This window comes from Patiria miniata, unplaced genomic scaffold, assembly GCF_015706575.1.
Source record: "Patiria miniata isolate m_02_andy unplaced genomic scaffold, ASM1570657v1 HiC_scaffold_3, whole genome shotgun sequence".
Lineage (NCBI taxonomy): Eukaryota > Metazoa > Echinodermata > Asteroidea > Valvatida > Asterinidae > Patiria > Patiria miniata.
This window is the reverse complement of record NW_024037069.1, coordinates 33,062,750-33,134,838: the sequence shown is the minus strand read 5'-3', so window position 1 is coordinate 33,134,838 and position 72,089 is coordinate 33,062,750. Positions and strand designations below refer to the sequence as shown.

The window sequence follows — 72,089 nt, the reverse complement described above, 5'->3', positions numbered from 1 at the left end:
GCAGGCACAACGATCATCCGAGAGTCTTTCTTGTGTTATTATTTGTAATTTGGCTATACGTGTTTATCTTTAGTAAAACAATTGACCAGATGTATTGTCAGTTTTGTGAACAGCTGTACCACAACTTTCCATGTTTGCTTGTTTCGTCTACAGATGAAATGTACGCAACAAGAACTCAGTTATGTGCGCTGGGGATCCTTTTTTACTATTTACTTGTATAATTATGTTTATAAGTAGTTGAAACCCGTACCTTTACCCTGCTGGTCTCCGTTTACATAAATAGCCTGGACACCATCGTCAGTGTCGCCCGAATTCAGTGCCTTGCTCCTTTGCCGCCGTCGTTTCCTGTGACAGCGAGACAAAAAAACATTTTTTAACAAACTGTTTTAAGAGACCATCTTTGCTTAATTAATACATTTATTTTGATTGTTATTCTGGAAGTGGAACCTAACATTCTTCAAAAAGTGCAACGGCCCTGTGGCTTGAAAGCCTGAAGAAACCAAGGGGGAAAGCAACGAAGAAATGTTCAAGTTACAGGTCGAAGGAAAACACGAAATGATTCTTGGGAAGAACATTCCTGTATTTAGCTTCAATGAAGAAATTATGGTATATTTTCACAAATGCGTTCCCCTTCATCGACGTTAGTTCGTAATCATTAAATACAAAATACATGTACACATATTTTCCTACGCTGGCAATATGAACCGCACAAAGGCAACTTGGGTTGGACCCGAACCCACGATCTCCAGGCCCGGTCACTAGTGCAGACATCTTACCACTCGGCCGCCGGCCCCGCAGAGTTTGCCGGTGTAGGAATGCTGGTAACCTTCGATAACTTTCAGGTAACTTACTTGATGATGACAGCTATCAGGAGAGCAAGAGCCACAGCGACCAAGACGAAGATGACTACGCCCGAAACTGAGCCACTCCCAGGAGAAGTTTCCGAATCATCTGAAAAACAGACAAAATAAAACTAATTAGACTATTATTTACAAATTTTCCACGCTGGACTTATGAATCAATTAGCTCATTGGATTAAGTTAGGTAATAAATGCATAAAGATTATCAATTTCGTATCATTACCTCATGACCATTGTTTCAGCACCTTCTTGTGATTCTTATTTTTTTCATAAATACCTAAGACAGTTTACCCATTCCTATTGGTCGAGAGCCCGTCACGTGGCCGGTCTTAAACGGATGATAAAGATATGGCTAGCTGGTCTTAAACACTTTTCAAAGTTATTGAACGCTGTGAAGTTTGAGTACATTTCATTTACCAGTGGGAATGTCAAATCCAACTTCCTTCCAGGGTCCCGATCCTGCACGCGTGAACGCACACAGCCTGAAGAAGTAGGAAGCCCCCTGTGACAGACCATCAACCTCTACAGACTCTGCTATGGTGTCTTCTGTTTGTATCATGGACCCAGATGCGTCACGTAGCTCGTACGTGTAGCCTGTGATGTTACCGCCTCGTTTGCCGCAGGGAATCGGATGCCATGACACTCGAACGCCCGAACTGGACGGGACGATTTTGTCAAGTTCCGGAGCAGCCATTGGCTCTGCAATAACGTGGATTTAAATAATGTTTCACGTGGTGTACTATTGGGTAATATTTCTTGCATTACATTAGAAAAGGTCAATACATCTTCAACAGGTTTATACTCTTCAGCTTATATTTCCCTTTGTCCGACATCAGATATGTAGGCTTCTTGCTACCCTTGGATAAGTACCTGCATTTGTACAAAAGTCCAGATTTAGACAGGAAGCTGGGAGGAGTCCAAAGCTCTTGTCTGCATCTCATATATGCCACCGGCAATTACAAAGACTAAGAATGCTTACAGTAGTCTAAGCCGCAGGTCTTTCTGGAGCCCCGCTTGAGACACGGCCGTAAATTCAGGAGGGGTATTACGCGCCCTCTTGCGTTTAAGTGCCCTTACCTCCCTCGTTAGTCGTAACTGTCCTCTTCTTCTTGTATTTTTCGCCAGCATTATTTGCGGGTACAACTTGCACACTGTACGTAGAGTAAGCATGCATTGACGTGATGTCAATATCATTGCCATTCACAACTGCTGTATTTGTCAGGGCAGGATCGGTCTTTGATTGGCACTGCTCCAAGTTGAGAAGTTGGTAACTAACGCGGTACGAGGTCACAGGGCAAGGGTTGTCCTCGTTCCCAGTAGTTGTCCAAGAAGCCTGGATTTCGTTGACTGAGGGTTCCAGGTTAAGGGCTCTGATTTCATCTGGAAGAAATGAAAGTCAAATCCCATCATTGCAATTAACTTTATAAAGGAATTTTTGGCAAACTTACAAAGAATTCCAAGCATTTACTTTTACTTGTTTTTATTATCACCAACTTGTTTAAGCACAACTGGTTGTCTACCGATGACTTTTCTGGGTCTGATAAGAAACGATGTTTTTTTATACTCACACTTGGAACATTGCCAATAAATCATTATATACATCAGTGTGTTGAAGTTGAGATCATCACAAGTCCATCGTCGTCAATCACACGTCCCTTCACAAGTTCAATTAGTCACAAGAGACTAATAATAAAAACTGTGTGGCTTGACAGGAGACTGGATGATTTGTGATTCCGACACTGATGGATAAAGTTTTTTTCTTTATCTTCCTCTTCTAGAAGACCCATTTTCGGTTCAATTATACCAATTGAGCAACGGTATATCCAGTGTTTGTCTTCGTCTTTCCTTTTTTTTCTAGTGTTGAAGAGAAACAATAGTACGTACACCTGACTCATCAATTAATGGATTTATGGGGGAAATGACCTTAAAATTGATTTAATCACTGACCTAACACGACTGTGTCTTGCTCTGTCCAGTTTGTCCACGGACCTGCTCCAATGCGAGTATATGCTCGAACTCTGATTGAGTAGGTGGTACACGGTGATAAATCATGAAAGGTAAACGACAACTGTGAGATATTTCTCTTCTCAGGAGGTCTGTTCTCCTGTTGTGATCCTGGCGTTTTGAATCTGTACTCGTAGTGAGTGATATTGCCACGTCTACTGCCACAAGGGATGGGATCCCAGGAGAACGTGACGCTGTCATTGGTTGCTGTACTTCGGATAACCGGTGCTGCAGTTGGTGCTACAGATTTAGGGAAAAAGTAACTATAGTGTATTTACTTCGTGATATGTTGTTTGTGTGACACCTCAGTTTTAGAAAGACCGACAAAAACCAACCCATCTAAATTTGAGATCAAATCCCAAACAACAAAACGTATTGGTTGTATTTACTACAATACATAAATGTTGAGAAATTTGAGACCTCGCGTCTACTTTAAACTACTTACTGATTTCGTTTGTATCTATATATTCGAAATTTTCTTCACCATCTCCAGCTATATTGATCGGCGCAACGTTTACTCTGTACTGTGAGTAATACGCAGGTAGGTGGAGAGTAACGTGAGTAGTGTTGACCGTTCCTACATTTGTTCTGATTGGTGGATTCTGCTGCACGCATTGGTCTACCTCGATGAGTTCATAGGTTACAATGTACGATGTCGCAGGGCAGGGTCCTTCGGAGGAGGCCCAACGAACGTCGAATTCGTTTCGTTCACGGGATATGACCTTGAGGGAATTATCTGGCACAGCATCTGGTACTGTATGGAATAAAAGCATCCGAATGATAATCTCACATGTTATTAATCAAGGGGGAAAAAGTACTCTGCAAAATAGTTTCACAAGTGCATCCATTACAAATTATTTCAGGACAATATGCAGTAAGGATGATTTGTTGTAAGAATTGTTTGCGGGCACAGCATCCGAAATGAACCAAAACAAACCGAAATTCTAAGAACAATCAGAGGTGTTTTGGTCATCACATTGGTGTACCCCTTTTGATACCTACGGACAAACACAAGGAGCAAGTATGCTTACCATCAGTGGCCGTTCGTTGGTGTACAGTTAACCATGGTCCAGACCCTTCATTGGTGTACACCCTAACACGTAGAGTGTAATTTGTACAGGGTTTTAAACCGGTGTGTGTCATTAGTGTGGCTGAACTATTCAGCCTGTTTGTTACCCTTAATCTCATCAAACGTGTTTCATAGCCGATAATGTTGCCGCCTTTCTTCCCACAGGGTATCGGTTTCCATGTCCACGTGATACTCTCGGTCGTTGCTGAACTGCTGTTGAATTCGGGTTGGACCTGTGGAACTGCGGTAAATGAATGATGTATCAATGGATGATTTGCCATATCGTTTAGCTGGCTCTGTTCGGTTTCAGAATAACAGTTTTTAAGAAGTGGAGTTATTTTCATTTTCTTGGTAAGTTGTTTGTACTTAAGGGAGAGAGCGCAGATGGTTTGCAAACAAACTCAAGGATTTTTCTTTTATGCAAATAATGGTATTAAACAGATGGAACGTACCATCCGTCTGCATATGATTTCGATGTCCTATGTCGTACTTAAAATTCGTATTATTTTTTATTTGCGGTTTTCGAAAAATTAGGAGCAACACTTTGTGTTTTATTTCTTGTAGTAAACTGTAATCACAAAAGGGAATATCCGAGAGTGTATTTCAGATCACATGAAACAAGCACAATTGAGTGCATGGCAAAAGGACGACACACAAAATGTAGAAATATACTTACAGGTTTCCCCAGTAGTTACTTGAAGGAACGATGTTGTACCGTTGCCGGCTTCATTTCGCGGGGTGAAAGAAACGATGTAAGTCGAGTACGCCTTTAGTCCATGCAGAGTGATGCTGGTGTCATTGGTATTCACTAATCCGCCATGTTGATGAACATCTAGACACTGCTCCAGGTTGATGACGTCAAAGTTCACCAGGTAGTCGGATGCAGGGCAAGGGTACCTTTGGCTGGTTCCCGGTGCATCCCACGTCAGATGGAGGGTATTGTGACTGGTTCCATTCACGATTAGTCCATCTATGGTATCAGGTACTAATGACAAGAATATTTTTATAGTTTTTTACAGAAAAAAAGGACGTTAGCTAAGTAGACCAATTTATTTTTTTCCGCGGAAAAATTAACATTTTTCGAAACATCGATACCCCCAAAAAAGTTAATTACCATATACTGTAGGTCTTTCAAGTGTTACCGATATAGCACATAACATGTTTGAATAGGCCTAAATTAATGCACGTAAGAAATCGTGCAATGAATGTGTTGGCACTTTTATGCAAAACGCGACATTAGCATACAGTTGAAAAGTGGGTTAAAAGCAAAACATGCTATCTATAAAACACTGCACTTTCAGAACATATCTCATATTAACAATTTCAGACCATGTTACAAATGTATACCTGTGAGATCAAATAAAAAGCTCTGAGTGTAGCTGAATGGTCCGATGTCTTTGGTGGTTTCAGCAGCTACCGCAAATTCATGCCATTTACCGCATAATGACTGGTGTACCGATACAGAGTTGCCTTCAGTCCGTTTTGCCTCGGCTTCATGTTCACTGTCGACTGCCCCGGCTTCAAGTTCACTCTCAACTGCCCCAAACTTGTATACGTAATTCACAATCGTGATGCCGTTGGAACAATTCACAGGCTGCCAAGTGAACGTCCTTGTCGATTTATTATGAAATGAACTGAAGCTTGCGGTAATCAGGGGCGCGGAGAACTGTATATTAGGGTCTGAAGTGAGATAATTATTTTTTGTTAACGTATGAAGGTAAAACCAAAGACCAAGCTCTGACATTCAGCTAGCGAAATGAATTCAGTATGCTTAACAATAAATCCATTTCACCCAGTGTACTTGACCTTCCTCGGCGGCATTATAAGGCATCATGAAATAAAGTATTTGTAATAACGTTTTAAGACGGTTCAGACGTCGTTTGCCCCCCCCCCCAAAAAAAAAGGGAAGAAGAAGAAGCTGGATTCGCCACTGATTTCACCGAGATTTGGGACAATAATTACCAACGTCAAGCGAGTAAGTGACAGTAATTCACAGTAGACTTTTTTATTTGGGAACCTATGCAAAGCTAGTCTGGTTCCAAGACACCTGTTTGTATAGTATGGCGATTCCTGGGCTACGTAAGCAACAATATGACGTGACCATGGAGGTGGCATTTCACCCGATCGTTTTAGAGACGTCAGGGGATAATCAGATCAACGAACCACATCTCTAGCCACAGCGGAGTGTATCAAAGTGAGGTTCTAAGACCCTTCAGTGTTATTTCAGACTTGGGATAGGGCAAGGAACCAGTCTGGGAATGAGAGTATCTTTGCTAAATGCAGCACGCTGTTATCACTTAGATAAAGCAATACGTTGCGTAAATCATTGCATACAACAGAGGTTATGTCCATAGTAGTAAAGGCGATGTTTCGCGTTGCCAAATTAGATATTAGGGTATGCAGAGCAAACGTCAAAAATGCTATTATGCATGCGCAGTTACCTGATATGGTTAATTGTGTCGTGTAGGAGTTGGTCAGTGTAAGTAAATGAAATGGTAAACGTTTCAAACATAGAATAGACAACATATAACACATATTTATGATTGACAAGGCTTTTACCTAGGAACTCTGTGCAAGTTGTGTCGCACGATGCCTTTTTTCCATTGAATGGGAGACATTTTTCTGTAATCAGAAGAAAAAAAAACTTTGCCATAGAAAATTGAAGGATCAGAATCCTGCTTTTTCTACAGCACCTAAGTCCACAGGTTTTGTCTTTTGATTGGCTTAAAGCATGTCACATGGCAATCGCCATCGTTATCATTCTGCCAGACACGGCCAAGACGACAATCCAAAGGGAGCTACGCTCTGCAAAAAAATACAACATGCGTTGCAATCAGTGTAATAACAAGAGATCTGTGTTTACCTGGATATCAGTGGAATGAATAGACTGAATAAGCCCATAAGAAATGCACAATGCTCCATGGATCATCCCAGGTGACTTGTTTTACCACACCATTTAAAGCAGTTCATATGTTTTCACTAGTTCATTTCAGAACCTAATTAAAAGATGAATTAACACCACCATACAATGCAATATGACTTTTGCAGAACTTGTCGTTAACCTGCATCAGTTCATAGATTACCTTGGCAGTTGATTCCTGTGAATCATGGCGCGCAGTCTCCAGGACCCTTGCCCGTAGTTCCGTCGCACGCATCCCCGTCCGTACAGTGACACAGGCGACATTCTTGTCCATATATGTCAGTGTCACAAATTGATGAAACAAAACGCCCGTATTAACATTCTGATACACGTGTCTGGCCTTGTGCCAAGATATCATAATTAGTAAATACCTTGGCAGTTGATGCTTGTGAATCCTGATGCGCAGTCTCCGAAACACTCGCCCGTAGTTCTGTTACATGCGACCCCCTCCATGCAGCGACATGTCTGTGCACAGTCTGCTCCGTAGAAACCATCATCACATACTTCAACAAGGAAATATCGGCTTAAAGACAATGGTAATAAATATCTCCCACAAAATTCCACACCAATGAAAAACTTCAAAAATGTCAACACAAAATCACAAGTAACCCAAAACCTATAATATTGTTACGAACCCAGAATGCTTGATTATGGAAATCTAGCGCCCTCTGGATTCACTCTGTCCATGAAGTACACAATCTTATTGTTGTCTTTTGCTGTTCATTTATTTTACCTACTTATCGTAAATTGCCAACTTGCACTTTTATTCCCAGGGTCTCTTACCAAGCACAGCGCATGATGCAATACCACGCGCGCTACTGTATGCATTATTCATGTAGCGATGTACATGTGCGCGACTGACCACACCTCCCTTCGCCCCAGCGAGCTAAGTTCCTTTCCCCATAGCATGTGTGCTTTGGCGATCTCCGAGAGACTGCCCAGCGGCACGGAGCATTTCTCTCCCCCGTGCGTTACCCATGAACACTAACTGGAGCTCTCGGTCCAGTTTTCCAGTCCCGTACTTAGCTCGAGGGAATGGAATGTTACCCTTGCGTGGTCGCGTAGCTGGGCGTGGTAAGACATCCTGCGGTGTCAATAACCTGTGACACAGTAACCATTTAGCTTGTCACTCACTCCATCAAGGTTGCTCAAGATGTTGTGTAAACACTTTTGCACTCTGATCTAACTATTTGCACACATCTCTCTCTGTATTTGCACACTTCTCTCTCCATGTTTTCCCTTATGTAAATGCACACGTTTCTAGTCTCTTGCACTAGGCACTCTTAGTAAGCCGTGTGACTAGTCATGTGACCCTTAGACATGGAAGATTACTATTGGTTAATTCCTAAATCAGTGCTCATGCATTATTTAATCCCGAAACTTCTACTGCCTATAAATACCGGAGGTTTTCCTCACTTTCGGCAGTGCGGCGAACCACGAAACCAATGTAGTGCGAACGAACCCTAAACCCAAAGTTGTGCGGCGAACTTATATGTTGTGCGGTAAATCGTATGATGTGCGGCGAACCCGACTCTGACGGACCGATTGTTGTGCGACTCTTGTCACTATGAAGTATCGGCCTCCCTTAGTGGTTGAGGCGCGGTGAAGTAATAGTGCAATCACTAGTACTAGTGTTATTATGAAGCATCCTTCTCCTAGATCCCTCGAGGAGTGTGTAGAAGCTGGTGAAATAGTAATACACTAGTCCCAATGGTGCTGTGCGGTTTCGAATGGCCATTGGACTGCTAGTCTTAGCTTGAACATGTTGTGCGGTTGTCTGGTGTTCTAGCCCAGCCAGAGCTAGTTCATCCCCGTCACCACAGCGGACGGCTCCCGCTGTGGCCAGCCGGCTCCCCGTAGCCATTCTCCCGTAGTTCAGCTATGCTAGCCCGGTCTTGTCATAAACACTATCCTTGGTGCATAGTGCCTCAATTGACCTTGGATACCCGATACGCCACATGCACACTTTGGTTCGAACTGTAGTGCGGCCTGGTACACTTGCTGGCCCCGTCCAGTTGCCGTTGCCTCCCCGGTCACCGTAGCGGACCGCTCCCGCTTCGGTCTGACCGTCGATAACCCGTACCGTGCCGGTGCCCACTCAGTTCGTATTGGTTGACATGGTTTTGCCATAGTACATAGTACATGTATAGACTTTGTAGACGCCAACCTGTTATCTCTATAACGCTACCAAAGACTACCAAAAGGAGAAACCCTATAGGTTGATGAAATCTAACAAAGTTATGTAAAGTGATGAGATGAATAAATCAGTGTATTGACATGTGTGACTGTCACCCCAAAGCTCTGTTTCCCTCCAACTTATTGAATTATTGTTGACTCTAATAATTGTTTCATGAACTGCTATTAGCGAACGCAACACTGGTGGCAGCGGTGGGCTACAGACTTATACACACCGCCGATTTATGGAAAATCGTCTATCTGATTTTTTTTCAAACCTTGAACACTGAACTCTAAGTTACACCTTTAGTAACTTCGACTTAGCCAGCCATTACAGCTCGACCGAGGTTATACACGTTATCTTCGTGGTGCCATACCCCTGTATACACCATGCCAAAAAAATATCGTAAGTCGCGTAGGCTTAATGCCTCTGCAGAAGCAGATGACCTTGAGCTGTCATTCGGCTCATTATCATTGCGGCCTGATGAAGCAGACCAGCTGGACACTCTGAAACGAGAACTTAAGGAGGCAGAAAAGCGTGCTGTTCAGGCAGAGCAACGGGCAGCGTCACTGCTTAAGGCAAGCACGCCCTCTATGCCATCGCCAGGAACACCTCAGTCGTCATCCGGCGAGTCACCGGGGATTGCTGATGATTCCCCTGTGCATCTTACCCCAGAGTCCACTAGTTCCCCCCAGTACAAATAATCTGGCAGACAAACTTCTTGTGCCGTCACCTTCCCAAGTGCCCCAATCGTCAAAACAACGCAAATGTTTAATGTGCCTCTTCCTAGGCAGGGAGAATTCAATGGGACCGGGGCATGGGAGGGGTTCATCCGTCCATTCATGGGTCTAGCAGGGGCCTGTGGGTGGTCAGCCGAGGAAAAGAAATTCCGACTGATAAGCAGTCTAAAGGGCAAGGCTGCCGAGTTTGTTTTTCAACAACTCGATCCCTCAACCCAACAAAACTTTGACAAACTTGTATCGGCACTAGAGAGCCGTTTTGCTGAGCGGCGCACTCAAAATACCTGGCTTGCTCTACTGGAGAGCAAGAAACTTGCCCCCAAAGACAGTCTAACCGAATATGTGGCGGACATTCGCCGCCTAGTTATGCGGGGGTACCCCACAGCCGATACCAACACAAGAGAAAGTATAGCCCTGAGACATTTCCTGAAGGGATTGCCCGATCAGCAGACCATTGTTGCCATCGGCATGACCAACCCCAAAACACTAGAAGAAGCCCGGACAGCTGTAGAAAATTTCATGAGTCTTCGCGAGAACATGAGTCCAGGAAAAAAAACCCTCCGCGTCCATGCTGTCCAACCCGCCGAAACTGCACCAACGCCTAACACTGTGAAGCAGGAGGCATACGTCACACAGACGCAGATGAAGCAGTTTTCGGACAATCTCGATCGCCGCTTGACCGGCATAGTCAAGCTCATCAAGGGGAATGGATCAGCCGGCAAACCAAAAACTGCCAAACCCGCCGACAACAACAATAGCAAGGGCAAGTCAGATGTCACTTGCTATAAATGTGGTGAACTGGGCCACTTCGCTAACAAGTGTCTCAATCCAGCGGCTAAGGACACCGTCGTCATTCAACCGACGGCGGGAAACTAACTAGGACCGTGCCGTCCGGCCTGGCAACGGTCCAACCCCCCGAACACATTATCAGAATGGCCAGACAGCCATTCCAAGGCATTTCTGCATTTTTGCAGGTGCAAATCAATGGTACAGAGACCGAACTCTTAGTCGACACAGGAGCTGCAGTTACCGTTATTTCTTCGGAACTTTTCGACAGCATCCCCGCTGAACAGCGCCCTCAACTTAAGCCCCCATGTGAGCAGTTGAAACTCCAGACAGCGAACAATGAACACATTGCCATCCAAGGCATTGCCCCTATCCGTATTGATATTGGCCAGCAACAATTTCAATGGGACGCGTATGTCGCACCAATTGGAGATTCAGGGATCCTGGGCTATGACTTCCTGTATTTCTTTGACTGTGTACTGGAGGCACGCAGCGGCATTAAAATTGCCGGCAACTGGTTCAAGTGGACAATCAAGGGCACCCCTCCATGTGCCATGAAGATTGCGCTAAAGGAAAACACCGTCATCCCCGCATTCAGTGAATGGATAGCGGAAGGTGTTGCCGACATTCAAAAACTCGGCTCGAACTTTGCCATTGTAGAGCCAGCATCAAGCGACAGTCTAACTCACAATCTCGTGGTCGGCAGTTCCCTTATTGACCCCCGCCGAAAAGACATCGGCATTCCCGTTAGACTCATGAACACGTCGCCCGAGAACATTGAACTTCATGCAGGTGTAACACTTGGTTACCTGCGTGACGTTGATGAGATAGAACTCATAGCCGAGCATGAAAACAGCGATGAAGATCACATTTCCCGTGTGATGCGTGCGTGTAGAGTACATGCACACCAAACTTCGCCTGTTGTCGACACGCATACCCCCCTTGCCCCAAGTTCCCCTACACGTTCTGATCAATGGTCAGACGGTCTGCAGAAACTTTACGAACGGAGTTGTGAAGATCTGTCTCCCGAGCAGCAGAAAACATTGTGCGAACTTTTGGCCAAACACGAGAACACATTTGCCAAGTCCGCAGAGGATTTGGGAAGAACTTCAATAGTACAGCACACTATTGACACCGGAGACGCTCGTCCTATACGCCAGCCCCCCCCCCCCAGGCGTCCCCCTAAGGCATTCCAGGGTGAGGAGGAGAAAGTTCTTGAGAGCCAACTCAAGGCAGGTGTGATCCAGGAGTCAACTTCACCTTGGGCCTCGCCAATGGTTTTTGTGCGCAAGAAGGATGGCACAACTCGCCCATGTGTCGACTACAGAAAACTGAACAATGTAACGCGCCGTGACGCGTATCCCTTACCCCGCGTTGATGACTGTTTAGATTGCCTCAGCGGAGCCAAAATCTTCAGCACACTTGATCTGCAGTCAGGCTACTGGCAGATTGAGATGAAGGAGAAAGATCGCCCCAAAACCGCGTTTGTGACCAGGAGTGGCCTGTACGAGTACATAACTATGCCATTCGGACTTTGCAACGCGCCAAGCACCTTTGAGCGTTGTATGGAACTCGTGCTTAAAGGTTTGCAGTGGAAAACTCTGCTGATCTATCTTGATGACGTCATCATCCTATCCTCCACTTTCCAAGAACACATACAGCGACTCGATGAGGTTTTGCAGCGGCTTGGTCATGCTGGACTTAAACTCAAACCAAGCAAGTGTGAACTTTTCCGCGAGAAAGTCATTTTTCTTGGACACACCATTACCCAGGATGGTGTTAAACCTGACCCCAGCAAGGTTTCCGCTGTGCAAAACTGGCCAACTCCTAAGAACATCACCGACGTGCGCTCGTTTCTTGGACTGTGCTCTTATTATCGCCGATTTATCGCAAGTTTTTCAACGATAGCTGGCCCCTTAAATCGTCTGTTAGAGGCCGGACAGACATTTGAGTGGACCCCTGACTGTCAGCAGGCTTTTGACACTTTAAAAGCCGCATTAACCGGTGATGAAATCATGTCCTACCCCAACAATGATGGACTTTTCATCATCGACACCGATGCCTCCGATACTGGTATCGGCGCTACCCTGTCACAGCTCCAGTGGTGTGAGCGTACCCAACGAGAAGAAGAACGACCGATAGCCTACGCTAGCCGGTCAATGACTAAGACACAACGGCGATACTGCACCACCAGACGAGAGCTCTTCGCTATTGTGACTTTTGTCCAATACTTCAGGCACTACTTACTAGGAAAGCAGTTCCTAATACGCACCGACCATAGTGCTCTTCGGTGGATCATGTCCTTCCGAGATCCAGTTGATCAGATGGCTCGATGGTTGCAGATTATGGCCCAGTTTGACTTTAAGATTGAACATCGTGCAGGAAGAAACATGGCAACGCAGATGCCCTCTCCAGGGTGCCGTGTGACCCTGACGACTGCCCGTGCTACGACGGCAGAACCATTCTCACTGAACTACCGTGTGGCGGTTGTGACAAGTGCGTCGCTAAAAGTGAACTATGGTCTGATTTCAATAAAGTCGACAACGTAATCCCCCTATCAACCCGAACCATCAAAACTGACTCTGCTGAAGTTCAAACCCCTCCGACCAAGCCGACTGACGTCCCGCCCCCGTGCAGTGACGTCATCTCCGACACGGTCAAGCCCTTATCCTTTGCGACAGTCCTCGTACTGATGGCAACGATGGTAACCCTCCTACTGGTTCCTGTGTGCAGCTTAGGTAAACTCATTTGGCGCTCGTGCAGTGAGTTTACCGGCGACTTTGACGATGGAAAGTTCAATAGTCGTTTTACGCACACAGTTACCCTATTGGAGAAACTCCCGGACACCCCACGTCCGCCGCCATTCGGGCAACACGACCAAAACGTGCTAAAAACTCCCCTGACTCAGTGAGAAAAGAAAAGAACTGCGACTCGCCCTGTGTCCCCGATAAAGATGCAGAATCCGGTTCAAGTGCCGAATCGCAAAGTGCAGAACTATCTAATCTTACTGACGAGCCAAACGACCAAGAAAGTGATGGTTCAAGTGATCGTGCCCCCATGGTCGCTAACACCGGTTCCAGTGCTGGACATCACTCATCTTGGGTTAACGGTTACACATCAGAGGAGATGGCTGCAATGCAACGAGCAGACCCCGAACTGAAAGTTGTACTTGATTGGTTGGACCAATCACCCCAACGACCCAGTAGAGACACAGTGGCTCGCCAAAGCCCCGCAACGAGAAATCTGTGGTTGCTATGGCAACAACTTGTCTTGCAGAACGGTGTACTGTACAAACGGTGGGTGACTTCTGACAGAACGAAGTCATATCTTCAGCTCGTAGTCCCCGACCAGCTAAAAAGTACTGTGTTACGCGCTACCCATGATGCCGTAACATCTGCTCATCTTGGTGTCAAGAAGACAATCACAAAGACCAAACGTCAGTTCTACTGGTATAAGTTAAAGGAGTCCGTCCGTGAGTGGATCAGAAAGTGTAGCAAGTGTGGTGCCCGCAAAAGGCCACACCAAACTCCCCGAGCTCCTCTAGAGGACTACCGAGTAGGCGCGCCTATGGACAGGCTCGTCACTGATATCTTGGGACCCCTTCCCGTATCAGAGCGAGGAAACAAGTACATCCTACTTGTTGGCGACCAGTTCACACGATGGATGGAAGCCTACCCGATCCCCGACCAAACAGCAGAGACAGTAGCCCACAAGGTAGTCTACGAGTTCATTTCCCGATATGGTGCTCCACTTGACATTCACTCCGATCAGGGTCGAACCTATGAATCGAAATTGTTTCAGCAAGTCTGCAAACTTTTGGAGATTCACAAAACTAGAACGTCTCCCTACCATCCTTCAGCGAACGGTCAGGCTGAGCGGTTTAACCACGTACTGGTTAACATGATTTCAGCCTACATTGACGAGAACCAACGGAATTGGGACGTCCACATACCGCTGCTCACTTCAGCCTACAGAAGTTGCCAGCATGAAACCACAGGGTACACACCAAACATGCTCATGTTCGGTCGTGAAACCCATACCCCTATCGAACTTGTGCTTGGCGGCCCAGCTACGGACGAAGAGTCACATGATGAATGTGACTATGTCAGTTCACTAAGGAAGCGGGTGGAGACAATTCATCACCTTGTACGTGAACACCTTGGGCAGTCAGCCACTCGTCAGAAAAGGGACCATGACGCTCGTGTATCCCAAAATAACTACACCGTTGGTGATTTGGTGTACATGAGAGACAGCACTAAAACTGTTGGGTTGTCCCCAAAACTGAAACAAGCAAAGTGGAAAGGACCATGCATCGTTCAGAAGAAACTCAGTGACTTGCTGTTTGAGATCCGGTCAAAGCAACGGGGGAAAACCAAAATCCTCCACCATGACCGACTGAAACAGTTCCACAGCGATGATGTCCCCAAATGGATGACAGACTTGCAGAAGACTTTGCGCCTAAACTGTCCTCCGCCTGCGACACCGTCCATTCCTTCGACAGCCCAGAACAACAGCCCAGAACTACCTGTTGCAGTCAACGCTCCCCCCACAAAAACTGCAATGAACACTTCCCCCATCCGCCGAAGTTCTCGCACTAGGCGTACACCAGCGGGATTCGTAGATCTTGACTAGCCCCCTACAAGTCCGTTTTCTGTTGACCCCGCTAAGGTCAGGAATGCGGAAGTAAACAATGCAGTGACCGTCCATTCATAAATCCGGACGCAACAGTGTGTTTGCGATCACAGTGTGTCTAACCAAGGACATTGTCGCTGACACTCGAAGAACTCGAACAGTGTACTCTTGTTTTGTAATGTTATTTTCCTTCATGTAATTTCCGAATTAGTAGTTTTTAGCCTCCGTAGAATTTAGTTCTATTATTAAGGGAATAAATGTGTGCTCCGGAGGTTTTTATCACTCTGTTTAATACCACTTAGAGTCTGGGTGCTGATAATTACCCGAGCCGGAGGCGAGGGTAATTATCAGCACCCAGACTCTAAGTGGTATTAAACAGAGTGATAAATACCGACGGAGTACATATTTATTCCCATTCATAAATACCTTTTCGGTAAAAAAAAATCATATAATTCGTTCAAAACATCCCGATTTTGTTCAACAAATTCACTTTATGCTTTTTGAAACATCCCTCCTGCAAAATAATGGAGTGTTCAGCTGGCGAGTAAGATGAAAACAACCCTTTTATGGAGATTGACGCGCGCTTATCTTGTTCTACGCGATGTCGCGCAGAACGCACCTGGCGCGTTGCGTTTTGAATTTAGAACTATAAAATTCTAACTCCCTGGTAGTGTTGCGCATGCCTACGTGAGGATTGTGAACGTTCAACCAATGAAACGATAAGAGGCACTGGATTTTTAGGAGTCCATATTTTATTGTGACACTGGAAAAGTGTTTAAGACCAGCTAGCCATGTCTTTATCATCCGTTTAATACCGGCCACGTGACGGGCTCTCGACCAATAGGAATGGCTAAACTGTCTGAGGTATTTATGAATAGTAGTTTAGATACAAAACATCAGAAAGTGACAGTCACCACGAACTCTAGAAGAACTCTAGGCTTTGCTCGACGAATTATGCTGTGCCCTGCGTAATTCGTGTTTTTTGGTGTTCACTATTCTACCTCGATCTGAACTCATGAACTGGAGTTTCTACGAGCCACCTTCAAATAACTGTATTGACTCTACTGTTTTCCTCTTGGTTACAACGAGGACGTTGTAAAAACTTGAGGGGGAATAGTGTTACGAACCCAGAATGCTTGATTATGGAAATCTAGCGCCCTCTGGATTCACTCTGTCCATGAAGTACACAATCTTATTGTTGTCTTTTGCTGTTCATTTATTTTACCTAATTATCGTAAATTGCCAACTTGCACTTTTATTCCCAGGGTCTCTTACCAAGCACAGCGCATGATGCAATACCACGCGCGCTACTGTATGCATTATTCATGTAGCGATGTACATGGCGAATTTTGACTCAGTCCACATCTGTCAGCTCGGCAGCAGGGGCTGGCAGCTACAATCATGGCATATTCAATTGTTTGCTACTGGCATGTTGTAGCCGACTGGCAAGCGGATGAGCTCATCTTGGGTCAACGGCTGTTGGTCAACAGGCATAGTTAGTTTGCTACTGCGGGGCAGCCTCCATTCATCCCTGCTGTCACGCTTTGTTGCGTTCCGCTGGATTCGATGAATGTCAGGCCCAGAGGAGAGCGTCTGTCCTGGGCAAGCATTCGCTCTCTTTTCCCCTCTGCCTCGGCGCTCAGCGTCTACTAATCATGATGGTTTCCAATAATATTCAGCTACCGGCAATGCGGGAGCCACCCTCTTCGGGGGCTTTCGTTGCTCGGCAAGGTTCGTGTTCCAGGCAGGCGCGACCTGGTCGTCATCCTGCTACTGCCTATATAGCCTTCGCTTGTTGGAATGTTCGTTCTCTTGGTGTTCATACAGACAGCCACTCCTCCTCGCCAAGAAAATCAGCAGTGGTTGACCTCGAGCTTACTCGTCTCGGTATAAGTGTTGCAGCTCTCAGCGAAACCTGGCTAACTGGCTGTGGTTCTATTCGAGAGGAAAATTTCACCTTCTTTTGGAGCGGTTACGCAGATGATGCGAGGCCTATGCATGGTACAGGCTTCGCAATTCGGAATTCCCTACTCCCTTGCACTCAGCAACCTGCCGCCATCTCTCCTCGCCTCATGTCCTTGCGCATGTGTCTGAGCACTGGTTACGTCACTTTAATCTCTGCTTATGCACCTACCCTGACGTCTACCCCAGAGTCTAAAGACGACTTCTATCTTCAGCTTAGTGAGTTGTTGCACAATATCCCGGCTGGTGATGGCATCATTCTCCTTGGGGACTTCAATGCCCGCATTGGTTCTGACTGCAGTGCGTGGAAGAATGTAATTGGCCCGCATGGTGTTGGGAGAATGAACGACAATGGTCAACGTCTCCTCGAGCTCTGCGCTTCGTACAACCTATGCATTGCCAACACCTTCTTCGCAGGCTCTGTTCGCTCCAAGGTCACCTGGAAACACCCTCGCTCACAGCACTGGCACCAACTGGACCACATCATTGTCAGACAGAGACAACTGCGCGATACCACCCACTGCCGCAGCTTGCATTCTGCTGATTGCAATACAGACCATGCCCTTGTTCGCTGTAAGCTTCGTTTACTACCCAAGAAGTTCCATCGTGCAACGCATAGACCATTGCCTGCTATTGACACTGTCTCAACTCACGACATCAGTCATGTTACTCAGTTTCAAGAGCTCCTTTCTGGTAACTTCAGCTCAGCACCAATCTCTGCCAACCCTGAAGGTGCTTGGTCTAGGTTCCGTTCAGTAGTCTACAACAGTGCTGTGTCTGCCTTTGGTCGCTGCTCACGAAAGCAACCTGACTGGTTCCGGGACAGCGCGGACATACTGCTCCCTGCACTAGAGAACAAACGGTCAGCCAGAAACAAATGCCGCTTGATCAACACACGCTCCTCAAAAGCTGCCCTTCGGGCTGCCAAGAGCACTGTCCAGCGTCTTACTCGAGCAGCTTTGCAACGCTACTGGTCTCACCTAAGTGATCGCATCCAACGTTGTGCCGACTCTGGTGATCTACGCGGCTTGTACCAAGGCATTAAGGAGGCAATTGGTCCTACCCCAAAGAAATCTGCTCCTTTACTGTCGTCCACTGGTGCCATCCTCACAGACCAAACAGCACAGCTTGACCGGTGGGTAGAGCACTATAGCTCACTTTATAACAGCGATGCTGCAGTCAGTACTTCTGCAATATCTACCTTACCTCAGCTTCCCATCCTGAAAGAGCTGGACAATTCCATCACCTTGGAAGAAGTGAAGCATGCCATCAACGGCTTAAAGAACAACAAGGCTCCTGGCACTGATAGCATCCCTCCAGAGGTACTTAAGAAGGGTGGTAATATCTTGGCTGCAGAGCTCCACGCTGTTCTCCTGACCTGCTGGAAATCCCAGTTAATACCACAGGATCTAAAGGATGCAAACATCATAACCCTCTACAAAAACAAAGGTAACCGACAAGACTGCAATAACTACAGAGGCATCTCACTGCTGTGCTTAGCTGGGAAGGTTTTTGCTCGAGTGCTGTTACCTCGGCTACAGGTCATTGCCAACAGAATCCTTCCCGAAAGCCAGTGTGGCTTCCGCCCATCCCGCTCCACTGTTGACATGGTGTTTTCCTTGAGACAACTCCAGGAGAAGTGTGTTGAACAGCGGCGACCTCTGTACATGGTCTTCATCGACTTGACTAAGGCCTTTGATAACGTGAGTCGTTCAGGCCTGTTTTCCATCCTAAAGCGCTTGGGCTGCCCAGATAGGCTTTTGTCTATTCTGATGTGTTTTCATGACGACATGCACGCCACAGTCCAGTTCAATGGCTCAAGATCTGCTAAGTTTGAAGTTCGTCGGGGCGTCAAGCAGGGGTGTGTACTTGCTCCTACCCTGTTTGGGATCTTTTTCTCAGCCCTGCTACACCGTGCATTTCCCGAACCATCTGGTATCCTACTTCACACACGCAGCTCCGGGAATTTCTTCGACCTGTCCCGTCTGCGTGCCAGGACGAAGATTCGGCATGTTCTCATCCGGGAACTCCTGTATGCTGACGATGCTGCCATTGTTGCCCACTCAGCAGATGAGCTTCAACATCTCTGCAACTCATTTGCCAGTGCTTGCTCGGAGTTTGGCATGATCATCAGCCTTGGCAAGACAATGGTGTTATCGCAAGGCCCAGGTCCCCCTCCCATGATCACCATCAATGGCACACCTCTGAGCGTGGTCAACAAATTTCAGTATCTGGGTTCTACAGTTACCAGCACCAACTCCCTGGATACCGAACTTGACTCCCGAATAGGTAGGGCTGCAACCACCTTTGGCCGACTCCGTGCTCGTGTTTGGGACAACCGGGCCCTTTCCATCAAGCTGAAGATCCGCATCTACGTATCCTGTGTGCTTAGTGTGCTACTCTACTGCAGTGAGTCATGGCCGACCTACCGCCGTCAGGAACGTCGACTGAACGCGTTCCATTTCCGCTGCCTACGTTCAATTCTCGGAATCTCCTGGCAAGACCGAGTCTCAAACCCTGCCATTCTTGAGCTCACAGGAGTCAACGACATGTTCACATTGCTGTCAGCTCGCCGCCTTCGTTGGTCTGGTCATGTCTGCAGACAAGAGGACGGTCGACTGCCGAAGGACATCTTCTTTGGGGAGCTGGCTCATGCTCCTCGCCCCCGTGGTCGTCCAAAACTCCGTTACAAGGATGTTCTAAAGCGTGATCTGCGAACCTTCCGAATCCCAGTCACCTCCTGGCAGACCGTGGTGCAGGACCGCACTCGTTGGCGATCCGCTGTCCATCTTGGCCGCTCTGCTTCCTCTGCCGCCTATATTGCTGATTGCGAGAATCGTCGTGCAGCTAGACACCGAGCTACATCGTCGTATTCGACGGGATAGGCCACTACTACTACTATGATGTACATGTGCGCGACTGACCACACCTCCCTTCGCCCCAGCGAGCTAAGTTCATTTCCCCATAGCATGCGTGCTTTGGCGATCTCCGAGAGACTGCCCAGCGGCACGGAGCATTTCTCTCCCCCGTGCGTTACCCATGAACACTAACTGGAGTTCTCGGTCCAGTTTTACAGTCCCGTACTTAGCTCGAGGGAATGGAATGTTACCCTTGCGTGGTCGCGTAGCTGGGCGTGGTAAGACATCCTGCGGTGTCAATAACCTGTGACACAGTAACCTTTTAGCTTGTCACTCACTCCATCAAGGTTGCTCAAGATGTTGTGTAAACACTTTTGCACTCTGATCTAACTATTTGCACACTTCTCTCTCCATGTTTTCCCTTATGTAAATGCACACGTTTCTAGTCTCTTGCACTAGGCACTCTTAGTAAGCCGTGTGACTAGTCATGTGACCCTTAGACATGGAAGATTACTATTGGTTAATTCCTAAATCAGTGCTCATGCATTATTTAATCCCGAAACTTCTACTGCCTATAAATACCGGAGGTTTTCCTCACTTTCGGCAGTGCGGCGAACCACGAAACCAATGTAGTGCGAACGAACCCTAAACCCAAAGTTGTGCGGCGAACTTATATGTTGTGCGGTAAATCGTATGATGTGCGGCGAACCCGACTCTGACAGACCGATTGTTGTGCGACTCTTGTCACTATGAAGTATCGGCCTTCCTTAGTGGTTGAGGCGCGGTGAAGTAATAGTGCAATCACTAGTACTAGTGTTATTATGAAGCATCCTTCTCCTAGATCCCTCGAGGAGTGTGTAGAAGCTGGTGAAATAGTAATACACTAGTCCCAATGGTGCTGTGCGGTTTCGAATGGCCATTGGACTGCTAGTCTTAGCTTGAACATGTTGTGCGGTTGTCTGGTGTTCTAGCCCAGCCAGAGCTAGTTCATCCCCGTCACCACAGCGGACCGCTCCCGCTGTGGCCAGCCGGCTCCCCGTAGCCATTCTCCCGTAGTTCAGCTATGCTAGCCCGGTCTTGTCATAAACACTATCCTTGGATCATAGTGCCTCAATTGACCTTGGATACCCGATACGCCACATGCACACTTTGGTTCGAACTGTAGTGCGGCCTGGTACACTTGCTGGCCCCGTCCAGTTGCCGTTGCCTCCCCGGTCACCGTAGCGGACCGCTCCCGCTTCGGTCTGACCGTCGATAACCCGTACCGTGCCGGTGCCCACTCAGTTCGTATTGGTTGACATGGTTTTGCCATAATACATAGTACATGTATAGACTTTGTAGACGCCAACCTGTTATCTCTATAACGCTACCAAAGACTACCAAAAGGAGAAACCCTATAGGTTGATGAAATCTAACAAAGTTATGTAAAGTGATGAGATGAAAAATCAGTGTATTGACATGTGTGACTGTCACCCCAAAGCTCTGTTTCCCTCCAACTTATTGAATTATTGTTGACTCTAATAATTATTTCATGAACTGCTATTAGCGAACGCAACAATATTTAAGAAGTTGTATTACATGTAAGGCCAAAAAAAAAATTCGGTCTCTGGTCAGACCAATGTTCCGGAATTGATGCGGCGACGCGGCTTTTTTTCCCAAGCTTGGATTGTACAGACAAGGTGGATTACTATTTTGCTTTTTTTGGTGTCCTCATGTACATTGCTGTCCTCCATAATTTGCCTTGGTGCCCTCGATCATTTGCCTGGGTGCAATTGCCCATTCCTTGTAAAAATATTTGAGGAGGTGCGGCAATAGAGGGCGCTGTTGGAGCTACCGCGGAACATTTTGGAGAAAAAAAAGGTTGACGCGCATGATTAAAATCGACGCGCGCACCAGAGACAGGCTATTTTGTTTTGGCCTAAATGAAAGAAGAACTGACTTACTTTCATTGCAGTCGATTCCTTGGTATCCTGCAGCACACGAGCAGCCATAAGGATCTGTTAAACAGAACAGCATCCCTGCACACGTAGGACCGCCTCCTAACTCAGGTGAGTCGCAGCGAAAACTTCCCGATTGGCCAAAACGGTTGATGCCTACCGCTGTGAACAAAGACCGCATGTCTATTGTTTATCAAATACTTTTTTGTTTTGAATACACATAGGAAAGTGCTCATAATAAATTCTAAAAATAATGCCAACCTTAATTGTATGTTCATTTCAAGTCTTATCAAGTTACAGGCATATGATTGTTTAAAGACGTCACCGTAGAATACCTTTAAGGGAACAATAGAGTGCTGGCCCATGTTTAAAACACCCATGCGACGGGCTCCAGACAAACAGCAACGGGTAAACTGTTTTAACTTCAAATGTTTTTACAAAAAGCCGGACAACGGTAATAAAGAGTTCTGAGACTCACGAGTTTTGCAGACTTTCCCCATAAATCCAGGTGGGCAAATGCAGTCTCCACTCTTGTGGTCACACACTCCGCCATTGAAACAGACTGGACAATCAGCATCGCACAAGGGCATTTTCGATTTATGCTCTTTGCATCCTGTGTAATAAGTAGCAAAAAAGTAAATATTCTTTTCAGTAATATCATTTTTGTCAGTTGCACCACATCCTCACATAATATTTGCGTTTTGAGGTGAACCATGCAGATTAGGTTGTAGCTATATTTTGATCACTTCGAAAACCCTGAGTATTTTGTTTAGGTCATTTAATTAATCTAGAGTTAAAAAAAAAATCAACCGTGATATACCTCTGACAATTAACCGCATGAGTGCCTGGTTTCCTTGGCTACGTTCCCTAGCAAGATGGACCTCGTAAACCCCACCGTTTGAAAAAGCGGTATTGTTGAAGTCAAAGTACAGATGGTCGTTTCTGTCCGGGTGGACTGCACCGCCGTCCTTTCTCCAACGGGTGTTTGCACGGGCCGGGTCTCTTGCAGTGACGGTCAGATTGACTGCATCGCCCGGGTATACCGTCTGACTCACTCGGGTAGGGAGGAAGTCAGCTGTGGTACATAATACATATAATCAAACGTGTATCGCCAGTAAAAGGGGAAAGAATAATGTGGAATTTTACTGCCAGACCCGTAAAATTTGTGTCGCCGAATGCACTTTAAAAAATGCGTATCTAATACGGTCAAAAGTTTGGAAATATCCACAACGGGAAACTCCGTAAAAACTACTCGTTTCATGTTACGGCCCAGCCTCAACTCCAGGGGCGCGTGCTCGTTCCTTACACTAACCCCTACGACCACGTACGAAAAAACAATATGATTCAAAAGTCGCGAAGCCTGTACAATATAGATTATGTCAGCCGCGTTTTTCGCTAAAAAAAAAAACCTGTATCTGTGGTTGTAAAGGCACGAAAGGGATACGTACATTTAATACAAATCTTTGCTATTAACACAACGTCCAAACGTTGTGTAAGAAAGGATTGATTCTTCAAAATCACAACTTTTAACATTTTAAAGATGGCGCCGGCACGTAAAACGGATAAACTGCAGCCCTAATTATAATGTACCGTATTTTGGTATATTTAAATTACACAATTCCAGGGGTTACGATCGCACAAGGCATGATGGGAAACAACATGGCGCTGCAAGATCGTACCTACGGGGCACGGGGCACGAGGTTGGTTACGGCCAAACCCCACAAAGGACTACGGGATTGCGCGCAACCGTGCAAATAGTTTTTGCGGCCATTTTGTTTTATGTCATTACAGTTCAATATGATAATTCTCCTTTGCATGAAACCTATAATAAAAGGCATGAATAACCACTACAACTGGTAGCACACAAGTTGAAAATAAAGTGTAATGAAGCACAACTGTGTCAATATCACGTGTCAATTTACATGTAGTAGTCAGAACTGCTTGTTAATACATTGTGAATACTAAAGTAATGTGAACACAAAAGTGTTTTTTTTTTTCAGACTAATAAACTTAACTCAGTTAAGTTTATTAGTCTGGAAAAAAAAATATAAAAAAATAGGTAAGATTTGTGTATAGTTAAACAGTCTGTTTAACTATACACAAATCTTTCCTATTTTTTTTATAATTTTTGTTTGAATACAAAAAATGTACCAACTAGAAATCCTAAACAATAGCGCATTATCAAAAATTGCTGTACACGATTAGTATTGTCAAAATGATGTTTCAATGGGGGAGCAAATTGCCAAATGATATTAAAATCATTTTGTAAGTGCTAATTGTGCATAATGTTAATTTTCCCATTGATATTCTCATTAATCATTGGATATATGTGTTATAGAAAGGGCATTGTATTACCTTGAAAGAGTAATGCACCTGTTGCTGCTTATCGGCTCATGGGAAATACCACAATTCTTATGGCTGGATTTGATTTATGTGTGCAGTTTCACATTTCACGCAAAACTTGCAAGACAGCATTGGAAAGGGTGGGAAGAGATATTTATTGTAACAACTGACCGGTGCATAGATTAATATTTATTAAAGTTATGAAGTCTTTAATACAACATTGAGTGTTGGAGATTACCTTGTAGGTATGTTACAATGTTATGTAGTATTATTGGAACCCGTGTGGAATCGGGGGTTCCGGGGTCTATATTGACAAAGACTGTCCTGATGCAAATGATGTACTCAGTAGACACAGGTTACTGTTGATTTCACGAAAGATTAGCAGTACTATTTTATTCTTGATGTCACTCTGTTATTAATTAGGAGAATTAGAAGATTTCGAATTCTGGATTCCAGTCAGATTAGTTGTGGTTATTGTTTCTCCCCCCAATCATCCGGGCTGATTGTTAGTGTACGACTCCCCACTGCTACTCGGACGCCATCTTTCTCCACACTAACCCCCAAAACGACAACTTTATGCACGACCCTACGAGACGCAAACTCCCATTGTCTAAGTTGACCCAAGGTCACGCACTTTCTGGGTTCCAGATACAGTGCGCTATATTTAGAAGATCATGCGCCGAGATCGTGTACCGTTACCGTAGCAGTGATATAGCCCCTTCTCGTGACTAATCATGAATCTTAATCAAAGCAAAAATACACTTAAAGTCGTTCTCCTACATTTATACAAACATATATACGTGTAAAGGTACCACTAAGGAGACACGTTATCGTTATTTCTTCGCACGCTGGGAGACATCGGTCATTTGGGAGACATTTTCATCTCTCCCTAATATCACAGCCCCCTTTAGAGGCACAATTTTAATGTCGCAATTAGATTATATTTCTTGCTCGGGGTCTAGTAGGTTAACATACCGAAATTCGTGGAAAATGACTAGGGAATATTTGGTTAGGGCACATTTAGCCTTAAAGGGGCCGGGGGGCGGAATCCGCCCCCCCTCCCCCTCAACATTTTCCGTGATAGCCTCTAAACAAAAAATTTCACGACCCGAGCTGTTATGACTTTTTAGCCTCGAGCTTTGCGCATCTTTTGATACCAAAAACATAAAAATCGGACCACGGGTTGCCGCGTAGCGCCGTGAAAACTGAATTTTCGCAGATACGTCGTGTACACAGAGCAGAATTGCCATTCGTACATATGAATAATTAATAAGCCATAATTCCAAAACCCTTTAACCTATAGTCATGAAATTTCTTGGGTATGTTTAGGAAGAGTTGCTCTATGTATGTTTTAAAAATTTTCGTCACTCCATGGCCGAGATCTTAGGGGGGGGGAGCGGAATCCGCCCCCTCCCCCCGGCTGAGAGATGGTCAAAATAACCCGGCCCCTTTAGGGTTAAGTTTGAAAAAAATTGGGCACAAGTCTATGGGGATGTCTCCAAATGTCCTTTCCCCGGGTAATTACTATTTCAGTATTATGATGACTAAGTGATTCAATCGAATTTTGGCTGTTACATGTAGATCAGGCCATTATGATATGCTCACCAAAGACTTCAGTTTATCAAGTGGATAGGTCGGGGTAAAAACAAATAATAATCACACTTTCATAAATGTAATTTTAATAAGTTAAACGTTTGGACAAAAAATCGAAATGACTACCGAAAAGAACACACACAAACGTTCCCAACGACCCCGGGATTCAGTCAACGGAAACACAATACGTACATTTCGCATAGTCGATTTAAGTCTACTCGTCAACTACTCTTCGGTTGTCGTTATTCTGGAATGCCACTTTGACATAGAATTATAAGTAAACCTAAGTCACCATGACGAAAGTTAGAACAACGTTTGTATTGCAGTGTTTCTCAAAGGTTTCTGTGCATTTTGTTAGTATTTGGTTTTTATTTTTTAATAAGTTAAGAAAAGTTTTGTTTGAATCGTTTGCATTGACTTGTCAAATGTTGATTACATTCAAGGGTGGATGCTTAATTATTTTATCCGCATGGAGGACACAAGAGTTACAATTTAAACAAAATGTCAAATAATTTAGCATTTAGTCTTCATATCTCGTCAAACACGACAGAAAATACCCAAAGGAGAATGTTCAAAACGGTTTAGGTACAGTAAAATAAAATGTGCTTTCCTTCCGTTTATTACTTCCCAATCTAATGTCATCACACCTACCGTTTTTGCTCATGATGACGGTACCAATGTTGATGTCATCCCTGGTGGCTTTACAAGCAAAGGCCCCAATCCTAGTCTTCCCTCCATCCGCTGGCAATCGAAGAATAGAGATCTGATCTCCCTCTGATGACTGGGGTGTTTCCAAACTTCTGTTCGACGGTAACTCCAACTTTGCTGGTGGGTTGTCAGTATCCGTGCCAGTACGCGTGAACGTCGTTCGAGCGAAAGACAGCTCAGCATCACTGCCATGTAGATAGGCTGCGATGTAGGTGTCGTCACTGTCGATATCAATACGCGGCTTGGTGATACAGGTAAAATCAACGACGGCTGAAACACCTGCAGAGTAATATAGTTTTGTGCATTACAAAATGGAAACAAAATCAAAAACTCCGGGCGACATGCGACCCCGACACCCAAGAAAGCAAAGCTTTTGAAACAAAAATGTTTTCAGCTAAAACTGGCAAAAACGGAGGCACTGATTTCCCTCATTAGAGCGGAGATGTAATAGACACTTCGATGTACATACACAGTATTCAAAGCAAGTAAAACGAGTTTTGTGAAATCGTATTTTGTAACCTACATGATAGACCCTTCCAATACTAGTTCAAAAACAAATTGGTGTTATCAAGGGTTTTTGCTAATCCCAGAGGCCGGCATAGTGTCATATGTGTACCTATCTCACTGAATAACTGACTCACTGACTGTCACATGTGAGCTGTGCTAGGATTACACCTGCAACACCAATTAAAGCGCAAAAAAACCTACTGTGTAGACCAGACGCATTAAAAACAGTAGCGTAGCTACGGGGGCTGCAGAGTATTATTCAATGGGATGGAGAAGCAATATCGGGACGGTGGTAATAGGTTATACGGGACGAATCTTATATTTTGCAACGGGCAAAAAGAAAGCGCACCCATTTAAAAAACAAACAAACAAACAAACAAAACAAAACTGTAAGGAATATCCATTCTAAATCAAATGAATGGAACGTTGTGCGATCTGGAACCAGCTTAATCATGGCCGACCTTGTCTTACCATCATCAGTCACTGCTGCTGTTTTCACAAAAGGTTCGTAACGGAAACGAAATCAAATACACAATTCAAATTAATACAAAAATGGATTTTATACTATATATACTGTAGGTTTCCCTGCCTATCTCTCCAAGTTTTTAAGCTTCTACATGTCACTTGGTGGTCGGTCGGGCTGTCTGTCTGTCTGTCTGTCTGTCTGTCGTGGTGTATGTATGTCTGTTTGTCCCCGAAAATTGACCACATGTATGGCGTTCCATATGTGCCATCAGAGTCACAATTTTAAGCTCTGGCAGGGATCATTCTGATCGATTTCATGCAAGACTTTTTGCAACACGGCCACGGCTTATTGTGCACTCGCACTTGTTATTCAATGTAATGCTTGGCTCATTCAATTTAGAATGAAACTGAAAGATCACACAGATCGGCAATCGATCACAAATTGAATCACAAAGATTCATTCAATTTCACCATCCGAGCATTCTATCGTCTTTTCGCTTCACTCAAAATAAAAATATCGTATTGTTGATTCATATTCGTCTGAACCAGCAGTATTACTGCCCTCAAAGGGGTTAATTGGGCATTTATTTTCATTTACGGGCAAACGTATTTAAGATTTTGTCAAGCATCTCTTGCAGACTTCCTGCATATCCCGCATTATTCAGCCGCCTCAACACTCGTATTGGGATAGATGGAGTTGCATTAGACTGGTTTAAATCATACCTTAATGACCGATCTCAATTTGTCCGGGTCAATGATTCAAGTTCATCTACTGTCTCTCTTGATATTGGGCTACCTCAAGGATCAGTCCTAGGGCCCGTCTTGTTCTCTCTGTATACAATGCCACTTGGTGAAATCATTCGAAAGCATGGTATATCCTATCATTGTTATGCAGATGATACCCAATTATACATGTCAGTAGACCCTCAACAACACAAGGTTGATTCAGCAATCCAGCAGATGGAAACATGCATTGATGACGTACGTTCTTGGATGACTCAAAACTGGCTTAAATTCAACGATGAAAAGACCGAATAAAACATCATAGGTTCAAAGCAGCAATCGTGCAAAGTTCATGTTCCATCTATAAGGGTTGGTGATTCAACCATCATGCCATCAAATCAAGTCAGAAATCTTGGTATTATCTTTGATTCATCTCTATCCATGGAACCTCACCTTACATCAATCTCTAGATCAGTCTGCATGTCGATCCGTAACATCGGACACATACGAAAATATCTTGACAAACACACAACTGAAATACTTGTTCACGCTTTCATCACATCCAAAATTGACATGGGCAATTCACTATTGTATGGCATTAACCTAAATCAACTACACCGTTTGCAGCGACTACAAAACATCAGTGCCAGACTAATCTCTCTCACTAGTAAACATTCTCACATCACTCCTGTACTAGCAGATCTCCACTGGCTTCCAGTATCATACAGAATTAAATACAAACTTGGCCTATTCGTGTTCAAAATCCTCCACAGCAATGCGCCGGAGTATCTCATCGACCTCATCCACCCGTACTCAACAGCACGCACCGGACTCCGCTCCAGTGAGCTCATGATGCTTCACGAGCCCAGGACCTCCACTCTGTGGGGTGACAGATCCTTTGCAGCAGCGTCAACCCGAGTGTGGAACCAACTCCCTCTGGCTATCAAATCATCTCCATCCATCACAACATTTAAGACAAACATAAAATCTCACCTGTACAAACAAGCTTACTCTCACAACACACAATCTTAACTTGACTTTCTCCTCGAGCGCCATGAGCGCCTATTTTTGGCGGATACCGGCGCTTTACAAATGTTCTTTTATTATTATTATTATTATTATCCGTATTCGTTTACAATTCTGATGTATCTCACCGTATATCATATCTGACGTATTCAATCCGTAGATGCACACCTATCTTTATTAACTAAGTGTTCAGACAGACATGAGCAGGAATGAACCTACTGAAGTGGAGAAGTGATTGTCTGATGGAAGTGGCCCATGAAATCATTGGAGAAATAATACCCAATAGAGGTTTTCCCGATAGAACAATCATTACCAAACATACATGCCCCGCAGCTGTCATACACGTTAAGAAATCGATGGGTGAATCCGGAAAGGGTTTTATTTTTTCAAAAACAGAGATAAAAAAGAACAGTTAAAAGATTAACAAACATATCAACGAAAATATGCCCCTTATAGATTTGTTCAAACTTGTAATAAAGTGTAAAAGATCAACAACGAAAAAAGCCAATATCTTAGCCCCTTTTCATTTCATTATCTCGTTACATCATCTATCCCTCATAAATCAGTTATTTGTTACATTATACATTTTACAGTCACATCGATTTCGCCTACCTGTAAACGATTCCAGCAGAAGAAACAAAAAGATGAAATGGAGATGGTCCCCCATGACGACCAAGCTGCTCCAACGACCAAGTAACTGATTTTTCTGGCGACAGTTATTTAAGCGCGCTTGCAACAAAGGAGGAACTTGGGCTAAAAATAATAAAGGAAGCGCAGATGAGTTTGTTTTTTCTCTCAACATATTTGCATTGGAATGACATTCCACTGTTGATTGTTTTATTCTGGTTTAATAATTATTTCACACTTCCTTCTAGACCTATTAAAACCGGAAAACAATGAGATCATTACTTTTTTACAGACCACAATAATTTCCGTTATTCCCCTTTAGTCTTGAGAAAGAAATACATTTATAACAAGTACAAGTATTGTCCTTTTAAATTTAATAACTGAACTTGTCCCGTTGTTGGTCAAAAAGATCAGCAATATCATAAAGTTGTCGGTCTTATAACGATCTGAGAGTCTTTAAGACGTTCGTTTTCTATTACAGGAGTTGATTAGGTCGCATTTTAATATTACTTTGCAAAGATGTTTACTTTTGATGATTACTTTTGATGATAAAGTGCCATCACGTTAACTTCATCATGTCGATGCGACAGCGCAGTTTTGTGCCATGTATTTGTTAACAAATGTACTGCGATTACATTTAAATTACAGGATTCAATCAAAGAAACTTTCGAGTTCATACAAGTCAGTGAATCACAAAAAAACAGCAAAGCCATTCATTTCAATGAAATTTGCACTGCTTCAACGTACAGTAAGTTTAAACGTTTATGTTATTTGCAAAAGTAGAAGATGTTCATAAATGATTATAAGTTGGCTGGTGTGGATCAGATAATTATAGTACGACAAAGACATTATATAAGGAAGTAATTGGTTTTTTTTTCAAAGCTCCACTTTGATGTGAAGATAAAAGAATTATGTTGAGAATTTCCTGGTGCCATATATGGCTTGGATTTTTGATTCAATAAAAGTAAGAACATCAGTGAATCAGGAAAAAAGAAGGTCAACGAACGATTACGTTCATGGACCGAAACAGGCTGGCTTATGATGATCAGTTAATTGAAGCCACAGCAAAGTATTAGACAGGGAAGTAAAGAGGTTTTTAAATGCTCCATATTGACGGGAAGATAACTTAATTATTTTGATAACTTCCCAAAAGGCTAAACTTATGAATAAAAACAAATAATATTAACTATTAACCCCTCCCCCAAAAGGGCAACTGTACATTGGCCGTCATTAATTATATACAATTTTATATATTCTGATATTCATGTATAATAAATAGAAATCTTTAATTTATTTATTTATTGTTGTCATTTCTGGTTAGCTGTGGGTTGAGCCTTATTGTCTTGTCTTAGAAAATGGGCGTCTGCAACCCTCTAAAAAGCTAATTTCATTAATATTTGTGAACAAATTAACCGGCCTTGCGAAAGCCCGATTACTGTCTGACAGCTAATAGTTTGAATATTGTGAAGAATTTTTTCAATAACTAGGCGTCAATTGATTTTTTCGTTCGATGTCTCATTTAAATTAAGCAGATGACCTTATATAATTACAAAGGAAATTGCAATTGAATATAAATGTATTTTGGGGTGAAATTCGAAAATGGCAACTTGTCTTCTAAGTTCTGAGCCTCGTGGGAGACCAGTAAAATTCACTGAGTGGGCTACCCAGTTAAAATAGAATTATAAATAAAATATAAATATTGTTATGAGTAAAGCGTAAACCTTTGAGTCGATAAAAGTAAGAGCGACAGTGAATCAGATAAAAAGGAGGTGTTGTTTTTTCATTTCAGTCAACTACGTTCATAGATTATACAGGCTAGCTTGTGGTTAATAAGATAATTATAGCTATGGTAAAATATGTGACAAGGAAGTACTGATTCAAAAAAGCTCCACTTTGATGGAATGATAACAAAATTATGTGGATAATTTCCCGGTGCCATATAAGGCCAATCTCATTAATAAAAATATAATTATGAAATATTAACCTTAAACGCAAGAGGGCGCTAATAAAATGCGCTCGTGAGAATTTACTGATTGCAGTGTAGTAAACCCATTGATCTGTATTATTGAGATTAGTGCGTGAGCCTAAAAGGGTGCAAGCCAGTAAATAGGCCAGAAATTGCCTACGCCAGCCAAATGACGAGTCGCATGCCCCTCATTTATCCGGTATTCGAACATTTTGAGGGCCATGAACTTCAGGGTTTGTAAAATAGAAGGATGGAAGCCGTGCACAGGACTGCGAGCTCGTGTTTCTGTGAAATTAGGCCCTAATTTGCTTTTTATTATTTATTTTTCAATTGATAGACGTCCGTTTTAAAAATGGCGATGGAGTTCAGGACTATAGGCCTACTTTTAGGGAGTGATTATCTTTGAATGAAATTTTCTCCCAAACGTCAATGTTATCATCCAAAAAATTGAACAGAAAATGAAAAAAAAGATGAAATAAGCTTTAATTTTACGTGCGTCTCAAACACTTTGGACAGTTGTGAGTTTATATAATAATTTTGGGAAGTGAGCGTAACTATCACTGAGGTCTATCAGTCGATTTACTGATCTGCAACCAGAAGGACTGTCACAATAATGGTTTTGAGGATGTTGACGATCCCCAGAGGGCGCTTTTAACAGTCAAACAGCGCCCTCTACGTTCACGCGCTTCGTTTGTGAACAGAATAGATTGCGCTTCGCTTCATCACCGCTCACATCAGAGCTCGATTAGTACTTTCTGTAATGGATGACGGCGAGTTTATAGTGGCTCTCCTGTGTTCGGTGTTTATAATTCATTAATAAATAATTTTACATTTGTTCATTCGTTATTATCCTTTGGTAGCGTAGTCAGTCCGTGGTCGGGCTCTGTTCTCTCTCTTGTCTCAGATTTGAATAGAAAGGGAGGGGTGAGGACATTTTGTTTGGGAAGTGTTGATATCGATAAACTGACGGCTATAACCCCAGAAAGCGATGGAAGTGAAGTAAAAGTCCCAAAATCTAGTCCAATTTAAGCAGACTGGAAAAAATGTAGGGTAAAAATACCGGACCAACCAGGAGACGGGGCAAGGCAAAGGTTATTAATTATAAGGAGGGGTCGTTTTTTCTTATTTTTGTCCGACCCCTAAATAAAAAAGGCGTGTATTTCTTGTGATAACACTGTCCAATCTCCCTAATTTCAGAAAAGGCGGGTCTCGTGTATTTCTGTTGTGTTTTTTTTTTTTTGAAACAGTACCGAAGCGCATTAAGTCCATGAGCCACTCGATTATTTTTACAAACCTGACAGACTAATTCTTCTATGGGATTTGTATTAACGAAATTAATCTGAAAACTTTGGAAAAATTTGATGGACCTTATAAAACGGTAGCTGAATGTGTATTACTTTTTCTGGCCCAAGTTTAACGTGACACTGAACGTTTTCAGCCTTTTACTTTTTTTCCCCAGACATCAGACGGCTGTTGCGATTTGAACCCAAAATGAATGTGGCAGAATTAATGGTTTTATAATACGATAGAAATATCATTGCTGAACAGGAAACAGTCGTATACCTATTGCCGATGTTTACGTGACTATGTGTGTGTCACGCAAATGTTGGAAAGTTGAACAAATGACGTTTTTCTGTCGGTGTTAGTGGAGCCTCGTGCAGTTTTACTACATAAATCACATTTCTTGGTACCGAGGAAGCGAACAGAGCGATTAACCGATGTGCAACTTGCCCAGCGGAACTGAACTTCGATGCCGACCAGGAATTCAACCTACACAACCAGGCTAATTGCCGCAGCTTGAGAATTTCAAGAAAGGTTATTTGTGGTAACTGCCGACTTCCCGATGAATTGGTACACCATCATTTTCATTTATTAAAATGACATTCTAGCCCAATGCTTTTTCCAAACCTCAGTAGGCATTACGCGACACATTAAACAAGGAATTTCTTATGGTAAAATTACCCGACCCCTAAATTCAGAACAGGGGGTCGCGTGTTTTTGTGGTTTTTCCCGTCTTTCTTTAATGCGGTACCTAAGCACATCAAGTCCATTAGCAACTCTAGATTATTGGGTACCAATTTGACGGGCTAATTCTCAATAACGAAAAAACCTCAAAACTTTGGAAACATCTGATAGACCTAATAAATCGGTAAATTATATGCTATAATGAGTTGTATTTCTTGTCTGAGGCGGATTAGAACCAGCTAGATGTGACAAAGAGTCATCTTTGGGATTTAAGCTGAGCATTTAAGCTGAAATCTGGGGAATTAAAATTCGACCGAGAATGGAGACATAATGTTCAAGGCCGGGGCCTACAATGTTAATATTCAACAGTCTAAGACTGTCTTGGATGACGTGAATCGTAAAATACTCTCATTATGGTCTGTGGATATAAACTATTTCTTTATTTTGCAAAAAATGCATACACAGGGTGGTTCAAAAAGAAGGAAACCCACTTTTGACAAGAATTTTAACCTACTTACTGAACTTATTTGAATAATGTAGTGAAGTAGAGTTTATCAACCACACGTGGTGAAAAGAAATCTTTAAAAAAAACCGCTAGAAAACTGGTATTATGTTACCAAAATCACCAAAATCACCAAAGTCACCAAAATCACTCGGAGCTCAGTCAAGCGGATGGAATAAAGCCATCTGTGACAAACAGGTTAGACACATGACATGTTAAAACAACCATTATCTCCGAGACAAAATATGCATTTCCAACTATTTTTACGTCACTTATGTTTAAAGATCAATATTTTAATACTATTAAAATGAATTTTTCAAATATGCTCAACAAGAGGTGAAAATCCTGTATATCGATGAAGGCGAACTATAGGACATAAGTGACTTAATATAGCGTCATTAATTACAAAAATAAAGCCCCAAAAGCGGGAGGGGCGTCGCCAGGATTTTTTCTAGAGGAGGGCGAAACATATTTTTTGCCCAACAAATGCCTGTATTTCTCAACACATTCTCGATTTATCAGTTTTAGAGGGAGGCAGGGACATTTTACCCCCCCCCCCCATAAAATTTACACCACTATGACTTCGCGCCTCTTTTTCTTTTCTTTTTTTTTTTTTCTTTTTCCTTTTTCTTTTTATTTTTTGCTTTTCCAGGGGAGGAGGGGCAAGTCAATTTAGATGTAATTGCTATATATCAGGGTGTTGACATTACCTATTGTAATATTCCTACATTGCGCTAAACTGAAGCTTAAAAAAAGTAGAAGTTTTGTAAATTTGATGTATTTTTTTCTAAAGTAAGGGGTGTTGAAATTACCCATGTGCAATATTTCCACATTGCGCTACAACCGAACCTTGGCAACATTGTTATTTCGGTCAATGTTAATGTACTTTTAATTTAAATTTAATGTCACCTATACGGTATGTTATATTTCCATGAGACAAGTTATCGTGAAAAACTACTTTGTTGTATATTCAACACGAAAGTATGTTAACTTGGAGGATGCGATGTACTTAATTGAAATAAGGCACGGTGATCAACTTCAATCTGTCCGCAACAGTTTAATAACATGAAACAAGAACAACAACACATGGCATAAAACTAGTTTGAAACGGCAGTTGTGTTTGATTGATGATATTTTGTAATTCATCTGAAGTCACTTTTATCAAACAACAGCACATTGTTATTTCTGGATCAGCAAAGTTTACTGCTATTCTGTCCGCAACAGTTAAATAACTTGCAAAAAATAAAAATCAATAACGCATGGCATAAAACTAGTTTGAAACGGTAGTTATGATTGATTGATGACACACAATTTTGTAGCTCATCTGAAGTCACTTGTATGTATGCAACAACGGCACTTAATTATTTTCAGGAAGTGATTTTCTAAGGAATAAATGAATCTTAATCGTGCCATTGTAATTAAAAATGTGGACTCCCTGAATAACAAATTCCAAACTGCTTCGATTCAGGTGATGATAGTTTCCTTACTTGCTCCATGAATATATCCCCGTCACCTCACCCTTTAAATAAAATTCATTCAATAATGAGCATAAGATATTGATTTGTTAAAAGTACTAAGTAGCAATCTGACTCTATTTTGTTCAGTTCCTTCTTCCCCTAAACAAACCTACAACATTACCAATGCGTCCTTTGAACAGCCCGTATCTATAGCAAATAACATCACAATTGCCAGTAATTCCCACTTTGCCCAGGTTCTGTGGTAGGGCCATGTGGGAATATTACCAATGGGTACTTTGAACAGCACTTATCTATAGCAAAATACATTACAATTGCCTGTAATTCCCACTTTGCCCGGGTAAGGTAGTAGCGCAATGTGGGAATATTACCCCATGGGTAAATTGAACACCCCTTACCTATAAAAAAAAAGTGCATACAATTAACAAAATTACCATTTTGCCTAGGGTCAGTAGTAGCGCAATGTAGGAATAGTAATTTCAACTCCCCTTAACTATAGCAAATTACATACGACGAAATTCCCAACGTAACGGTGCCCTGGTTCTTTAGTAGGGCAAAGTAGGAATGTAACCAAAAACAGAGAAGTTGTCTTGACTCTCAAAAGACAGTCAAGCTTCAGTTTTGATGCGATGTTTGTGGTGTAATATATCAACTTTGATGGCCCACCCCCATCTCCCTAAATAATATGCGGGATCGGTTGTATTCGATTTTCAGGTTTTCTTTTCACATTTGTAATTCTGAACATGTCGTGTCTTGAACAATAGATTTAAAAAATGTTCCATGACAGAACAATAGCTAGCTTTTGTTACTGATGGGGACCTCCGTGATAGAAGTGATAGCGTGCCCGGATTGGTCTATGGGCGCAACGCCGCGGTTGATTATAAGGGTAAACCCTGCCTCGACGCCATGGGCGCGTGCGCGTTCCTTCACTAAGATCGCGCAAGGCATGCTGGAAACCAACATGGCGCAGCTAGATCGTACCCATGGAAACGAGGTTGGGGTAAACCGTACTTTGTCTGAGTTCACTCACTCATTCCCGGTGGTATGGCGCCATCGTTCTTCATGCTTTGTCTACTCAAGCTGGTTACAGAGTTGGTTTCATCAAATTGAGTGCCAGGCACCAAATTTGGACTTGATTCTGAAAAAAAATTTCAAAAATTTCGCAACCGTTTTATTTCTAAAAAGCTCAATTTGTAAAGTGCCGTTGTGCAACCAAGTAAATGCAATCCATTAAGACCCTTGTGTAAAGTCGACATTTCAGTACCTCTATCTTCCACTTTCATTGCAAGTTTGAGGCTGAAGCGAGGTTTTGTAAAAAGACTCAGCACTGCTTCTCTGTTGGTGTTGATGACCACAGGCAACGAATTTTGTCCACAAATTTGTGAACTACACTGTTGAAATTGAATGATCATGTCGCGGTTCTTGGTGATTGTGGCATTCTTTGCAACCAGTAGTGGTAAGTTTGATAAGCTAGTAAAATCGTCTTTTTTTTCTCAGACTCTTTTAAAATCTCCTGTTCTTGTAAAATTCGGAGTGTTTCATCATGTATGTTGTTTTTGGCTTACTGTGCAGTTACACGGAAACATGCAGAATCAGTTTACATTGTCATGAGCATATAGTTGGACAAGGTTTTCATGAGCAGTCAAACCCTGCAAGCTAGTTTTGCCTTTTCTCCAAATAGGCTTTTCTATTTAGTCTGATTGTTGTTTTTTTTTTATATTTAAACAGCTCTTAACTGCCTCACAACAACATCTAAGGGGAGGGTGTTCCACAACGCATCCCTTATAAGTTGGCCACTGGGTTCATATTTCAGTTTGGGGGAACAATGTTTATACTGTATAAATGGTTATTAATATACGCAATCCTTGCTGTGAATTTCAGAATGAACTGGGAGTAGAAGGATTGATGATTGCAATGATTCTCGGTCACTCAATCATATCCGAAGTTTTTTAATAATTTCACACTCTTACTGTGAAAACATTGATAAGCTGCCATGCTCTACTGCCCTTATTGGAATCTGACCAACTGATGGCGAGCCTGTATGGGCTAAGCATTATTCCTACTTGGACATCACTAATTGGGTCATAGGAGAATTCGGGTACATTTGTAAGAGCTTAACCGTAAAGAGGCCGGGGCGGAATCCGTCCCCAACTTTTAAAATCGAGCCTTGCGCATCTTTTGATACAAAAAATATTTAAAAAATTCCGGCGCTACGCGGCGTGAAACTGAATGTTCCCATATACGTAGTAAACACAGAGCAGAATTACCATTTATGCATATGAATAATTAATTAGCCATAATTCCAAACCCTTTGACCTATAGTCATGAAGTTTCTTGACTTCATGACTATATGTTCATATGTTCATGACAAGTTGTTTTATGCATTTACCGAGCTTCAAAATTTGTCGTCACTCGATGGCCGAGATCTTAGGAGGAGCGGAATCCGCTCCCTCCCCTTCTCTCCCCCCCCCCCCCCCCCCCCGGCTGAGAGCTGATCAAAATAGTCCGGCCCTTTTAGGGTTAAACATTAAATTCGGAAGAAAAAATATTGGTTGATTTCTTTTCATTGCAACCATTATAAGGATTTTGAGTAACATTTGGTTAACTTGAATGTCAGGGTTGGCAGTTTGCATAAATCTTTCTGGACCACTAATTTGGTCGTTCTAGTACTCATGGACTGTGTGGAGGGCAAGACGAGGGTTTGCAACATCGGTCAACCACCGGAGCTGCTGGATGCTGAAGACATGCACCAGTGGATGGCACGATTTGAGGAGTTAGTGCGCAAACGATGCCCAAGACAATGCCGTAACGATACTGAGAAGGGTAAGTCGAAATAACTATCTTCTACAGTAAGCACAAATTTCCTTAGCACATTAATTTTTATACTTATTCTGTCTCGGTCAAAACCAGCCACTTTTTAGCACAGCTGGCTTGAAGGGGAGATTGAAAAAATAAAAACTATGTGGGCTGATGTATATCCGATTTCATTTTTTATTTATCATTCAAATTTGTAGTTCTAAACATGTCTTAAGTAAACTGTTTCAGTTCAGATCGTATTTGTTCTTATATAAACTTATTTTTGTTAAATTCTAAATGAATCCAAAATGGATAAAATTCAATGTTCATCAAGCAATCATTCTGGGGTTTTTTCACCTACGTAACATCTCAAACTGCTATTTAAGAATTTATTTATTTATTTATTTATTTATTTATTTATTTATTTATTTATTTATTTATTTATTTATTTATTTATTTATTTATTTATTTATTTATTTTATTTTATTTTATTTTATTTTATTTTATTGATTTCTTTCTTTTTTTTTTCTTTCTTTCTTTCTTTTTTTTTTTTTTTGGGGGGGGATGATTTACAATATTTAAAAAACGACCTGATACAGCCCACATCACTTTTTTTCCCATTCGATGAGGGTGGAGGGCACAATCCGATGGCATGTCTTGTAATAGCTCGGGAACGCTTTTTGTGATCGTCATGAAATTGTGTGACTTTTTTTGGCTTTTATATCGGGTCAATATGGTGCCGAAATAAATACTGTCCATGGTTGTCACGCCGACCAAATTAAATAAATAGGCTGCGTCAGATGTAGGCAAACTTTTGTTTTCCACGTATACTCCGTAAATTAAAGACATGGCTTTTCTGGAACCCAGACCTTTAAAATATGGTTATTCCACAATTGTAAACATTTAATGTCCGCTTCCTATTGGCACAAAAAAATCAGCTAATGAAATGCTGTCTTTATTGAAACCGTTCCTTATTGAGAAAGACATGGAACTATCATGGAAGAATACCGCACTATACGGAATCAAAATGCTGTATGTCATTCAATGGTTTTATTTTGATCTTGACAACAGATAGTTGTCACCAACTGGGTCTTGAAGACGGCACCATTCCTGATGAGCGCATCCGGGCATCAAGTTCAAGTTCCATCCATCCTGCTGCCCTGGCACGACTGAATGGCCCATCATATTGGGCCACGATATACTGGTAGGTCACTGGACCTGAATGTAGCTGATTTCGATCCCTGTTAACGCCCTCAACCATTGCGGTGACATGTGCGCATTGAACAAGATAATTAACATTCATGTTGGAACTTTGGCACCGAGTCTCGACATTTTCCAAGAACCCATTAAGCGTGTTTGAGGCATGCTCAAAATCTCTTGGATCCAAGTGCCAAAGTTTCCAACCGGATTGTGATTCATCTTGGTAATGGCGCCCTCTATATCACTGTGGTGCTTTGACGGCGCTAAGAGGATCAAAATCCACACAAGGCCTTGGAATAAGACTTGAAAGAGTGGCAAGTCGTTGCCACTTGAATGGCTCCTTACCAAACAGCTCAGTATCCTAATTATATTATTAACGTTCCGCAAATACCACTAAAGTATGCTTCACTTACTATGTGCTCTTATGGACCTTTTTTTACGCTTGGTTGGAAAACTGCATTTTGCCAACCACGGGTTGCAAAACTATGGAAAGTCCCACACCGCAAAAATGAAGAAGAGTTACTGCAGATAACCAAAGTATTATTTAATTGATGGAAATACATCATTGTCAACAAAGCTTCAACGTAATTCCTAAAAATGCCCTTTTACTTTGTATTGAGGGCGTTATGGAGACTTCTTGTGGAAAAATATATGTTGCCAATCACGGCTTCAATTCATGCGCTTGCAGCAGCCCTTATAAAATGACGCCAATGTTTACAAACAAAGGAAAGGTCTACAGCTCTTCAGATTCGGTCATGCGTAGTTAACGTACCACCTGCATAGCAACGTTTAATAATATAATTCTTTGCATTCACAGGAAAATTATTTCCCCTCCTTTGACCTGCGCGCTTGTTTATCAATGACACTGATTAAAGTCTCTTTTGGTTTGTGTGCTCATGATAGCTCGCGCTCATGTTGGATTGAGGTGGATCTCCTCCAAACGACTAGGGTTTCTGGCGTCATCACGCAAGGATATGAATTCTCCTGGTTCTCATATCTTGTGACAGAATTTAAGGTGTCCTACAAGCCTACACCTTCATCTGGCTACGAGTACATCAAGGAAGCCAATGGTGATATCAAGGTAGGCTTGCCGTATAAGTGCTTCAATAATTACATGGGTAACTGTTATTGAGCAAGATACAGTTGTGAGTTCCGATCGATTGTGTAAGGTGTCGTCAAGAAATTCTTAAACAAAAATGAGTAACACACGCTTGACACAACTATTGACATTCCCATTGTAAATGGGGAAGCCATAATTCATAACAGCAGGTGTACTAGAGAAGCAATTATATCCGTCTTGTTAAAATTTAACGGAAAATTACTTAATGACGTATCTTGGTGTACTTTTTTGAGAGGAAAATGTATGTATTCTTTTCCTTTACACCGTTTTCTTCTGTTAACCTTTCTTAACAGTTGTTTGATGGCGGAGATATCGACTCTGCTTCTACCCCTCACACTAATTACTTCAACCAGGCCATCGTGGCGTCTGCTGTTCGCATTTACCCTACTCGCCACACCGGTAGACGTGCGCTTCGGTTTGAGTTGATTCAATGTCCGATAAATTGATTCCATGTGGAGTGATGTTCAGTATTGTAATGATTCGTGACCCATTATTTTCGTTTTTGAAAACAATCGAATATGGAACATCTTTGCATATCCTTGTTTTGGAAATAAATGGGAGCAATAAAAGCGATTCCACTAGCACCCTTGAACAAAAGTATGGACATAACGTCGAACCCCCAACATAGGGCTGGAAAACCCATTTGGTAGAGCACCGGTACGGTATTCCGGAGGTCGTAGGTTCAAACCCCGCTTCATTCAGTTTGTTTGTTGAACGTTCTACTTATTATATATGCACCCATGTTCAATGTATGTGGTTTATTCGAACGTTAGAAATTAGAGTACATAGTAGTTTTGGTTTACTTCGTATAGCTAGAGAAAACAGAAAGAGTTTGGTATCCGTGTTGTTCATTTTAGAATGAAACAACGGATAATTTTGTTAGATATTCTGCGAGTTGGTGGATTGCAATTTTAATCAAATGGTTGTATGTAATACTTTTTCATTACAAGTTCCTTTATTGAAACCATAACAGACATAATTACGCTGTTTTGTCGTTCAAATCTCTATCTCAGGTTGTACATAATGTAAATAATTATGCTTCACGTTCTGTGGTACATAAACGATTTACACTCAACTATTGCTGTATACCTTCACAGCATTATTTTTCTTGCTTTAGACTAACATCCACTGGATCTTCTATTTTGGATCGTCCATGCACAACGTTAAAAGGTTACTGGCACCTTTATACCACATACTTGCACATTGTGCACCTAATATGATGGCACACATTCACTTTCACCTTTTTGCTGAGTATAATATATACTTTATTGAGCTACGTTGTTGTTTAATTAATACATGATAATTGCATTCTCAGTGATTGGTGATGATTAAAAGCATTCATTAAAAGAGCTATCATAGTCATGTAATTCTAAGATGTTAAGCAGTTGGTTCCTACTTTAATACGGCGTCCCTCTTTGTCTTTACGACTCTCAAATTGTTTTGCCTCTGAAGTAGGGTCAGTCGGTCGGGAAAAAATCTGATGACAAAAATGGCACTTGCACTCATTTGGATTGCCTAATTAAATGATGCCAAGTGCGTGTTGCATGAGACTGGACAACCCAGTTCAATTGCGGAGCACCGGTACGATACTCCAGAGGTCGCAGGTTCAAACCCCGCCCAAGTGGCATATGTAAACTTGTCTATCTATGCACCTATTATTGATTTCCCTGTGGTTTATTGGAATGTTAGAAATCAAAGCGCATTAGATTAGGTTTGATTCGTACACCTGAGAAAACAGAAAGAGCTTGGTTAACACGGAGGTGTTATTCATTAATGGAGTGTATAAAAAAGGGAACATTTGCACTGTAAACCATGTGTTTAGGTTTAGAACACCTAAATAAACACTAATCTGTGACAGTTTTTAAACATGTGACGCAGTTTATCCAATGAACATGTTTAATTTGAAAACATATTTGGTGTTTAAAATCAGCACACTGACGGTGTTTAATCTTTAAACGGAACAGTGTTTAAAATATATACATCAAGGGCGTTTAACATTTAAATACTACTGACGTTTAAAAAGTAAACACACAGTCAAAAAGAAAACACGTCAATCTGTTGTAATTTTAAACATGTGACACGTTTATTGCCTGTGACAGATTTTAAACATGTGACGCCATTTATTATTATTTTCAAGTGTTTATATTCACAGTGTGTGTTTAGTTTTCGAACAGTATTCAAAATTGCAAGTAAAACTTCAGTCACAATATTAACAACATTGAAATAAACGCATTTAGGGCACTTCACAAAGCTGTCTTCATTTTCACCTATAGGATTGTGGTGAAAGGCCTATTCAGTTCTATCGAATCATGAAAATGACAACAATAAAATACAAATGCATTTTTATGGTCACCCCTAGAAAATATTGTACATCACGACAGCAAAAATAATGTGACATTTATGTGAATATGCCACATGCCTATCAGTATGTTTCCAACAATCCTTTTTTAAGACCCCAACATTAAGGCCAATTACATTTTTCACAAGTATCAAAACAAAGAAACAAAAACATAAACAAACACAAAAAGGGTGAATTAAAAGTAAATGAATATATCTGGAAATAGGGCTAAAATCAATTATTTTCCAATTCAATGAGAGTTAGAAGTAAAACTGCAAATGAATTATACTTGTTTTTTAAAACCTATGAAGGTTTTCGTTATAGTTTGAAGTGGTAAAATAAGTATTGATCTTTAGCTGAGATTTCAACAATATATCTAATTAATTTATACACAAATACCTTGTAGTGAACTGCATCAATTCGCTGGAATCTGCCAGGAAAACTTTTCTCTAATTATGATTTTTTGAAAAGAACTCAAAGCACGTGAAAATACTTTGGACAATCCAAATCAAAGGCATAGTTCCCCAAGCTGGAGAAGAAGCGCATCATTGTACGTGTTGTAGTTCGAGACTTTCTTGATGGTGTCTCCACATGTAATGTAAACTGTAGTTTTGATGCAGATACTCTGTCTGGTTCAGCAGCATTCTGTGGACATAAACAAGATTTCTGAGTGAGCCATACATAAACTGATCAACTTTGAAAGTGAAACCAAACTCACAGTAAAAAAAAAATAATGGAGACCCTAAAATGACAAGTCATTAATAAAGTTTACTCCAGGAAGAATATGAAAACTGATTACAAAATTGGGTTCAAAAGTAAATTGCACAATTGTCGGCCTTTTTGGGACTCACGTCAATATTAACCTTTGTTATCAGGGATAATGTGCACAAAGACTGTAAAGTTACAGCTTGAGCTTGATCGTGGATCAAATATTAAAAATAAAATCTGAAGAAAATAGGCAAGCTTTTCACAGTTTCGTACCAATAACTTTGCAGTCATGTAGGTATTTACGGAGACTTTCTATTTAAAATTGTATTTCAAAATTGTATTCACCTAGAATGTTATACTGTTTCATTTCATGATGTTTTACCGCCAGAGTAAATTTACAGTGGAAGTTGAAAGGTTCTTATGCAAGATAGAATCTCAGCCAAACATCATCATTCAATTAAATTGAAGATTTGAATAATATATTTTACAATACAAAATTACCTCATGAATAGTTAGCACTCTCCTCGTCTTCGTACCCTCGCCACGTTCAAACTTGGTGTTCTGCTGAACGTACATGTATGCAATTACATCGAGCGTCTACAGAGGACCCTATATTCAAAACATAACACATGTTCTGTAAAACGAATGGTTTTGAATCCCTGTGAAATACTGCATTGTACCAACAATTTGGGGATCATCTTTTATGTACACGCACTGCGGGTTTTTCAAAAGTTGTATACACAGCTGATCTTTACAATCACACACTGCACTGCCAAATGACGATCAATGCCAAAAGACACTTACTTTATTTTAAAGTCAATAGCTTCCTTCATCTGCAAGGGATTAGACACACCCTGAAAATATACAGAAAGAAAATATCAAAACAATATACGCCCATAACATCATGTGAAATGGAAATTATGGTTAAACAATTTGTACCTGACCTTACAAATACTAGAATTTTCTTTTCAAAATCATTCATGCTGGTCCCTTTCAGCTTACATAACTTAGGCAGTGGTGATAACACTAGCATGCTTTTATTGAATAGTTAAATCACGATTTCAAAAAAAAAAAATCCACTTCACTGAATTTTCCAAGATTACAAACATTTTGACACTGCGTGTTTGCAATTGTAATTCGCCCCATAGGCTTATAGCCTCATATTAAGTATACACTCAACATAGACCACCCCATAATGTGGCTCAAATACAGAACTTCCTTCATAATATTGTGAGCTGCACAGCAGTTATACTGTATTACAGCATCGTCATCCAAGAAAAATAATATGAGGAAATCAAAATCAGGGTTGTTTTTTCCCCTTCATATTCATGTTTTATCACACGATCCTTTGGCCAATAATTGCTCCCACTAATTCATCTCATCTCGTATTTCTAAATCTATCATATTGTATATAGGGATTAATTAAATCAAACAACACAAAAGACAAAACTTACCACCTGTGTGGGACTGGGAGCTTCCAGAACTGGTTCAAACTACAACCGTCGAACTGCATGCACAGAATACGTTGCATCTGAGTACATGTACTCTTGCTGACTTGGCAATATGCATACCAAACTTGACCTCTAGCCTAGGTCATGACCAACTGTTAGTGCCTTCTGTGAGACTACATCATACATGTATATTGTTTCATTACCCGTGCAAATTTTGTTACCACGAATGACGATAATAATTCTCGCCATTACATTATTCTATTAGTGTGCCCAGATTATTGTCAGAAAAATGGCGGTTGTCTTTGTGCCGCGTAATTAACTGGCCCGATTATGCCGCGCCAGCACGCAATCAGATTTAATCCTATTGGTTAAGACCTAACATCACGTGGTCATATTTAAACATCGTGACGTGTACCGTGTTTATTAGGTGTTGAACACAAACAGCTAAATTAATAACTTCAGTTATTATTAGTGTCCTAATTAGTTAATAAGCCTTTTTTAAACAAAGTGTTATTCTTTGGGAATAAACAAAATGCTAACTAGTGAAATTGAACAGGTAAACCATTTTCTAAAACCGATCTCATAATAAACACCCTATAGCACTGTTGACATTAAACGCTAACTGTTTTGTTTAAAAACACATGATGTGTTTAATTTTGTCACATAGTGTTTAAATCTAAAACACTGCGTTTATTTTATAAACGTGTCACATGTTCTCGCGTTTTACAGTGTGGCTAACATGTCAGCAAATTGTTAGTTTAAGTTTTAACGAAATAGTTTAGGTCACAAAAAGTGAAAGTCGGTCGGTCAGTCGGTCGGTCAGTCGATCGCTCAGTCGATCGCTCAGTCGGTCCGCAGTTAGGTTGGTTCCCAATGATAGTGGGTTCTGAGATATTTCTGAAATAATAGCATGCAAACATTAATTTCTACATAAGAAGTGCTAGCTTTACATTGAGTAAGCTTAATTGTTTGGCTTTGTATTGGGCTTAGTGGGCTTTAATCTAAATAATGTTCCTGTCTGTGTTATATTGTCTGAATAACTTGTAGGAAATGCGCAAATGGCATAAAAAGTGACAATGTAAAATAACAATATAATAGAGCATTACAAGTCTTTAATTATAATTTTAATTATTAATTATAATTACAGTTTGGTGAATATATTTCTGAGAATTTCCAACCATGCATTGACAAAACTGACATGAAAACACCCTTGTGAGTAATTTGATTTCATTGAAACATAGAGAAAGTACACTCTAATGTTTGACGGGAAACGTAATGAATTAGTCCGCTCTTACTCACGTGTTTTTATTTGTGGTCTTTTACTAGTTTCCTTGTGTAACAATCTGGTGTTTTTATTTGTTGGATGACAACTTTGTAATTTTTGATAGTCTGTAAATATAGTCTCTGTCATTGTGTTAATATCTTATAGTACCTTTTGTTTTTTACATCAAATTTTATTTATTTTACATTCGTATATATCTGTGGTCTTATTGTACATGTATAATGCACACTGGAAATCAATTTTCATGTTTTTTACGTGACGAGTATAATAAATTGAATTCAATTGAATTGAATTTTCTCAGACACTAAGTACTTGTGTTCATTTTCGATTCCTACTGTTGCCAGCAACCATGCCGAGTTTTCTTTGCGATTATCCAACTCTTCATATATTATCCAAACCTCCCCACATATCATTTCCACTGCGCGACTGTCGTATCCTAGAAAGCTTTCACCTTCTGTTCTAAATTTGTGTTGTTTCATTTCGAGTTCATCCCGAACTGTTCCGGTGTCTGACGTCAACCGCCTGTCCGTATTTGCAAACTCCATTTATTTCAAGCAGCCCACACAATATACCATTCTTGTTGTACGCTTCAAGCGAAAAAAAAAACAGCCGTTTAATTCCTAAAAGTGCTTTCATTTGAGAAGACCGTGTCATCGATAAAGCGATTAGTTGTGAATGCTCCCTCAAGCCATCCAATCAGACTCAGTAAAAGCTTCTGATGCCTCCGTGTAACATCGGAGTAGTAGTTAGGTTTTGTGTTTTTTCAACAAATGCTGAGAAAACACAAAGTTCACCACAGTTTGCTCACCATTTGTTATGCTGACCACAGCCATCGCTTTAAATTTGAGTAACGGTATACCAAGCTTTCAGAACAGACTATCAACATGTCGCGATACTTAGCCGCTGAAGTAGTCTTTGCCATCACGTGTGGTAAGTCGACTTAATTTTAAGACATATTTCCTTTCGTTTTGTTCAATTTTCAATTCAAAACATCGTCTTTAACTGTTTGTCTCTGATAAGTTTCTTGCATACATTTCATTTCTGGTTTTACAACCCCCAAAAAAATGTCATGGCACCTTCTGTTATCAATTCCTAAACATTTCCTCTTTTTGATGCAAATTTCATATCATATCAAAGTGTCAATTTCAATCAATATCAATTTCATATCACTGTGTCACCTAGTCCAGTGTGTGGGGTACATCACGGTACATGTACATAAATAGCCTACCTGCCTATTAATTTTAAGAGATTCTCCTGGAGCATTTCTTTTTGGCTATTGTGGAATTTGTAATTTTGTTTGTGCATTCCTCATACTCATAGGCCTAAGCCGTCATGTTTTGGTTGATGCAAATTTGAGCGTGGCTTGGAATTTAACTCAGATCTTTTGTTAAATGGGAATTAATCCCATTTCCATAGGTTCTTGCCAGCAGCTGGGTGTTGTACATGTGTAGCGTCAAGTATTTTTTCAAGACCTTACATACATGGGATGGTTCTGTCTTGAACTCAGTAAATAAGGCAAACAGAAACGGATTTGATTTTAACTTCAAGAGCAAAAGCACAATTTTATTTTAAAGAAAAATCAAATGAAGAAAAGAAGAGGAATATTTACAAGAATATTTACAAAATAATCAAATTAAATCAGAGGAACTTCCACATTTCAAGAACGCAACTTAAGAACGATCCAAAGAAGTCAGGGTTTCTCTGAAGATGACAAAATATAACAGAATTCAACTTAGGCAAATCAAAAGAAACTTCTCAAATCAAGCAAATTAAATCGCAGGTTAAATTAGCAGGTTAACTTAGCAGGTTAACTTAGCACGGCATACAAATTAGCTACTTTGCAACAACACAAAAAAAATATGAAAGCTCAATCCAACAAAATAATTCAGCAATTTCTCAACTGAGTCTTAACAAAATATTAACGGAAAATCTGCTTATCCAGCAAAGAAACGAATACAGAAATATCAATCCAAATCTTCAAATAAAGCCAACTTAGTTGTTACATTTAAAGAAATAAAGTAAAGAAAACAAAGCAACCGGTCTTTAAGTTTTACAAGTTACAATTTAAATCAAAGCCAATTTGTTGGTTTAAGATTCCAGATTCTAGATGATGTGTAAGATACTTGCAACCTTCCCCAGATACAGAATTCGGCTCAGGGGGTGACACTAGCATGGACTGGCTGGTCGTCTCTGCCTCGATCAGTGTGTTATATTAGTCACCTCCTGGCTACAGTGGGGTCCCTGCCATTTAGAGATTGGTCTCACGGGATCGGAATAGGGTTGGTTTATGAAATGTAAAATAACCCAAAACACTACAAATCTCTGTTCTTTTGTAATCACACATGAAAATACAAATTGATCTCAAATAATGTCTAAATAAGTAGATTCAGATTACACGTATAACTAAACACGATTCAAAAATCAGTTTTTGATAATACAAAGGCACTTACGGTTACTCTCGGGGAGTGTACTCTTGGGTCAGGCTACTGCCGTGTGACGTCTGGTCATATACAGCTGAAGAGAGGGTCAAGCAAGTACTTTTACATGTACTTCTGACTATGCGTGGCTCTCGGCCTCATCAGTTTAGGTTGGCCGGCCCGGTACCTGCGGTGGTTGCTTCCACTCGCCTGCTGGTTACGGGTGGCGACGACCCAACAAAACTTCACACAACAACTCTTGGACACCTCTCTCTCCCAAACGCACAAATGGTTCTCAACCATACTCTACCTTACGCTTCAAATTTATACCACGTTCAAAAAATGTGCTTTCAGCTGGACTTTCGAGAACATATTAACTACTACAAACGAATTACCATGGAAAAGACAGTAAATTACCATAACCATTTATTTCGAGGGGCGTCTTCCTACTGGTACCGTCGAATCAAAGAGATAATTGGCCTGTGCTACCAATTAGGTGCGAATTCCGTGAAGACATCGCGTTTAAAAACTGTTGCGTAATTATCTAGATCGAAGTGTGATAAACTGCGTGAATTTGGGGTCGAGTAAAGGAAACAGACACGAAACGTACAAAAAAAAACTCTGGCATAAAAACGAGACATAAAAAAATGGAAATAATTTGACATGTAGACGAAATGTTTGCATTATTGTTTTGTAACTGGTATTTTCCGGTCTTGGTGGCTGCACACCTTCAAATTGTAAGTGTTAATGTTTTAAAATGAAAAGTGAAATTTGGTTTTGATTTAATTTTGCCAGCCTATAATTTGTTCGCTACAATAGGTTTACCGCTTGTTTTCGGCGGGTGCATTGGTTTAAGCCAAAAAAAGTCTCCGGTTTCTGGTATGGAGCTTGCCAAAAAGTGGTGCGGCGACGCGGCTTTTTTTTTTTTTTACCTGATTTTTGTTTGCTTCAAATGTCGGCTGATGACTGCAAATGGTGCCCGACTAAACTTAGTGCAAATATATGTCCAGAGAGCTTATTTTTGACCATAACCCAATCTAAAAACACGTTAAAATTGTGCAGCAGCAGGATTCCAGTCAAACCAGTGAGTTTGGCGGTTTTGAGACATCATCTTTCATCGAAAAAAAAGTTTCACTTTGCCGACGCGCATGGCTACGGCGGCGCGCGCGCATACCAGAAACCGGGGAAGTTTGTCTTGGAACTACGGTATGTTCTTGCATATAATTTACCTCACTGCATATGCACAAAGATATAACACAAAGCATATGAACATATGTTATTTGCTCATGCAAAATCCCATAGACTTTGTACACGATTTTTTGCTCGTCACTTTTTGGCACTGATCTTTGTCGTACTTCTTTAGAATAGGCATTGTCCCTATAGCAAAGTTGTGTCTCGAAGAGTGATGTCATCATGACGTCATCATGTGTCACGTGACGTCATCACACATGTGCATATTTTAAAGTCCTTTATCTGCAGAACTGTAATTTCGATTGGGTTGAAACTCCGTAGGTAGACCGTGATGTGTATTACGTAAAAATTGAGGTGACGTCATGATGATGTCTTCGTGTGATTTCGAAGAATAGGAAACATACCAATATTCGTGAGGCGTGAAAAATTGACAGATACTGCAACTTTCAAAAGTGCACGTAGCCAGGTCTATTTTTCCATATAATGTGTTGATGGACGAGTTTCAATATAAAAACAGGGAATTCGAATGATAAATGTTTTAAAATAGCCGGAAAAACCTATATTGACATTTCTGTGCAAACATATTATCCATTGTCCAATATCCAAATAAAACATGTACCGGTACAAACATATTTGAATGCCCGACTTAATGTCCAATATTCAAACAACAAAATGGACCTTGTCTGTACAAACGAATGTGGATGTCCAATGCCCAATATCAAACTAATGCTATATTACAGGACAGTGCAGCCTAGTGGTTGCAAAAGGCGATTTCTACAGGTTACGGAACACATTGAAAATTATTATGTCCAGTTTAGAAGACAGTATCTTCATGCAACTTTCAGGATTTATTTCCCTTATAATGAGTATGTGCTAAAAATCCTTGTGGTATGTTCATTACTTTTCGTTGAAATTGGAGAAAAAAATTGGTCTGGCTACGTGCACTTTTTAAAGTTGTAGCTCTCGCGTTTGCAATATCTGTCAATCTTTTAGCCTCACGAATATTACTAAGGTCCCCATCCCCTATGGTGCGCAGTAAACAATTGCATAAAAGCCTTGTTCACGAGTTATTAATTGATAAATATCACCCTTTTTGCCGGCTTCCATTAGTCGATACCGAGGCCCACGCCAAAACACGCCGAGTGACGCTAATGAATATGCTAATCTACCGTACGTTATTGTGTTGCTTGGCCAAAATCGATCAACCGTTAGCGCCTAAGGCAGAAAATCCTAGTCCAAATTTTCCTTGGAAATAGTTCTAGGTGTAACACCAGCGTTTGCAACAACAGATTAAGCTGAACTTCGGAATATACATACAAAAAACTAACTACCTGGGAAATAACAACTTGAAAAGATTCTCAGAGATTGATATAAATACATAGATATGGGGAAGTTTGCGAACGATTTCATTTAGAGTTGAAGGTCAGCTTCACCAGTAACCAGTCTTGACATTTTGGCATTGATGACGGCGATTTTTTACACTGACATTAAGTTTAGAATTTCTTCTTACGTTATATATTAACTTTTCAATCATACTGAACATATTTTCTGAGAAAAACAACGTTAAAAATGCCATGTTTTTGGGGTGCATAAAGTACGTAGTCGGATAGGCTTTGCCTAACAACAGCGGACACGTTGCGTTAGCAACCATATCGTCACCGTTTTCACGAAGAGCCACATATGTCGACTTTGAAGAAAAAGCGTTTTCGAGATAATCGCAAAGGAAGTTTCTTATATTTTGAAAAGCTTATCATTCGAATTTTCCCGTATCTAATATTCAAATTTCTTCCGTCAACATTGATTTAGTGCACTTCCAATATTTAATTTCGTATTTTGTCAGACAACTTGAATTCAGTTCAAGCAAATTAATGGCTTATCGATTCGTGGCATTTCTTTTTTTTGTCATTGTAAGGATTTTCCTTTTCTTTTGTTTATTATACATAATGTTGTATTGTTGATATTGGTAATCTTTGCTTTTTTGGTAACCTTTCTTTGATATGAAATGAGGGAAATGATTTACACCACACCTGACTAAGTTACTTAAAACCAATTTTAAATTGATTGATAAAAGACGAATTTGATCTCTGAATGCTGCCATTTTGAAGCAGCCTAGACGAATATAATCCATAAAGACGAAAATTCTCGACCAGGTGTATCAAAAGGGTTACCAAACTTTGAAATTGAACTGTAAACGACTAAATTGGTTTTGGTAAAAGGGTGTGAATTTTGTATCAGACGAAATGGAATGCTACATTTGGAAAATTCGAACAAAATGATGTTTTTAAATAGCCGGAAAAACTTATGTTATCACCTCCATGAATTTTGCAGTGAATGTGTTCTGTGTGCTTATAATTCGATATAGTTCTAGTATTCATGGACTGTGTGGAGAGCAAGGCGAGGGTTTGTTTCTTCGGTCAACCACCGGAGCTGGATGCAGCAGACATGCACCAATGGATGGCACAGTTCATGGAGTTAGTACGGAAACGATGCCCGAGACAATGCACTGATGATACTGCGAAGGGTAAGTCGCAATAAATATAGGCTACTCTGAGTAAAATATCCTGAGTACAATTTGTAACACTCAAAACCAGACTCTTTTGTGGCATAGCTTAAAGGAAAGATATGACCCAATATCAAAAAAATGTGCAGGGATCGCTTGTATTCGATATTCAAGAGCGGTTTTGTTTTTATATTTGCTCGTTTCATTCCTTTAATGTCTTGAACAAATCATTTTGGATGAATTGTATATTTTAAGAAATGTATAGTCGAACAATTTCGATCATACCACGTCTCTTTTCCATTTCTTGGAAGGGGCACAATCTAATGCAACTTCTGATAGTAGCCGACCGCCATGAAATTTGACATTTTTTCTCACGTTGATCAATGGTCAATATGGCACTTAACTGGGCCATTTATTTCAATGAATAGGCTACGTCAAATGTAATCAAACAGGTTTTTCCCCAAACGTTTGCATACATCCTGCCATCCAGACCTTTGACCCTTTAGTGTCTGAGAGTATTTAAGAACTGTTTGTCACAAAAAAATTGTCAACACTAAATGTCAGCTTCACATATTGTCACTGCATGTTGTCGTTATTGAAAATGGTACTTATTTAGAAAAAAATGGAAATATAATGAAAAAAACCCGTACAACCAACTCATACGTATATCCTTCAACTGTTTTATCATCCATAGTTATATTTTGATTTTGATAGCAGATAGTTGTCAGCGACTGGGTCTTGAAGACGGCACCATTCCTGATGAGCGCATCCGGGCATCAAGGGCAAGTTTTAACCAACCTGCTGCCCTGGCACGACTGAATGGCCCATCATATTGGGCCGTGACATACTGGTAGGTCACCGGACCTGTATGTAGCTGATTTCGATCCCTGTTAACGCCCTCAACCATTGCGGTGACAGGTGCGCTATGAACAAAATAATTTACATTCATGTTGGAACTTTGGCACCGAGTCCCGACATTTTCCAAGAACCCATTAAGCGTGTTTAAGGCATGCTCAGAATCTCCTGGATCCAAGTGCCAAAGTTTCCAACCGGATTTTGATTCATCTTGGTAATGGCGCCCTCTATACCACTGTGGTGCTTTGACGGCGCTAAGAGGATCAAAATCCACACAAGGCCTTGGAATAAGACTTGAAAGAGTGGCAAGTCGTTGCCACTTGAATGGCTCCTTACGAAACAGCTCAGTATCCTAATTATATTATTAACGTTCCGCAAATACCACTAAAGTATGCTTCACTTACTATGTGCTCTTATAGACCATTTTTACGCTTGGTTGGAAAACTGCATTTTTGCCAACCACGGGTTGCAAAACTATGGAAAGTCACACACCGCAAAAATGAAGAAGAGTTATTGCAGATAACCAAGGTATTATTTGATTGATGGAAATACATCATTGTCAACAAAGCTACAACGTAATTCCTAAAAATGCCTTTTTACTTTGTATTGAGGGCGTTCTGGAGACTTCTTGTGGAAAAAAAATATGTTGCCAATCACGGCTTCAATTTATGCGCTTGCAGCAGCCCATATTAAATGGCGCCAATGTTTACAAACAAAAGAAAGGTCTACAGCTCTTCAGATCGGTCATGCGTAGTTAACGTACCACGTGGATAGCAACGTTAAATAATATAATTATTTGTATTCACAGGAAAATTATTTCCCCTCCCTTGACCTGCGCGCTTGTTTATCAATGACACTGATTAAAGTCTCTTTTGGTTTGTGTGCTCATGACAGCTCGCCCTGTTGGATTGAGGTGGATCTCCTCCAAACGACTAGGGTTTCTGGCGTCATCACGCAAGGATATGAATTCTCCCTGTTCTCATATCTTGTGACAGAATTTAAGGTGTCCTACAAGCCCACACCTTCATCTGGCTACGAGTACATCATGGAAACCAATGGTGATATCAAGGTAGGCTTGCCGTATAAGTGCTTCAATAATTACATGAGTAACTTTTATTGAGCAAGATACAGTTGTAAGTGAGTTCCAATCGATTGTTTAAGGTGTCGTCAAGAAATTCTTAAACAAAAATGAGTAACACACGAGTGACACCACTATTGGCATTCCCATTGTTTATAACGAAGCCATAATTCATAACAGCAGGTGCACTAGAGAAGCAATTATATCTGTCTTGTTAAGATTTAACGGAAAATTACTTAATGCCGTATCTTGGTGTACTTTTTTGAGAGGAAAATGTATGTATTCTTTTCCTTTAAACCGTTTTCTTTTGTTAACCTTTCTTAACAGTTGTTTGATGGCGGGGATATCGACTCTGCTTCTACCCCTCACACTAATTACTTCAACCAGGCCATCGTGGCGTCTGCTGTTCGCATTTACCCTACTCGCCACACCGGTAGACGTGCGCTTCGGTTTGAGTTGATTCAATGTCCGATAAATTGATTCCATGTGGAGTGATGTTCAGTATTGTAATGATTCGTGGCCCATTATTTTCGTTTTTGAAAACAATCGAATATGGAACATCTTTGCATATCCTTGTTTTGGAAATAAATGGGAGCAATAAAAGCGATTCCACTAGCACCCTTGAACAAAAGTATAGACATAACGTCGAACCCCCAACATAGGGCTGGAAAACCCATTTGGTAGAGCACCGGTACGGTATTCCGGAGGTCGCAGGTTCAAACCCCGCTTCATTCAGTTTGTTTGTTGAACGTTCTACTTATTATATATGCACCCATGTTCAATGTATGTGGTTTATTCGAACGTTAGAAATTAGAGTACATAGTAGTTTTGGTTTACTTCGTACAGCTAGAGAAAACAGAAAGAGTTTGGTATCCGTGTTGTTCATTTTAGAATGAAACAACGGATAATTTTATTAGATATTCTGCGAGTTGGTGGATTGCAATTTGAATCAAATGGTTGTATGTAATACTTTTTCATTACAAGTTCTTTGATTGAAACCATAACAGACATAATTACGCTGTTTTGTCGTTCAAATCTCTATCTCAGGTTGTACATAATGTAAATAATTATGCTTCACGTTCTGTGGTACATAAACGATTTACACTCAACTATTGCTGTATACGTTCACAGCATTATTTTTCTTGCTTTAGACTAACATCCACTGGATCTTCTATTTTGGATCGTCCATGCACAACGTTAAAAGGTTACTGGCACCTTTATACCACATACTTGCACATTGTGCACCTAATATGATGGCACACATTCACTTTCACCTTTTTGCTGAGTATAATATATACTTTATTGGGCTACGTTGTTGTTTAATTAATACATGATAATTGCATTCTGAGTGATTGGTGATGATTAAAAGCATTCATTAAAAGAGCTATCATAGTCATGTAATTCTAAGATGCTAAGCAGTTGGTTCCTACTTTAATACGGCGTCCCTCTTTGTCTTTATGACTCTCATATTGTTTTGCCTCTGAAGTAGGGTCAGTCGGTCGGGAAAAAATCTGATGACAAAAATGGCACTTGCACTCATTTGGATTGCCTAATTAAATGATGACAAGTGCGTGTGGCATGAGACTGGAAAACCCAGTTCAATTGCTGAGAACCGGTACGATACTCCAGAGGTCGCAGGTTCAAACCCCGCCCAAGTTGCATATGTAAACTTGTCTATCTATGCACCTATTATTGATTTCCCTGTGGTTTATTGGAATGTTAGAAATCAAAGCGCATTAGTTTAGATTCGATTTGTACAGCTGAGAAAACAGAAAGAGCTTGGTTAACACGGAGGTGTTGTTCATTTATGGAGTGTATAAAAAAAGGGAAAATTTGGCTTACATGTCAGCAAATTGTTAGTTTAAGTTTTAACGAAATAGTTTAGGTCACAAAAAGTGAAAGTCGGTCGGTCGGTCGGTCGGTCGGTCGGTCAGTCGATCGCTCAGTCGATCGCTCAGTCGGTCTACAGTTAGGTTGGTTCCCAATGATAGTAGGTTCTGAGATATTTCTGAAATGATAGCATGCAAACATTAATTTCTACATAAGAAGTGCTAGCTTTACATTGAGTACGCTTAATTGTTTGACTTTTTTTATTGGGCTTAGTTGGCTTTAATCTAAATAATGTTCCTGTCGGTGTTATATTGTCTGAATAATTTGTAGGAAATGCGCAAATGGCATAAAAAGTGACAATGTAAAATAAAAATATAATAAAGCATTAGAAGTCTTCTAATTATAATTTTAATTTTTAATGATAATTACAGTTTGGTGAATATATTTCTGAGAATTTCCAACCATGTATAAAATACACTAACATGAAAACACCCTTGTGCGTAACTTGATTTCATTGAAACACAGAGAAAGTACACTCCAATGTTTGACGGGAAACGTAATGAATTTCCTTTCTTCCCCTAAACAAACCTACAACATTACCAATGCGTCCTTTGAACAGCCTTTATCTATAGCAAATGACATCACAATTGCCAGTAATTCCCACTTTGCCCAGGTTCTGTGGTAGGGCCATGTGGGAATATTACCAATGGGTACTTTGAACAGCACTTATCTATAGCAAAATACATCACAGTTGCCTGTAGTTCCCACTTTGCCCGGGTAAGGTAGAAGCGCAATGTGGGAATATTACCCCATGGGTAAATTTAACACCCCTTACCTATAAAAAGTGCATCAAATTAACAAAATTCCCATTTTGCCTAGGGTCAGTAGTAGCGCAATGTAGAAATAATAATTTCAACTCTCCTTAAATATAGCAAATTACATCAAAATAGAACGAAATTCCCACTGTGCCCTGGTTCAATAGAAGGGCAATGTGGGAATATAACCAAAAACAGAGAGGTTGACTTGACTCTCAAAAGACAGTCAAGCTTCAGTTTTGATGTGATGTTTGTGGTGTAATATATCAACTTTGATGGCCCACCCCCATCTCCCTAAATAATATGCGGGATCAGTTGTATTCGATTTTCAGGTTTTCTTTTTACATTTGTACTTCTTAACATGTCGTGTCTCAAACAATAGATTTCAAATGTTCCATGACAGAACAATAGCTAGCTTTTCTTACTGATGAGGGCCTCTGTGATAGAAGTGATAGCGTGCCCGGTTTGGTCTATGGGCGCAACGCCGCGGTTGATTATCGACTCCATGGGCACGTACGAGTTCCTTCACTAAGATCGCGCAAGGCATGATGGAAACCAACATGGCGCAGCTAGATCGTACCTATGGAAACGAGGTTGGGGTAAACCGAACTTTGTCGAGTTCACTCACTCATTCCCAATGGTACAGCGCCATCGTTCTTCATGCTTTGTCTACTCAAGCTGGTTACAGAGTAGGTTTCATCCAATTGAGTGCCAGGCACCAAATTTGGACTTGATTCTGACAATTTTTTTCTTCAATTTCGCAACCGTTTTATTTTTAAAAAGCTCAATTTGTAAAGTGCCGTTGTGCAACCAAGTATATGCAATCCATTAAGACCCTTGTGTAAAATCGACATTTCAGTACCTCTATCTTTTACTTTCATTGCAAGTTTGAGGCTGAAACGAGGTTTTGTAAAAAGACTCAGCACTGCTCCTCTGTTGGTGTTGATGACCACAGCCAACTAATTTTGTCCACAAAGTTTGTGAACTACACTGTCGAATTTAATAATCATGTCGCGGTTCTTGTTAATTGTGTCATTCTTTGCAACCAACAGTGGTAAGTTTGATTAAGCTAGTAAAATCGTCTTTTTTTTCTCTTAGACTCTTTTAAAATCTCATGTTCTTGTAAAATTCGAAGTGTTTCATCATGTATGTTTTTGGCTTACTGTGCAGTTACACGGAAACATGCAGAATCAGTTTACATTGTCATGAGCATATAGTTGGACAAGGTTTTCATGAGCAGTCAAACCCTGCATCCTAGTTTTGCCTTTTCTCCAAAAAGGCTTTTCTATTCAGCCTGATTGTTGGTTTTTTTTAAATATTTAAACATCTCTTTACTACCTTTCACCAACTTCTAAGGGGAGGGGGTTCCACAACGCCTGCATTATAAGTTGGCCACTGGGTTCATATTTCAGTTTGGGGGAACAACAATTTCATACTGTATAAATGGTTATTAATATACATAATTCTTGCTGTGAATTTCAGAATGAACTGGGAGTAGAAGGATTGATGATTGCAATGATTCTCGGTCACTCAATCATATCCGAAGTTTTTTAATAATTTCACGCTCTTACTGTGAAAACATTGATAAGCTGCCATGCTCTACTGCCCATATTGGAATCTGACCAATTGATGGCGAGCCTGTATGGGCTAAGCATTATTCCTACTTGGACATCACTAATTGGGTCATAGGAGAATTCGGGTACATTTGTAAGAGCTTAACCGTAAAGAGGCCGGGGGCGGAATCCGCCCCCAACTTTTTAGCATCGAGCCTTGCGCATCTTTTGATACAAAAAAATATTTTTAAAATTTCGGCGCTATGCGGCATGAAACTGAATTTTCTTATACGTAGTAAACAAAGAGCAGAATTACCATTCATGCATATGAATAATTAATTAGCCATAATTATAAACCCTTTGACCTATAGTCAGAAGGTTTCTTGGGTATGTTCATGACAAGTTGTTTTATGCATTTACCGAGCTTCAAAATTTGTCGTCACTCGATGGCCGAGATCTTAGGAGGGGCGGAATCCGCTCCCTCCCCTTCTCCGCCCCCCCCCCCCCCCCCCCCCCCCCCCCCCGCCGGCTGAGAGCTGATCAAAATAGCCCGGCCCATTTAGGGTTAAACATTAAATTCGGAAGGAAAATTATTGGCTGATTTTTCTTCATGGCAACCATTACAAGGTTTTGAGTAACATTTGGTTAACTTAAATGTCAGGGTTGGCAGTTTTCATAAATCTTTCTGGACTATTAATTTGATCGTTCTAGTACTCATGGACTGTGTGGATGGCAAGACGAGGGTTTGCAACATCGGTCAACCACCGGAGCTGCTGGATGCTGAAGACATGCACCAGTGGATGGCACGATTTGAGGAGTTAGTGCGCAAACGATGCCCAAGACAATGCAGTAATGAAACTGAGAAGGGTAAGTCGAAATAACTATCTTCTACATTAAGCACAAATTTCCTGAGCACATTAATTTTTATACTTATTCTGTCTCGGTCAAAACCAGCCACTTTTTAGCAGAGCTGGCTTGAAGGGGAGATTGAACAAATAAAAACTATGTGGGCTGATGTATATCCGATTTCATTTTTTATTTATCATTCAAATTTGTAGTTCTAAACATGTCTTAAGTAAACTGTTTAAGTTCAGATCGTATATGTTCGTATATTTTTTTTTTGTTAAATTCCAAATGAATCAAAAATAGATAACTCAAAATTCATTAAGCAATCATTCTGGGTGTTTTTTCACCTTTGTAACATCTCAAACTGCTAGTAAAGATTTTTTTTATTTTATTTATTTACTTTTTTATTTTTTAATTGGGGGGGGGGGTTGTTTTACAATATTAAAAAAAAACGACCTGATGCCAGAAGCGTCTGTTTTCAACAGACCACATCACTTTTTTTCCATTCGATGAGGGGGGAGGGCACAATCCGATGGAATGTCTTGTAATAGCTCGGGAACGCTTTTTGTGATCGTCGTAAAATTGTGTGACTTTTTGTGGCTATTATTTCGGGTCAATATGGTACCAAAATAAATACTGTCCATGGTTGTCACGCCGACCAAATTAAATAAATAGGCTGCGTCAGATGTAGGCAGACTTTTGTTTTCCACGTATACTCCGTAAATTAAAGATATGGCTTTTCTGAAACCCAGACCTTTAAAATATTGTTATTCCACAATTGTAAACATGAAATGTCCGCTTCCTATTAGCAAAACAACCACCTTTTCGCATGAAATGCTGTCTTTATTGAAACCGTTCCTTATTGAGAAAGACATGCAAATATCACGGAAGAAAACCGCACTATACGGAATCAAAATGCTGTATGTCATTAAATGGTTTTATTTTGATCTTGACAACAGATAGTTGTCAGCGACTGGGTCTTGAAGACGGCACCATTCCTGATGAGCGCATCCGAGCATCAAGTGAGGGTGACTTTAATCCTGTCGCCATGGCACGACTGAATGGCCCGTCGTATTGGAGCCCGTCATACTGGTAGGTACCTGCTCCCCTGGGTTCATTGCGAGGTTGGGTCTTAGTCCAAGACTGGATTTTGACTTTTCCGCCTTAATTCAGCCGGTCTCGATCCCTGACAGGCGCCGGCCCTCCCCTGAGCTAGCTGAGGGACGTCGTGCAAACTCTCATGATCTTGGAAACTTGATTGGAACGTCGCATTGGAGTCCGCTATACTAGAGGTCACTGCTCCCATGGGTTCATTGCGAGGTTGGGTTGGGTCTAAGTCTAAAAGACTATAGATTTGCCTTTTTTTTCCTGTAGCCAGTCCCGATCCAAGTCTGGTTTCCAGGCCAAAATATGCTGACTATTCCCGATGAAGCTTAGGTCAGGTAGCAGCTAGTAATACATTGTATTACAACTATACGTCACTTGACTAAAACGGAAAGAATGCCTCCTTTTCCCGATAATGTCCGAAGTTTGCCAGTTTCGTTTCGTCGACAATCGGATAGCGCCCGGGTATTGTTGAGTCTAATACAGGTTTTATGAACTGCCTAATTGCTTATTGAAACTTTGAAAAATGATTTGATAATTTATACTCATTGCTTGCATTTCGAAAACCTGAAATTCACCGACGATTTTGTGCAACAAGTATGCACTCGGATCGTTTACGAGGGGCGAACGTTTTGCTGTGTCGTGTACTATTTTGAATTTGACGACCGTTGCCGGGATTTGCCAAAACTCGGCGTGGTCTCCATTCGACGCCGCCTGCCCAACAGTGTTATTCGGGTGCCTAACTTTTTATGATTTCAGGTCAACATTAGTCAATGTTTTCTTACAGAAATATCAAACTGCATGTGATGATTGTATGATAAATGAAGCAAGTGATTTTATTTAAAATTCGATCGGAACATTAGAAGCTAAAAGTGGTAAAGCGAATTCGGTAACGAAGCCGAGCTTTAAAAAGGGCTGTCAGTGTCGTCATGTTTATGTTTTTAGACACGGAGGCTGCCTGACCTACAACAAATAACAAATCATTTTATTATTTTTACTCATTGACTGTATTATATACAATTGAATACACAATGCAGTATTTTGTTTTATTCATAGTTTTATTTATTTAAGGACTTGTTTTATTGTTTTATTTCTGTAAAGCTTTACATAGTTAGGATGTATTAAACATTGTTTTTAGTGTGTCCTATTTAATCAGTTGGAGAGCCCCTCGACAGAAACCATGTTTCTTTTGGGGTGAACCAGCGGGAGCTGGTTAAAAATTGTACCGTGTATGTTTTGTCTTAAATGTTCATATTTCATGTGTGTTTCTGTGTATTTAAAGATATAGTCCATCATTTGTAATTTGTGCCTTTTGTTCATTTGAAGCATACTGAACAGCTAACCTGATGAAGTTTCAGATCAGCTTCAGCTGTATATTCCGAGAAAAACAGCATTCTAGGATTTTAATTTCAAATCAAAAGTTGCTGATCCGACGAATTATAGCAACCGCGCGCGCCTCTGCGTAGTGCCAATGCTTGCGCGCGCGTCGCCGTAGCCATGCGCGTCGGCGAAATGAAAAACGGTTTTTTTTTTCAATGAAAGATGATGTCTCAAAACCGCCAAACTCACTGTTTTGACTGGAATGCTGCTGCTGCACAATTTTAACGTGTTTTTAGATTGGGTTATGGTCGAGAATAAGCTTTATGTGGCCTCTCTGGACTAAGTTTAGTCGGGCACCATTTGCAGTCACCAGCCGACATTTGAAGCAAAAAAATCAGGTAAAAAAACAAAAGCCGCGTCGCCGCACCCCTTTTTGGGCAAGCTCCATACCAGAAACCAGAGACTTTTTTTGGCCTTTCTCTCGGTTCAGGAGTATGCCCGGTATGACGGAGAGCATACTCTTGCTAACTCGCGGGTCGTACTCCTGCCGTTCGTGCGCTCAGGAGTATACTCGCGTTAAAACGAGTAGCATGCTCGAACGCATCCGATCAGCGATGTTATCCCGAAGCAGCCTCGACTCCATGGACGCGTGCGCGTTCCTTACACTTAAGATCGCGCAAGGCATGATGGCGCAGTAAGATGTCATACCCATGGGAACGAGGTTGATCCCGAATGTCCTCGGGTCATTGAAATACCGAACTGGCTTATTGTCAGGTCAGGGAACAAGAATAGTCCCGATCCCTGTCAAGCGCCGTTAAACCACCTCGGCGCTGGGGCGCTATCGACAAGATGATCAAATTCCGTCTTGAGAAGTTTGACACTCAGACCCTGAAAATGTCCATGTAACCTTTTACGCGCGCTTGAGATACTCGGAATCTTACGTGTCGCGCGCGCACTGCCAAAATGTCCAACAGTGGATTTGATTAATCCTTCTGACTATACCGTCTACCACCGCCGCAGTTTGACGGCGTTTTGTATCAGACTGGCTGAATATGAGGAACTACGTCAGCGTCGCTTTGTTTAGTGATTCTGTGAATTTCTCAATTTAGGGCCCACTTATTATGAATGAACGCTATAATTATTATTTATATATACATTATGTATACGATGAAAGCAGAGAATATCTTTGAAACATTAATGGTGTAAAATTGGCTCCACTTGCGTGGTTTACATATCACGTGGTTATCAATGAATATGCAGTAATTTCACGGGAGAACCCATTCTCATCACTTAATGTGCCCCCGTTTGTTTTTATGATAACGCTGATTTGTTTTTTGTTTGTTTTTGTTTGGTGCTCATGATAGCCCGCCCTGTTGGATTGAGGTGGATCTCCTCCAAACGACTAGGGTTTCTGGCGTCATCACACAAGGAAAAAAACGGGTCTGGACCTCATATCTTGTGACAGAATTTAAGGTGTCCTACAAGCCTACACCTTCATCTGGCTACGAGTACATCAAGGAAACCAACGGTGATATCAAGGTATAGGCTTACAGTATATAAGTGCTTCACTAATTACGTGAATCATTTAATTGATATTGAGCTAGATCCAGTTTTATGTGAGTTTCGAAAAAATGGATTAGTGTTTTCAAAAAAATATGCACCACACGAGCTACTTGATGAACAACAATCCACCTCCAAATGCATCGCAAAGCCTGAAGTAATTCGGTCGTTACACAATGCAGTGCGCCACCAAGAGTTTGCCAGTGCATTGTGGGAGATGGTCGCTATTTGAAATTGTTAGTTTGCCCATGGAGGTAGAATTAGGTGGTTCGCCCGGCCAGTAGTTTCGTAAGCGTATGGTTCGAGTATCTGTTTGCCCTTTTCTTTTACTTTTTATCAATATGGTGTTTTTTTGTAACGCGGCAGAACGCTATGCCCAAATCTTTAACAAATTAGCTCAAGTTGTCTACTGGTACTCGTTAAAATGGGCCGTGTTTTGTCCACCGGGCCGTGTTTTTGTCCAACTTGAAAAGTGGACTCTCTATGGCAAACTCTTGGTGGCGCACTGCATTGTGAAACGCCCAATCCCAAGTGGAATAGAAAAGTAACTTCATCGTTCTTATAAGATTTTTTTTTAAAGCAGTTAATTTCCACATCGTTTTCTAATGTTTTCTCTTCTTTTCAGTTGTTTGATGGCGGGGATGTCAACTCTGCTTCTACCCCACACACTAATTACTTCAACCAGGCTATCATGGCGTCTACTGTGCGCATTCACCCTACTGTACACATCAGTAAACCTGTGCTTCGGTTTGAGTTGATTCAATGTCCAATGGATTAATTCCATGTGGATTGACATTCATTAACCTAAAAATGATCCCTGGTACACTGTTGTTTCTTTTCAAAACAAAATCGGAAAATGGAACATCTATCTTAGAGCATTTGTGCTTTTTGGAATGACTGTGAGAGATTGAAGCGATTCTGACAAGCTAGCACCCTTAAACATAAATATTGAAATAACGTGTATCCGCCAACATGGGGCCTGATAGCCAAGTTTGCAGAGCACTGGTACGACTTTGCAGAGGTCGCATGTTAACCCTGCTCCTGTCAGTTTTCTCTGTTTAACTTTCTACTTATTTATATATGCACCTTTAATCAATTTGCGCTTGCTGTTCATTCGACAATTAAAATTAAAAGTGCATAGTATAGCTTTTGGCGGATTCGTATAGATAGCGCTTGGTATATCCGTGTTGTTCATTTCGAAGTGTCTCGACGGAAAATTTTGATATCACAGAGATTAGGTGAATTATTTAGTGAATGTTTATATTTAAAAATTTTACATTACAACTAATTCATGTTATCAATATCAAGCTTTACAAACATGCAGTAAGTATACATAGTTTTGATGCATTGTGGTTCACATCTTCATATAAGGATCGTATACACCTCAATTATTCTAAGGCTTTTTGAGGTTGACATTACGAACACTAATTTGCGAATTACACGTTACTTCAACAACTTTATTTTTAGCACACAAAACGTCATCTTTGATATAAACATTATTTACAAAGAAAGTTTGTTGTTCCAAGATACTGAAATTTGAATCCTTGTGGAGACATTTCTTTGTTCTCATGTTCTAAAGTTTTCGAGTTTGAAAGTACAGTTTCAAAATGCTTTTATTTTAACCAGAATTAATTTCCTTGGCTGAAATTCGCATACAATTTTGTGTTCCCTATTGTGTACAAGTCTCCAGAGGGCACAGTGTATCAGATCCTGTACAGAAGTTACGTATAGTGGCTGTTTCACACACAAAAACAACAACCAAAGTCACTAACCTTTAAGCTGCTGTATAAGGGCATTTGTTAAGGGTTTTAATCTACATTTATGTGGTATTTTGCTTAGTGTGTTGTTTGAATATTTATTTTGACTATAAAATGGTATATAAAACACGAGTAGAAAATATAATCACCTTCCGGTACAAAACACAAGTATTTTACATTAATTCTAAAAACAGTCTATAGCGAATATGGTTCTGAGAATTTCGAAACATGCATTGAATAAACTGTCATGAAAGTAGACCCCTGTGAGTAATTTGATTCCACTGAAACCAATGGAAAGTACACTCCAGTGTTTGACGGAAACCGTGATGAAATATTCCAGTCTTTTCTCGGACAACAAAATATCTGTTTTTCACTTTTGGTTGCTCAGCAACCATGCCGTGTCTAATTTGCCATCAACCATCCTTTCCTGTATTAATCCAACTTCCCCACATGTCATTCACCCCTGCCTGACTGTCGCATCCTTGAAGGAGTGGCATTACTACGGGTGGGGGAGGGGGGCGGGGTGCTGGGCACGCTTTCCCCAGCGGCTTTCCGTGACCCCAACCACCCCACCCACCCCTACCTGGGTGCCCCTCCCCCACCATATATATATATCACTTGCCTTCGGGTGCCCCCACCCCCCCCCCCCCCTTTGAAAAATGTGCGCAGCCCTAGGTGCCCCCTCGGAATGTTAACCCTAGTTACGTCACTGCCTGGAAGGCTTTCGTCTTCTGTTCCAAAGTTGTGTTGTTTCATTTCGAGTTCATCCCCACCTGTGCCAGTGTCTGACGGTAACCGCCATTCCCTCTTTGCGAACTCAATTTATCTCAAGCAACCAACAATCACGTACCACACTGCCGAGGTCGTTGGACTTCGGTCGTTTATTTTGCAAGCTTCAAGCAAATATGCAGTCGTTTAATTTCTCAAAGAGCTTTATTTCTGCAACAATAGACCATGTCCTCAAATAGAGCGATTAAATTTGAGTGCTACCACAATCCTATCAGTAAAAAAAGCATGGTGTATCGTCGGGGTACATGGAGTAGTTTGGTTTTGTTAGTATAGATAGTCGAACTTAATCAAGAAAGTTGGAGGTAACCAGCGTCCATTCTGCTGATGAACGACGCAACCGAGTCCATACCAGAATTGGTATTACGATCATACGTATTCCAATAACCATTACGCCATTTCTACCACTATCCATTCATTAGGTTAATGTGGCTTATCATCCATCGGGCACGCATCGAAGTAGCCAAACTGATGGCCAGTCATTCAACTCTCGCATACAAATGAAGAGTTGGTTATTTTGTTGACATCTTCCAGGTTTGGTCTCGGTGGGTATCATTCACCTTAGATAGTAAGACCTAACTTTACGCTTTCATTTCCAACTTGTCACTCGCATGAGGAGGGGTTTATTTCGCCCAATCCCTGACAAGCGCCGTTAAACTATCTCGGCCCTAGAGGGCGCTATCAACATGATTAGATTTTACGACCCTGAGAATTTCCAAGTAACCCTTACGTGCGCTTGATATGCTCGGAATCTCATGGGTCCCACTGCTAAAGTCCCAAGACTGAATTTGTTTCATCGTTTTGATTGTGCCGTCTACCACCACCGCCGCAGTTTGACGGTGTTTTGTATTTCAGAGACCGGCTGAATACGGGAACAAAAAAAAAAACTTCCGCCTTGGACCAAAACTACGCCGGGTTGAAAGACTGGCAAGCTTTTGCAACCGTGAATGGATCCTCACCAAACTTAGATAATTAAAGTAATGACGTTTTGCTAATTTCATATGCGTCGGTTTGTTATATTAGACTATACCGATTCAGTCCTGTTGGATATGATAAGCATATACATTTTTCAAATAGGGTCTACAGATAGTAGCGACTGAATTCGATTATTATATCACGAAAGGAGACAATAAATGTAAAACACATAGTAATCGTGCGATATCGGCTCCTGTCCCTATCCATTCAGATTAGCGCATGCGTACTTGCATGTCACGTGGTTTAATGTTTCATGTAATCACGGGGAAATCCAGTCTGCAACCTTCAATGTGCCCTTGGTTATCAATGACACTGATGAGTCTCTTTGGTTTATGTGCTCATGATAGCCCGCCCTGTTGGATTGAAGTGGATCTCCTCCAAACGACTAGGGTTTCTGGCGTCATCACACAAGGAAATAAACTGGCCTGGACCTTACATCTTGTGACAGAATTTAAGGTGTCCTACAAGCCTACACCTTCATCTAGCTACAAGTACATCAAGGAAAACAATGATATCAAGGTAGGCCTAGCATTCGCGCTTTATTTGTGTGTACTTTTAGAGAAAAAAGTGTGCTCATAAAAAAATTTTCAATTTTTTTTACAGCGTTTCCTTCTATTTTGTTTTATTTTCAGTTGTTTGATTGCAGGGATATTGCCTCTGCTTCTACCCCTCACACTAATTACTTCAACCATTCCATTTACCCTACTCGCTACTTACATAGACATGCGCTTCGGTTTGAGTTGATTTAATGTCCGATGGATTAATTCCTTGTGGACTGATATTCATTCTAGAAATAATTCCCGCTACACATTTTTTTTTAGGGCAAGACAAAAAAAGTGGAATACGGGCACGTTTATTTTAGCTTATCCTTGTTTTTGAAGTATATGTGAGAAATAAAAGCGATTCTCACTAGCACCCTTGAACAAAGATATTGAAATAACCACCAACATAGGACTGGATAGCCCAGTTGGTAGAGCACTGGAGGTCGCAGGTTCATAGCCGTTCCAAACAGTTTCTTTGTTCAACTTTCTACTTATATTTATATGCACCTCTATATAATCTATTTCATTTTCTGGTTTATTGAAAAGTTAAAAATAGCGCATAGTGTTGTTGGTTGATTCATATAGATAGAGCAGATAGCGCTTGGTGATGTGTGTTTTCTGTTTTGTTTTGTTTTGGAATGTATATGACATCGGTGAATTGTGGTAATATCGCAGAGATTTGGTGGTTTGATGATTAATTAAATGGGTTTATCGATTAATAGTTTAACATTACAAGTTTCTTTAACTCAGCTCTACAAACATGCAGTAGACATAATTGTGTTGTTTTGTAGTTCAAATCGTCATCTATAAGGATCGTATATAATGTAGGATTTTAAAGCATTATTATGCTTCACATTACAATCAGTCTTGCAATCATGAACCACACAATACCTCAACAACTTTATCTTTAACATACAAAACACGGTATCGTTGATATGAACTTAATTTACAAAGACAACTTTGTTGTTCCTTTGTATGAACTTAAATTACATATAGCGGCTCTTAGTCCACAAAAAAACCCAACCGGAGTCAACCTTTACGCTGCTGTACAATGACATTTTATTTTGGATTGTAAATCGAAATAGTAATTTGCTCAGTGTATTATTTGGATATTGTTGTGGATTAAAGTTCAAATGATGTACCAGTATGAAAAAAAAATTGAGGGAAAACAAATCCATTTTAAATTATAACCACTTTGCGGTTCATAATATAATTCGTTTACATACTTTTTAATTGGACTGTTACCTAACGAATGTGTTTCTGAGAATTTCAAAACATGCACTGAATAAACTAACATGAAAGTACTGTAAAGCACAAAAAGTACACTCCAATGTTTGACGGAAAACATGGTGAAATATGCCACTTTTGTAACCCAGCAAAGTACCTGTATTTCGTTTCTGGTCGCTTATTGTGTCAGCAACCATGCCGGTTTTTCAGCCATCCATTCATGCAGTAACCCAATTTCCCCACATTATCATTCACCCCTGCCCGACTGTCGCATCCTGGAGGGCTTTCGTCTGCTTTTCTAACTTTGTGTTGCTTATATCGAGTTCATCCCGAACTATGCCAGTGTCTGACGGTAACCGCCATTCCCTCTTTGCGACCTCTAATTTATCTCAAACAACCAACATCAAGTACCACACTGCGGAGGTCGTTAGACTGTTTTTTTTTTTTGTTAGCTTCAAGAACAAGCAGTTAATTTCTCAAGAAGCTTTGTTTCTAAAACTTACTATAGACTCTGTCGTCAATAAAGCGATTAGTTTTGAGTGTTACCTCAAACCAATCCCATCAGTAAAAGCCTCGTGTAACATCAGAGTATACTACTGGTTTTTTTTACAACAACATTTTCATAAACAACAAAAGCTCAGTCGCCGCTGAGTTGTCTCACTATGTTAATGCCTAGCACAGCCATCTCGCTAATTTCTGTGTCTACGATGGTTTGTCAACCCTTTCGCTAAGCTGCAGAAACAAAAGCTTTCTGGCTTTCACTTTGCAAACATGACTAAATACTAAACATGTTTAGAGTATTGATGGACATATGTAGCAACTGAACATTGATGTTCAGGAATTGGACACGTAATAGCTCTAGACATGTTTACAAACTGCAGCAAAATTGTGTTTCATTTCTAAACACATTTTTTGGAGTGTGTCGTTGATTGATATAATAATTATTACTAAAATTGTACCATAACACAATATTTAAACCACATCTTGAGTATAGAAATATGAAGAGACTTTGCTTAATGTGTCTGTATATCATGCTGAATATTAGCGTATAAGTGTCTCAATAAATCATTTAAGTAACTAAAAGCACTAATATCGATGTTGACTATTATACGTTCAATTGTTCGCATTCTACGACAAAAGCTTTGTTGTCTACAATAATGAGCAACAACATTTATCAATTGTAATTAAGTTTACATAATGGATTTTTATAGTACATCTTGATACCCATGGTGTCTGGGTAAACGTTTATGCATAAATTACCGCTTGTTTAATCAGGTATAAAAGTAATCAATTAATGAGATCAATTGTGACTGCAATTGTCACTTCATTTCTTGAATAATAATACGCGGGGAAATGAACGCAAAGATGAAGATACGACAGGTGGAGAAAACGAAAGCTGAGTTTAAGATATGGGAGGATAGTCCATTGCTTAACAGGGAGAATTCGCGCTAGATAATGTGAGCAAGACTAGCCAACCTGCATGGTCTCACAACAAAGTAAAGAAATTGCATTCAATTGATTTAGAATGGCTATTCACTGGAAGAGTTGTCAAACATCTCGTCTACACAATGGACAGCATTTAGCCCATTACGGGTACTCCTATACGATAACACTGCCCGGCTGTCTATGCCAGTATACAACCAGTCTATGTCACAATAAGCCTAAAATGACGACATGCTTTGTTCATATATGCCCTTTCCTATGTAGAAGACGTCCCCACTTTATCTGGCGTCCCGACTTCGCTCCTATAGGAAAGCGCATAATGTAAACAAAGCCATAACGTCATTACGTCTCAGGTCTATAATTGTCTGTCTGTCAGTCAGTCAGACAGTCAGCGAGATAGGAACAATAAGGCTACTAGCCTGGCCCCAAGACGAACAGAAAATTGCCGAGCAGGAATTTCAAACTATAGATTTAATATTGACGTTAAAGCAGAGAAACCTACCCTTTCAAAAATCCTTTCTGTCGTTACAAAAACGTTAAGTATCGGTTACAAATTAATGGACATGCAAATCTGACATTTATGATGTCTAACAAGTTGTCCCAAACTGATTCATCGATAATTCTCATAGATTGAGCTGGAATCCAAGTAGGTTTGCATCACCTGATAGCACAGTTGGTACTGAGCCTGAAATTATAAACATAACAAAGGTATGAGTTGACTTAATTCCTGTTCACATTTAACTGGTGGTATTCTTCACATCCCATCATGAATACAAGTGTTGCTTTAGTTACCACAGTTGTTCTGGCTACTGCGTTACATTTGGTCACCATTTAAGCAACACTACACCTGGTTCGGACACGAACTAAGATTCAAATGGATCGTAAGGGAGGGCGGGGGACTTTCCAAAAAGCTGGCTTCGCTTTCAGCTTCGGATCCATCTCTTGCTACAGAATCAATAAAAATGTTTAAATGTTCACACCAAGCTTGCAAATACTGAATACTGGCATTCCGCTTATATAGGACTTAATTTTCCTGAAGCTTAAACTGCATCCACGTACCCTTTTAAGTCAGGGGACAAAATCTCATGAAACCGCAACGGTTTACAGGCCGAAGTTTCAAAAAGTCCTTAATACCACATCGCAATATTGCGCTTAATAAAAAGGCTATGCATGATCCAAAGATTTAGTGATGCAGAAATAATGCTTTGAAACGTACCAAAGTGTTGACCATCCCAGCCCGGGTGGTGCGGAGTTTCTTGACGGCTTGGAAGACGTCTACAACTTTTTCCACTGCGAGGTGGTCCAGGAGTGTGAGTAAGGCGCAGAAGGTTCCGCTGCATCCAACACCGTCACTGAGACAAAAATAACATGTAAGGAGTAGAAGAAGTAAAGTGGTAGAAACACACGGTATATGATTTTGTCTATGACTCTTGCAGGTATACCTCATAAGTGCAACGCAAACACGTTTGTGAATGGTGTAAATCGAGGACATTCCATCTGTCTTGTCTTCCTCTGTTTATATACCTCTCAGTATACCTCTCAGTATACCTC

General features: G+C 40.9%; 3 protein-coding genes and 1 long non-coding RNA gene across 4 annotated transcripts in view; all 4 read right to left on the bottom strand.

The window, feature by feature from the left end:
- The window catches only part of LOC119736712 (receptor-type tyrosine-protein phosphatase T-like), a 17,070-nt gene extending 8,353 nt beyond the window's left edge, over window positions 1-8,717 (bottom strand). The window contains exons 1-11 of the mRNA XM_038210725.1: window positions 8,554-8,717; window positions 7,843-7,937; window positions 7,225-7,356; window positions 4,610-4,918; window positions 3,896-4,174; window positions 3,310-3,618; window positions 2,808-3,104; window positions 1,938-2,240; window positions 1,278-1,559; window positions 852-951; window positions 293-345 (exon numbers count right to left, since the gene is read on the bottom strand). Coding sequence (XP_038066653.1) covers window positions 293-345; window positions 852-951; window positions 1,278-1,559; window positions 1,938-2,240; window positions 2,808-3,104; window positions 3,310-3,618; window positions 3,896-4,174; window positions 4,610-4,918; window positions 7,225-7,356; window positions 7,843-7,937; window positions 8,554-8,717 — 2,323 coding nt within the window. The remainder of the gene's footprint in view (window positions 1-292; window positions 346-851; window positions 952-1,277; window positions 1,560-1,937; window positions 2,241-2,807; window positions 3,105-3,309; window positions 3,619-3,895; window positions 4,175-4,609; window positions 4,919-7,224; window positions 7,357-7,842; window positions 7,938-8,553) is intronic.
- Window positions 8,718-20,254: 11,537 nt separating this feature from the next.
- On the bottom strand, window positions 20,255-29,976 carry LOC119736711 (tyrosine-protein kinase receptor Tie-1-like). The gene is made up of 5 exons (XM_038210724.1): window positions 29,922-29,976; window positions 26,532-26,867; window positions 22,765-23,019; window positions 21,951-22,106; window positions 20,255-20,295 (listed from the first exon to the last, which is right to left on the bottom strand). The coding sequence occupies exons 1-5, from the start codon at window positions 29,974-29,976 to the stop codon at window positions 20,255-20,257; spliced, it is 843 nt and encodes a 280-aa protein (XP_038066652.1).
- Window positions 29,977-43,113: 13,137 nt separating this feature from the next.
- Window positions 43,114-45,511, bottom strand: LOC119736923. The gene is made up of 4 exons (XR_005272320.1): window positions 45,461-45,511; window positions 44,811-44,860; window positions 44,508-44,615; window positions 43,114-43,943 (listed from the first exon to the last, which is right to left on the bottom strand). It is a non-coding gene; the product is annotated as an uncharacterized LOC119736923 (long non-coding RNA).
- Window positions 45,512-69,331: 23,820 nt separating this feature from the next.
- LOC119736710 (receptor-type tyrosine-protein phosphatase delta-like) overlaps window positions 69,332-72,089 on the bottom strand; it is a 24,671-nt gene continuing 21,913 nt past the window's right edge. The window contains exons 32-33 of the mRNA XM_038210722.1: window positions 71,755-71,890; window positions 69,332-71,223 (exon numbers count right to left, since the gene is read on the bottom strand). Of these exons, the coding sequence (XP_038066650.1) occupies window positions 71,149-71,223; window positions 71,755-71,890 (211 nt within the window). The 3' untranslated portion in view covers window positions 69,332-71,148. The remainder of the gene's footprint in view (window positions 71,224-71,754; window positions 71,891-72,089) is intronic.

Bases quoted from the DNA above. Each gene is read 5' to 3' on its own strand.
- LOC119736711 (XM_038210724.1), bottom strand. From the start codon at position 29,976: ATGGGGGACCATCTCCATTTCATCTTTTTGTTTCTTCTGCTGGAATCG. The intron at 22,107-22,764 runs GTATATCACGGT...CTTTGTTCACAG, and splicing joins CATGCGGTTAATTGTCAGAG to CGGTAGGCATCAACCGTTTT. The intron at 20,296-21,950 runs GTAAGTCAGTTC...TTGACACCGCAG, and splicing joins AGGAATCGACTGCAATGAAA to GATGTCTTACCACGCCCAGC.